At 35.3% G+C, this 72089-nt stretch overlaps 1 protein-coding gene across 1 annotated transcript; it reads left to right on the top strand.

Moving 5' to 3' along the window:
- Positions 1-2661: 2661 nt before the first annotated feature.
- LOC141373774 (histone deacetylase 5-like) lies at positions 2662-60094 on the top strand. The gene is made up of 4 exons (XM_073898544.1): positions 2662-2721; positions 10177-10261; positions 34210-34357; positions 53897-60094. The coding sequence occupies exons 1-4, from the start codon at positions 2662-2664 to the stop codon at positions 53934-53936; spliced, it is 333 nt and encodes a 110-aa protein (XP_073754645.1). The 3' UTR covers positions 53937-60094.
- The last annotated feature ends 11995 nt before the right edge of the window (positions 60095-72089 follow it).

The following is a 72089-nucleotide window of genomic DNA, read 5'->3' on the forward strand; positions in this document are numbered from 1 at the left end:
TTCCTGATACTCTCATAAGACTTGTTAGATTTATATCACTCCTCTTGGCCAGAGATGTTTCTTTATTGCTATGTGATATCACCCTTCATTATCCACATGTAGGTAGGATACGGGCAGACTCAGTCTGAATAATCTCAGTAGTCTGTCAGTGTAGTAACTTGATTACCAATGGAATCCATCCTGATTTACTTTTTTTTTTTTTCCAATCTGTTTGGTCAAGGATTTTAATGACTTCAAATGAATAAGGGATTATTTTGAGAATGACTCATGAATCACAATGTGGATAAAATTATAACCAGATTTACTTAAGCAATCAAACATATACAACTAATTGCAGACATCTCTAGGACAATTAGTTAAATGAAAGTTGAGTTTTAACCACCAATCCCTCCTCACTGGGGAATTGATAATAGTTCATCAGCATGGAAGGTCGGGTCTATATGGTAAACTACTTCCCTTATCCTCTTGGTCTTGATCATCATATTCTTCCAAAGTTCTGCAATATCTTTGATCCTGACAACTGAACCCTTTCTCAATTTTTTCTGTGTTGCTTTGCATGTTATAGTGCATGTTTCAATCCCTTTGTAAATGAATTTGTAGCCTGTATCTAGGAATATAACTTGTTGTTTTTGCTGAAACACTTATAATCTCATTTTTTTTCCTTAAATGCCTGATAGTATAGTAGAATAAATATGGACTCAAGAATCAGACTTAGTTTCCTTATTCCCTTATGTCAGAAAACATATTCTCTTTTTTAAATGTCTTTAATTATAAAGCGTAACATACAGAAAACTGTATAAGGTATGAATGTACAACTCAATGAAATACTACAAATCAAGCACATATATAACCATCAACCAAGTCAAGAAATAAAATAATCTCATCACTTCAGTAGGCCCCATATTTCCTTTCCCAGTTAGTACTCCCTTACTCTTTTCTGAAAGTAACCAATTTTGTTTTCTAACATAATTAATTTACCTATTTTTTAACTTTATATACATGAAATCATACAATATATTATCTCTTTGTATATAACTTCTGTTGCTCAGTATTATGTTTGTGAGATTCATCCATGTTATTACAACCAGCTGTAGTTCATTCATTTGTACTATTATATAGTACTACACTTCATAGAAAGATTAGGAAAATGGGGGCGCCTGTGTGGCTCAGTCAGTTAAGTGGCTGCCTTTGGCTCAAGTCATGTCCCAGGGTCCTGGGATAGAACCCAGCATCAAGCTCCCTGCTCCACGGGAAGCCTGCTTCTCCCTCTCCCACTCCCCCTGCTTGTGTTCTCTCGCTGTGTCTCTCTCTGTCAAATAAATAAATAAAATCTTAAAAAAAAAGAATAGGAAAATGCCATAGTTTATTTGTTTATTGTACTTTTATATTTTATTATTTTTTTATTCTACTTTTAATGAATATAGAGAATTTTTCAGTTTGGGGGCCATTATGTACAATGTTATAACAGACTTCTATATATGTTTCTTGATGCATTTGTACACACATTTCTGTTGACTATATATCTAACAATGGTATTGCTGGGTTGTGGGATTTGCATGTGTTTAGTTGTTGTAGGTAATAACAGACAGTTTTCCATAGTGGTTGTCACAATTCATACTCCTACCAGCAGTATATGACTGTTCTGTTGTTCTGTATATTTCCAACACTTGCTATTGTCAGTCTTTTAATATTTTAGACATTCTTTTGGGTGTGTGATAGTATATTATCATGGTTTTGTCTTCACAAAATGCTAATGAAGTAAAACAGATCTTCATTTACTTTGATTATTTGTATATTCCATTTTTGAAGTACCTATTAAGTCTTTTATTCACTTTCAGATTGTCATTTTTCCTACTGATTTGAGCAGTTCTTTATGTATTGTTGGTTAAATGTGTTGAAATATCTTGTCTAATTATCCTTTTAATCATGTCCTTGATAAATAAAAATAATTTTTAATGTAGTTCAAATCTATCATTTCCGTTATGATTAGTTCTTTTTGTATTCTTTTAAAGTTTTCTTTGTACCCAAAGCCATACAAATATTCTCCTCATTCCTTATGGCTCTGCAGTAGTATCTTTGTCTATACACTCATGGAGATGCTCTTCTATTCCACAGATCTGTTTGTCTGTCTTCTTGACATTATTAGACTGCCTTAACTACTGTGGTTGTATAAGAATTCTTGATATCTGTTAGAACAAATCTCCCACTTATTTTTTGTCTTCAAGGTAGTCTTGGCTACATTTGTCCCTTTTGTGTTTTCATATAAGATTTTAGGATCAGCTTGTACAATTCCACAAAAGACATATAAACGGATTTAGTTTATCAATAAAAGCAAAGATTATCCCATTGTAATAAAAAGTGCTGTTTAAAGGTACACTTTCTGTAATATAATAATAAAGTTTGAATATAAAAAAGCGAAGAAAAAATTAAACTACAGAAATTAACTGAAGGAGAGCTCATGTAGCTATATTAATATCAGATAAAGTGGACTTTAAGACAAAAAAAGGAACTAGAGATAGAAATGCTTCATAGTAGTAAAATATTCTATTAACTGAGAAGATGAGACAATTCAAAAGCTATATATCTAATAACATAGCTTCAAAACATATCAAGCAAAAATTGAAAAAAACAAATGGAAAAATAATCAAAACTCCAATCATAATGACAGATTTTAACACACCTCATCAGAAACTGATTGAGAAAGAAGACAATAAAAAGGAGGTATGTAGATTTAAATATTTTCATAAACTAGCCCTCATTGAAATATATAATGGGCCATACTCAATAACTGCAGAGTATCATTCCTTTCAAGGACTCATAATGTTTTCAAGAACAAACTGTATTTGGGGGGCATAAAGTAAATTTCAATAAATTTCAACTAATTGAATTCATACAGAGTATAACCTCTTACCACAATAAATTAAACCAGAATCAATATTACATAACACAAACAAAGACATTCCATGTTTATGGATTGGAAGACCTGATATTGTTAAAATGACCATACTTCACAGGGATTTCAGTGCAATCCCTATCAAAATCCCACAGAAAGAGAACAAAAATTTTTAATTCATATGAAACTACAAAAGACCACAAGTAAACAAATCAATCTTGAGAAAGAACAAAGCTGGAATCTTCATACCTCCTGATTTCAAAATAGATTATACAGCTTCAGTAATTAAAACAGTATGGCAAAAATGCCATAAAGACAGACTTGTAGACCAAGGGAACAGAATAGAAAGCACATATGTGGTCAGCTGATCTTCAACAAGGGTCCCAATAATACATAATGGAAAAAGGATAGTCTCTTGAACAAATGGTGCTGGGAAAACTGGCTATCCACTTATAAAAGAATGAAACTGGACCTTTATCTTACATCACACACAAAAAAGAACTCAAAATATTAAGATTTAAATGTAAGACCCAAAACTATAAAACTTTTTAAAGAAACCAAGGAAAGTTTCATGACATTGGTCTTGGTAGTGATTTCATGGATATGATACCAAAAGCACTGGCAGCAAAACCAAGAATAAACAAGTAGGACTACATCAAATTAAGAAGCTGTACAGCAAAAGAAACAAGAGAGTGAAAAGGCTTGGGGAAAATATTTGCAAACCATGTATCTGATAAGATGTTTATCTCTACAATATATAAGAACTCTTTAACAGCTCAGTAGTAAAATATACTAATAACCTAATATTAAAATGGGCTAAGAACTTGAACAGAAATTTGTCCAAAGAAGACAGCTAATGGCCACAAAGTATATGAGAAATGCTTAATGTCACCAATCGTTAATAAATGCAAGTCAGAACCACAATGAGATGTCACCTCATATCTGTCAGTATGTCAGCATGACTATTATAAAAAATGCCAAAGATGAGTGTTGGCAAGGATGTGGAAAAATGGGAACCCTTGCATGCTGTTGGTGGGAATGAAAAATGCTCTAGAAAACAGTATACAGGGCCCTCAAAAAATTAAATATGGAACTGCCATATTACACAGAAATCCTACTTTTGGATATTTATCCAAAAGAATCAAGATCATGATCTTGAAGATATAATAGCACTCCCATGATCATTGCAGCACTATTTACCAAGGACAAGATGTGGACACCAGCTAAATGTTCACTGACAGATGAATAATAAGAAAATATGGTATATACATACAATGGTATACTATTCAGCCTTTAAAAGGAAAGAAATTTTGCAATATGTGAAACATGAATGAACCTTGAAGACATTATGCTAAGTGAAATAATCCAGTTGCAGAAAGACAAATACTACATGATTCCACTTACATAGGTATCTAGAATAATCAAATTCATAGCATCCCGAAAATGAAATGGTAGTTGTCAGGGGCTAAAGGGAGAGAGAAATGAGTTACTAATCAATGAGCATGAAGTTTCAATCAAGCAAGATGAATAATTATGCTCTAGTGATCTGCTCTATGACATTATGCCTATAGTCAACAATAATGTACTATACACTTAAAAATTTGTTAAGTGGTTAGATCTTATGTTAAGTGTTCTTGCTACAGTAAAATAAAATAAAAGTAAGATACCAATGATGTAAAATAAAATGAAGTATAAAAACAAAACTGAAAAAATAGTTATTTGAAATAAAATATAATTGGAAAATCTCATTTATTTAGAAATTTCAAAATACAGTATCTCATGAGCCAAAGGAATCATGATGGAAACTAGAAAATATTTTGAGTTGAATGATTATGAAAATATGAAATATTAAAATTTGTGTCATGTATATAAAGGTGAATTTGGGGAAGTATAAAACTTTTAAATGTGTATATTAGAATAGAAAGTTTAAAATTAAAGATAGAAGCATACAACTGAAGAAGTTAAAAAATCAAAGCAATGAATTAAACATGAAGTAAGCAAAAGAGATATAAAAAAAAGAAATAGTGAAATACAAAACAAAAATCATATATGATTTTTAGAAGTCGAAGTTTAGTTCTTTGAAATAATTAACAAAATTGATAGAACTCTAGCAAGACTGATTGACAAACAAAAGTTATGCTTTACCAGTACTCAAAATGAAAAAAGGGGGTCTTAGTACAAATTTTAATGTATTAAAGAAAAATTGTTATGTAAAAAAAAGTTGAAATTTTATTTGAAATGGAAAACTTCTTATAAAAATACAACCTTGCAAAAACCGAATCAGAAAGACAGAAAATTTGAATGGCACTATAATTATTAACAAAATTGAATCTTGAATGCCAAATTTACCAAGAGAAAATACTAGACCCACATAGTTTCATCAGTGAATTCTGTAATTTATACTGTTACAGAGTAAAGGGAGGAGAGATGGGAAGAACACTTCACAGCTGTTTTCTTAAACCAGGATAATATGACATCTGAAACTTAAAAGAACATTATAAGAAAGGTATATAATAGGAAGATCTTGCTCATAAGCATAGCAGTCAAACCACTAAGCAAAATATTAGCCATTCATCAATATCTTAAAAACCCATAACAAAGTTGTATTTAAGCCAGGAATATATTAACTTTCCAAAATAAGGAGCAGCTGGGTGGCCAATGGTTAAGCATCTTCCTTCTGCTCTGGGTCCTAGGATCCAGCCTTCGTTGGGTTCCTTTCTCAACAGGGAGTTTGCTTCTCACTCTGCCTCCCCCTCTCACTTCCTCTCTCTCCCTCTCTCTTTCTCTCAAATGAATAAATAAAATCTTTCTAAAAAATTCCAAAATAAGTAATTATAATTTGCCACATTGAGAGAATGATGAAGAAATATACCATTTCAATAGATGCTTAAAAATCAGTTGATAAATTAAACACCCAATTATGATAACTACTTTTGGCAAACTGGGAATAAAAGGAAAATTTATTAACTTGATAAAGGATATCTGCAAACATTCTACAGTATGCATCAGATTTAAGGGTGAAATATGGGATTTTTCTTTGAAATCAAAAACAAGGCAAAGAAGCTCACTTTTACTGCTTCATTTTAACATTGCACAGCGGTCCTAGACTGTGCAATAGGGTAAGAAAAAAAATAAAGATTGGAGAAGAATAAACAAATCTGTTATTTTTTTACAGATGATATAATTGTGTATGTAGAAAGTCTATACAAAATTATTCATATATACATTACTGGAATTAATAAGTTTTAAAGAAATTGATACTCAATTTCAAAATCATTTGAAGTTCAAAAATCAATTAAAACATCAATTAAAATCAATTATATTGATTTAAAAATGAATTATCACTATTGTTCTTCCTAGTCCCTCACCCTAAACCATACCCTGACTATAGCAGACAACCAAGAGAAGAACCTATTCCACTTAGGTCTCTTAGCTCTGGAGGGCAAAATAAAGGCAACCTCTTCATGTTTTCTTTCAATTAATCTTTCCTTCATTCATTCAACATTTTTAAAATACCCACCCTATCCCAGGCTCTGTCTTTGCCTTTAAATGGCTCACAACAAAGTAGAAAATAATAGACGTGGCTTACTACAATAAAATGTGTAGAGTAAACAAGAATATTTGTGTGGAAAGAAGGCACAGAGGTGGAAGCAAATTGCTCTATCAAAGAATTTTAGAAAAGATGTCACAGAGCGGGCATTGTTTGTGTTGGTCTTTGGATGATTTAGTAAGGTTTCACCAATTCAAATAAGGATAGAGAAAATTGAATTTAGAAGAAACAGAATAAATAAAGGCATAAAAGTGTGAAAATACTTGGCATATTTGGGAAACATAAAAGCTAACAAGAGTAGTTAGTAGATCCTTTGCTTGATTAATGTATACATCTATCCTCATGTACCTATTTGCAAAATCTCTGTTTAGCTTTGTTCTCTTCTGTTCTGAATCATGAAAATAATAAAGTTGATTTTCATGTTTTATGAGTACAGCGTGAGTTTTAAAACTCTTACTCAAAAGCATCTCCAAGGATACCCTTGCCCATTTCTATAAATGCATCTTAGCCAACTAAAATGACTTTTGATTATTTTTTTAAAGATTTATTTATTTATTTGAGAGAGCGAGAATGAGAGATAGAGAGAATACATGAGAGGGGGGAGGGTTAGAGGGAGAAGCAGGCTCCTCGCCGAGCAGAGAGCCCAATGCGGGACTTAATCCCGGGACTCCAGGATCACGACCTGAGCTGAAGGCAGTCACCTAACCTACTGAGCCACCAAGGCGCCCCAGACTTTTGATTATTTAAATGATCTGATTCTAAAGAATATGAAAATTACTTATTTACAACACAATAATAGCCACAATTTTTATGGTGTTTTAAAATAGCTGTACAGTTAGAAATTACATGATATGTAAAACTTAGCAAACATCTGAATACATCAATATGGTATTGCCACTTTGTGTAAAAAATGTAGAAAAATAAATGTCCTTGTCACTGAGTCAGAACATTTCTATAAAGTTCTATAAGTAATGGTTGAATTTAAGCTTTAGATCTAATAAAGCGGGATGAGAACTTCATGTGTCAAGAGGTTGTGTTAAAATTACCTTGTATCTTATTACTCCATTATAATTGTTATTACTTGATGGAAATGCTCAACAAAGATAGCATGATGGGTGTGTGATATTTCCTACATCTGCATCTGCTTTATCTTCCTATAAGTTTTAAATACAAAAGTACTCTGATTTACATAAAATATATCCTTATTTAGCTTTCAATAACTCTTAACTAACATTGATTAGACTCAATAGCCAATGATTTTGCTACGTCTTACTAGCCAAACTAAATACATAACAGCTTTACTGCATATTCTTAATTTTTGCCCCAAATTTAAGAAAAATGACTATTCATTTAATATTGTCATTACAGTTAGTTATTAGATTACTAATAATGACCAATACTTATAAATATTTGTTAAATAGCTGCTTTAATCAGATGTTTTTAGTGCTTTTAATTGTGAATGATTAAATCAACACTAGAAAATACAACTCAGTTCTGTGGTCCTTCTATACAAGGTTTTAATTTTATGAAAACAGACTCTAAATGGCGTTTGCCTTCTTGCCAATTCAGAGTATTACTTATTACCTTCTCTGCAGAGCTACCAAATTAAAAATAAAGAACCTACATTGATAGCTTTCTGAATTCATCTCTGTGTGTATACCCTTAAAATGAAGCAAATTGGGGCAATTTATTAAAGTTTAAATCCTCTAAATGACATTCACCTAAAACATGCAGGGAAATGGTTTGGGAGGTTTAAATTATCAGTGTAATTGCTTTAATTTTCTAGGTTGCTTTATAAGTAGACACAACTTTATCATATCCAACTGACGATTCCAAATTGGATGTTTAGGGTTGTTTGTATTTTTACGCTCAACACCCTAAATCACATTTAAACGTTCTGCATAACCCAGGTCTTAAAAATAGCCCACAAACCTCAATGCAAGAGAGTTTCAGAAGTGAGGTTTTTACATTAATCTTCCTGTAGTTTTCTTTCCAGTAGCCAACACCTTTCAATTTGTCAGCATTTTTACTCTAATGTCTCAGGAAAGATTTTTGAAGAGCTATATGCTGAAATCACCTCGTTCTTTTGTTCTTAGATATTTAAACATTGATGTTTCAAAATGTTTTATTAGTAAAATCTGCCTGATTTCTATTAAAATTTCTTTCACTCTGAGACAGAGTGAAAGGAAAACGTATTTATAAGCAAGGTAGCTCAACCCTATCTAATTCTGGAGTAACTTTTCCAAGTAACCTTCTGCCTATGATTCATTAATTTCTCTGAGTTAAGAGCATGTTACTAGGATAACATATTCTTGAAGATACTATCTGAAATACCAGATTTTTTAAAAATTATTTTAAAAAATTTTAAGAATTTGAGATTACAGCACTGAAGTGTTTTTTCTCACTAAACTGAATTCCAAATAACCTCTTGATGTTTTAAAGGTTTTTCTTTGGCAGCTAAGAAAAACACTCTTGAAAGTTCTATTTCGTGAATTTACCCATGTATAAATATCCCTAAGCTAGTTGGTTATACTATGGCATCTGGAAGAAAGGTGCTATTGTTTTAGATTCCATGATTGAAGTATAGAATAATCAATTCAGAGAGACCCTGGGGGGAAGATTCACTCACATATGCTGTGGAAACTTGGAATTCCTGAGTTCTTAGGTTTTTTTCTTCAGATGAAGAGACATAGATGAGTATGTATTTCAGTATAATGTCTAGTGACATTGGTTCCTTTTCATGCCATATTATAGTTTGACCATCAGTTTGAGACTATTAACTTTACATTTTCTAATAAAACTCCTTTTTTGTTAATACCTTTGTTACTATAACTTTCTTTAATTTCTAGGTCACAGTAGCTAGACAGCTATTCTGTTTGCAAGTGTTCTGGCTCTGCAGTTTCTGGTGCTATACACCAAGCTACATCATCAAGGTATTCTTAGGATGTAGCATCAGATTTAGTTCTGTCAAAACACTCCATAAATTATTTAAAGTTCCTCTTTATTTCTCGGAAAGCAATGTTTGCTAAGCTTGTCCATGAAAAATCAGTATAATTCCAGAAGATCATGATATATTTGCAAGACAGGAATTTGTCCCATGTTTCCACATGGACATCTGCTTAGTTATAAGAACAGTAGAAGTTAAATGAAAATGCACAGTTATTTCCCCTTAAAAATACAGTTATTTAGCTTTGGTTTTATTTGAACATTTTCTCCACCATTTATTTAAAAACAGTTGGATAAGAGCAGCTGTGTCTCATGGCTTTCTATTGTGAAGTGTCCAGAAGTGTAAAGTGGTTGGATGTAAAAAACACTGCAAAAATATGGATAATAGACTGCCCACTTTCTGTCCACTACAACTTCCCTGAGGTTTTGTTTGCAGGGCCCAGCTGCATATACAGACATGATGGAATTTGGTTTGTGAAGAACCTACAAAAATTACACAAATAACTCAGATTTTTAATGAATAATACACAGACATGCACCTGCTTCAGGGACTTCATAGATTAGTTTTGTGACCAATGGAAAAGTCCTTTGGAATTCATGGCTGCAAAACAGAAAATAAAATTGGCTACACTTTTAGAACTACTATCAGCAAAATGAAAATATTAACTAGTTCTTCGAGCAAGCTTTCTTTTTTGTGGGGAGGGGGGTTGTTTCAGTTTTCTTTGCTTCTGTCAGACTTACTATAAAGTCATAATATTCTGCTCATTATTATCTACTGTTCTTGCAGCTGGAGCCACTTGCCGAAGATATTCTCCACCAAACCCCGAATATGAATGCTGTTGTTTCTTTACAGAAGATCATTGAAATTCAAAGTAAGTCTTTAAAGTTTTTTTTAAATTTCTAATCAGGTACAACTAATTAAACTTATATTGAAAATGAAAGCACATGAAAAACATATTTGAGTTTCCAAATATGAGAAACATATTTAGAATTATAATTTGCACATATTATATATTCATACCTAAATGTGTTACTGCCTTGCTCTTACTGTGGCGATCTAAACTTACACTGGTAACTCAGAGGCTCTAGATTTAGAATCTTGTTTTTCTCATATTTTCCAAGTACTTGGATTTTTTTTTCATTACTATCACTAAGTATCTATCCAAAACAATGAAATTAATCTAGAAATTTTTATTATATTGTCTAATCTTAACTAAGGGTAAGTTGTGTCCTAATGATGTTGGAATTCAGCAATCATTTACTGGTTTTAAGTTTGTCAAGAGAGGAAAAAGTTAATGAGAAAGCCTCACTATTAGAAAATACAACTAAAGAAAGCAAGGAAGTCAGAAATTTTACTATCCAGTCCATTCATATTGCTACTACTTTGTGAAGAGTTACTCTTTTTAGATGGTAACACTTACACACACACACACACAATTCAAGCAGGAATTAACATGAACGTTAGCATGAAGGGGAAAACCAAATGGCAAAATTATGTGTGAAGGATCAGGAAAACCCTTAGCTTTGCTATCATCCTATAGAAGCATGTTTTAAACACCACTTAAGAAGCTTCCTGCTAGCTTTCTGAGTCCTTGCCTTTGCTTGCTCAGTAGCAATTTGTAGATATGGGTGTATTTGGAGTTCTGTATGATTCATTCATCTGGTGCTGTGACTATTTACAAATTATGCCATACAGGAGCTCAAAACAATCTCCACTTTACTTAATTTCATTCATGCCTGGTCATAGGTGTCACATAAATATTTATTAACTATATATATCATAACTGGAATAAAGTCCATATTTAAAGATTTTCAGAGAATGGAAATGTAAACATTCAAATACTGGGGACCAAAACCTCTGAAAAAAGACTAAGATAAAGGAACTGACAGATGAAGAAGGGGAGGCTGGAGAAGAATTCATAAGCTTGGGTACAAAATCCTGTCATTACAATAACTGTCTAATTTCCACTGAGAGTAAATTAAGAGGCTCTATTATATGTTATTCCAGATCTCAAGGAAAGGACTCTGAAGTGATCTTTGATAGCCTTCTCATATTCATCTACATCCAATCTAATACCTCCTTCAGGTCATCAATAGTATAAAAATATCTAGTTTTTATACATATTATTCTTTTTTATTCTGAGCATTCTTTTGCCATTATACACAGATTAGTAAAAGTTATTTTTATGTATATTCTGAACATATCGCTTTCAGTAAGCATTCTTGAATACTTATGATATGTTGATGGAAGATAACTTGATCAGTTATCAAGGCACAGAAGTTAAGAAGAATAAGGTAAAGTTCTTGGCATTAAAGAGTTACAATCCAGTGAGTGAGAGACATTTAAATAAATCTTCCAATACGGGGCCATGAGGAGCACTGAGCTCATGGAGAAGGAGCATTCTCTTTCTTAAGTCCCTTTCAGCTGGGTTCGAGAGATACTAGAGTGAGGAAGGCTCAAGGAAGGTTCAAGGAAGGCTTCATGGCAGTGATAGAGCCTGAGCCTGGTCTGAAGGACTGAACAGGGTTTTGGCCAGATGAAGAGTGAATGTTTGGAAGAGAACAACAAAACAAAAGGTCTCAATTTTTACACAGGTGTGAAAAATTCATAGTTTGTACCTTCAGAAACTGTACTGTTGCCTTTTGTATTAGATCTAATTTCCTAGTAACGACTTTCTACTGCATGACTTTTTTCATTTTAGCAAAAATTACATTTTCAAGTGATTTTTGCACTCTGCACTAGCCAAACAAACCTGTTTGACTCTTAAAAAAGACCGTTCTGTCACAACTTGCTGTATGAGAATTCTGCCACTATGGATTGTGGATATTAGTCTTCTGTTCCAAAATTCATTTCATAGTACCCCACACTAACCATTTACCCCATTTAAAATTCCATTTCCTTCTGAACTCCTAGTGAGGATTGCACCCAGCACTTATAAATCCAATACTTCCACAAACTCTCAGCAATAACATGTGGGTTTTAATTAGTAGCATTTTTCTTTAAATTTTTTCTATTATTTGAGTTTTTTGTGTATTTTATAGTCTGTTAGTCTTGGTTCCTTAGTTAGAGGGTAATCATCAGCAGGACAGGAATCACATCTTTTCACCCCTGCAGGTACCTATAGAAAGGGTTGGCAGCAGGGGAGAGGTTTGAAGTGCATAGGAGCCTGGAAATCAAGAGTAGGCAGATTTAAGTATAGGATTTTATCTTCAAGGCCCTAGGGAACCAGAACTTGCATCAAAGGGAGCTTCTGAAGAAGACCTCATTTTTCTTAGTCATAGACATATAATGTAGTAGATGTTGTTGGCTACTCAGCAACAATGCCTTCCTCACTTATACTCAAAAGAAGCCTGGTTTTACTCATGAATCCTTGTCACGGGATACCATGCAACTCAGGGGAAGATGAACTTATGCCCAGCTATAGGGGAGCTGTTCTTAGTCTAAGGCTAAACTAGTCAACCCACTTCACAGTGATTGGTTAAGGAATGAGTACATGACCCAGTTTTGGCCACTGAGAATCAGAGCTGGCTTCATGGGTGTTCGGCCTCTGCAGTCACATAGGCCACACACTTAGAAGAGTTCTGTGCATGGTTTAATGCTCTTACTGTTGCTGTCTTTAAATGTTTATTAAGTTTTGAACAAGGGGCCCACATTTATTTTACACTGGGCCCTGCGAATTATGCAGCCAGCCCTGATAAAATTCAAGGTGGTAGTGATGTGAAAAGGTATTTGCCAAGAAAGGCTGATACTAACATCACCACAGGGTGAAAGCACGAAGGTTGTGGATGAGAAGGAACTGAATGGTGAGTCAAGGGAAAGGGAAAGACAAATACAAGATGAGAGTGATCATTTGGCCTTTGGGACATAGAATAGAATCACTACAGAGAAAGTTGTTTCAGACTTCGGCTTTGACGCTCTGTGGTACATTTTATGTGGTTCTGTGAATTGTGTGTCTTTGGGGCCCATTTAATTGTGTGTCTTTGGGGCCACTCTTCCAGACTACAGAAACAGAAAGGGGTTGCATAAGGTCCATAAAGCAATACAATTAAAGTCAGTGTTTCCGAGTAACAAACTTTATAATGGCTTGAGAAATTAAAATTATGGGCTTCTGGCCTAGCAAACAATTCTAGATTTCCTTACAAACTATAAAATTTTACTCTTACTTTTACTTTTCTCTGTTTTATAACCCAGTCTTCCATTTCAAGTGCTCTTATAGGACTCCAGGCCCTTCACTGGGCTCCGCATTTCCCCTTTGGTGGGGAAAGTAGTCAAAATTCACCACATAATTTGGATCCCAGTGCAAAATGAAAATGTGTGAATGCTTCCATGTTAAAAAATTACCACAATTGAGGAAGGTGACCACAGAGCATTGAACCAAGCATGGGGACTCTTCTGTACATGGGGGACCTTTGCAGCTGCACATGTTGACTTTAAGGTAGCCTTTGTTTAACTGAAGAAACTCCTCTTCGCATATGTCTCTGAGCATCACACAGGTGCCTCCTTTTAACTTTGGGGGATGTTTGAATTTCAGTCTACCTCCTAGTACAGGTTGTGAAGGATTCTTTTGTGCTTCAGTTTGGGACTACAGTATCAGAAAACTGTGTAAATGTTGAGAAGCAGGATTTGTAGCATGTGGGAAACATTCAGGCAAGTTCCTAGATAGCCTTGTCCTGAGGCAGACAGTGAGGTGCTGACAGGCCTTATGTGAATTTCTCTTTGAGAACTGAGCCCCCCAGCTGAGGGTATGCAGGTGCTGGAGGCTGTGATTAGCATTGGCCCTTTGCCTGGCCACATGTATGAGACTATTTGGCAGCAGGACCATCCCTGTTGTCCTATCCTTGTTTATGTTACTGATTTAACTGAGAAGAAAAGACCTTACAAGGCAACACGTCAGGACAACCATTCCTCCTGACAGGTAATAAAGACCCCTCCTGACAGGTCAGGTTCTGGTTTCATCTCAAGATGGTGGATGTATACAAAGATCAGCCATTTTTGAGATGACAAAAGAGATGGTCAAGAAGCTTCATGTTTGCACATGCTGTTCACTCTGCTAACAAGTGTTTTGCCTCATCCCTATAAGTTTTCTAGACTTAGTTCAGATGTTATCTCTTTTGGGAAGCCATGTATCTCTTCATTCTAGATTAGGCACATTTCCTGTGTGTTTTCATAGCAGAGACTGTTTTTGCTGATGTTCTTTGTTTTTAGTCATTGAATCCTTTGCACAGTGTCTGGCACATAGTAGGCATTGTGCAAATGTTTACTGAATGAATGAATCAGCTAATCTGTCAATATTTGCCACATTTTTTTTTCTTAGCCATGTTGATTTTTTTAACTAAGGTAATTATACTCCTTGCCTGGCTAACCCATGCAGACAAGAGATTAAGAAGAATGGGCAAAATATATGCAAGCTCTTTTCTTCTGTCTTCCATAACCCATAATGATGAATCATTTCTAAATTGGAAAGAATATGGATTACTTGTGAGCTACCATTTCTGTCACTAATCTTTGAGATGGCAATTCTCAGAGCTGAAATTAATTGTTGGCTGATGACTGTAATCACCAACAAGTGATGCCAGGTAAGCATCAGCCCAGAGAAGGATAAGTGATCCTCATATGTATGTTTCCTTTCCTAAAACCCATCCTAAGAACTTATAGAGTCCATTGCACTCTTCCTTTCTTTTGCATTGGAAGATAAGAAGCAAGGTTCCCAAATGCCTTTTTTCACACCAGTCCTGGCCCATGATACCATGTTTACTGATTCTGAAGGGAGGAACCATGAAGTGAGTTTTTCATAAAACTTAATTCATGTAGTTTGAAAGACTATAATTTTAAGGTCCAAAACATGTAATGAATGATATTGATATTAATCTGTGAAACCCCAAAATATGAAAACCACAAGTATAGAGCCATGGTTTCCTTTTATTTATTTAAATTTTTAGTAAGAAGGGTACTCTTTTTAAGTGTCAACCAGTTTTCTAGACCGCCTGCATGATAATAGTGATAATCATAGTATCTTTTGATTTGTGGATCAAGAAAAATGTATATGTACACAAGGATTTGAGGATTCTTTAAAAATTTTGCTGCAACCCTCCAGTGGTTTGCAGCTGATAAGTTGAAAAACACTAGTGTAGAGGATTTAAAGATGACAGGAACTTCAATATAATCCTCTCCGCCACTCACAAGCCATGATTAATAAGACACTTAAATTTTCTGAGAAATTTCCAGAGGAATGGCATGGCATATCACCATCCTACTTTACTAAGTTGGATCTACTGTGGCAACAAAATGGGAAATAAGAGTCAGGATTATAAAAAAAAAATGGTTATTTTCCCCCTCGGCCCCCACTCTCATCTTTACTCCAAGGATTCTTCCTTTGTTTAGTGGATTGGGGTCTTCTTAGAGTTTCTTATTATGCCAATCACAGCAAAATGGTTACATGGGCCAGAATGAGGAAGGGACAGTATTTGTCAGGTATATTCTTGTCAAACAACATCCATGTTTCCAGCATATAAAATTTATCAGTATAGCTAAGTCTCTCTATTTCTTAAAACACACATATGTGCATGTACACGCGCACGCGCGCGCGCACACACACACACACACACACACACACACAGTTATTTAGGTCAATGAGAAGTTAATTTGTGGTCTTCTGAATTTACCCAGCTTTTGAGGCCAGTATGAAAAGGGATAGGATTTTCTCATTGCAGGAGAATATACCACGTGACCAGGTAATTGACTGAGGTAGTCAGTTATCCCCCTGGTTCAAGCACTGCAATGAAATAAGAAGTAACATGGGATGCCTGGGTGGCTCCATAGGTTGAGCTTCTGCCTTCGGTTCAGGTCATGAATCCAGGGTCCTGGGATCAAGTTCCACATCGGGCTCCTTGCTCAGTGGAGAGCCTGCTTCTCCTTCTGCCTGCCACTCCCCCTGCTTGTGCGCATGCTCTCTCTCTCTCTCTCACAAATAAATAAAATCTTAAAAAAAAAGAAAAAGAAGTAACAAATGATGTTACAAGCAAACAAAGGCAAGCTAATTTTGTTGATTTCATTTCTACTCTATTTCCAATGGAGATAACTAGTTGGTAAAATAAAATAAACTGTTGATGTACCCACTAAGTGGATAATCAGAGGAGTGCTATTCACGTCTCTTAGTGATTAAGAGATCTAGATAGTAATTAATGAAACAAAGCTATTAAAGTAAGACTTGTTCTAAAGAGACAACCATTGTCTTTTTAAAATTTTTATTGTTATGTTAATCACCATACCATCATTAGTTTTTGATGTAGTGTTCCATGATTCATTGTTTGCGCGTAATACCCAGTGTAATGCCATTCTCAGCCATTTCCTCCCATTAGACTAATACCCTTTATGTACCCCCTTACCAGGGAGAAGGGGCATTTACATCAGACAAATCAGGAGAAAATCCAGATTGTTTCTAAGCTGAAAGGAATATGTATACATCTCTTGTTGTAAGGAAACTGTCCAATATCTTGACCTCATGGGGCTATGCACACCGATTAAAGAGTTGTTCCCCAGACTGCAACATATGCTGCATAAATCATCTTACAACCTTTACTAGCTTCTTGACTCCACACCCAATCCTAAACCACATTCAGTTTTCTTCTCTTTTTGTTCCTTCTTATTTCATTTTGATTTTCTGTCTTTTTTTTCTTATCTCTTTCTCTTTTCCTCTCTCCTCCATCTTCATCCTATTGAGGTCCAGGGAAGAAGAATAAGAGATAACCCACAATGTTGGAAAGGAACTTTTAACTCATAAGGATTTGGGGATTCATTTCAGTCAGAGAAGGAACGTGGTCAAATCTGCATTGCAAAAGATTATTATGTCTGCAGTAAGGACAGGAGATTTAGCATGGCTTATTGTCAGATGTGAGCAGTTTATTTCAGAAGTAGAATTGAGTTGGTATGGTAATTAATTGGCATGGAGGGGATTAATGGATTTCTAGATTTCAGACTTGGACAACTGAGTAGATGGTGGTGTCACTTCCTGTGATAGGTAACAGTGCAGGAAAATAACGGTTTGAAGAGGAAGATGGAAAACATTAGACTTAAAGAAATTTGGGATGCCCAGCCTGCTCAGTCGGTAGAGCATGTGACTCTTGATCGTGGGGTGAGTTTGAACCCCATGTCGGGTGTAGAGTTTACTTAAAAAAAAGAAGAAGAAGAAATTTTGTTAATTAAAATGCTTGAAGTTGGGGGGGGAGGCAGCATCATCCTAAATATCAGTTTTTACTACAGTGAAGTTATTGAGGGATATTAGATTAAATTATTTACACACTGCAAACCCTGTAAGCTGCTAGCAAATAAAAAAGTAACAATTACTGAGTGTTTTCAGTGTGCCAGGTATTGTTCTAAGCACTCTTATTAATATAAATTAACTCATTTAATCTTCTTAACTACCCCATGAAGTAGGTACTATTTTCATTTCCAGTTTACAGCCAAGTAAACTGAGGTACATCTAGGTTAATTAACTTCCCCAAAGTTAGACAGTTAATAAGTGGATAAAGGCAACATCATAAATCAAGCAGTGTAGTTCCAGAGTCTATAGTCTTAACCATTATGTTATTCTATCTCACAAATAAATTCATTCTTTTTGCAATTTTTGTGTATCCTTTTTTCATTTCTTCAAAAAATGACATGTTTAGGAAAAAAATTAATTTAACTGATGATTTGGAGTTTTGGAAGTTCTGGTTAATTGAGGTTTAGTCAGTCAGTTCTAGAAGGGTAGTGCCAAATTACAAGGAGCCATGGAGCTATGAATCTACTTTGGAGCCACTTGTAAACTTGTAAAATACATCTAATCACAGAAAAATGCAAGGATTGGCAGAATTTCAAATTCCTGCCCTTTTGAGTTTAAAACCTTCACTGTTGTCAGGTGTGAGCTGCTATTTGTCATAGATTTTTTGGCTGAGACAGAGGCCTTGACGTTGCAGACCTGGGCCAGGCAGACCTTCATTGAAGAAAAGCAGCATTAAACATTTTCCTACTATTAACCCCATCAACCCTTGCTTGCATCAGAGCCAGATCAAACTTGTACTGTAGGTCTTTGAAAGTTGATTTTGAACTTCTAATTAACCATTCTCTTGAAATTTTGAGATTCTGATTATTGTTTGGTGGAGCACTACTAATACTATAAAGTACCAAAACCAAAAGGAAAATCTGCTATCTGCTTACAGATTTGTCTGGAATTTTTGTTTATTCCAACTGCATCTGTAATCATGATTTTTCTTTCACTCATGTTCTACTAAGGCAAAACTGATCAAACCATGAGAATAAATAAAAACTATGCATGTTTCCAGGACTGAACCTCTTTAAGAATAGGAATGCACTGTAATTATACAGTCAACTGTTAGCACCCAGATGAGCTTCACACATACATTTGATTCCATTCACTGAGATAAGGTGTGTTTAGAAGGTCAAGTTCAGGAAAAGATCATTTGCTAGGTATTTATATATATTATATCTAGTCCTCACACAACTCTGCAATGCATAATTAGCATAATTAGTTTCATCTTGTTCATCAATGAATTGAGGCTTAACAAGTATAGGTCTCTTGTTGAAGGTCTTTCCACAGGTAAGCAGGAAAACCAAGATTTGAATTCTGATATGACTATGCTATCAAAGCCCATTTTCTGTTAAAGCATATGACCTCCTGTTTCTCTTTTCACAGATAAGAACAGAGTTTCACCACATTTCCTATTCCCAGATATCCCAGGATAGACACTAGAGTAGACCTCTCCTAAAATATGAGAGATTCTGCCTCCATTAAAACAGTCTATTTTAATACATTACTAGACTTAGTAGAATGTAAGGGGATAGGAGGAAAAAAGAAATAAGCTGAAATTTAATAGAGTAAGTAGCACAAACAGGGAAGGTATCCCTGGGTCAAATGACAATATCAGTGCATGAGAAAGCCTAAGATCTGCATCATAGTTGGGGATATGAATTTGATGGGTACCAAAGAGGTTTTATCTTGCTCTACTCCTAGTTCTGAAGGAAGCAAGAGTATCCCTAATTTAGACCCCAGTATATGCTGAGATCAAGTTCAACAAAATGAACTCAAATTCAAATTCAAAATTTGAATTCATATGAATTCAAATAAATAAGTATATACTTATTTAAATAAATGGATAAAATCAAGTACACAGGGCACAAGCCACTAGGGAAAGTCAACAGAAAAGAGAAACAAGAGAATAATAAGCCTTATTTGTGGGGTTAAAATGGAGGAAGGGCACTATTTTCAAGTAATGATAACGGATTAAAAATACTCATGTACTTTCACTCCTCCATGGAACTCCACTAAGATAATAAAAAAGAGGGGTTTTGTTCTGTTTTGTTTTGTTTTTCAGACATACACTCATGGGAATAAAGAATGAAAAAGGAAATAATATGAACCTGGAGAGCAGATGACCATCTGTTACTGTCTTAGCAGACCCGGGGGTGGCGGGGGGAAATGTATCCCAAGCCAGTACTGGCAGGCATATCTCTTGCCAGAGAGGGATACATCAGACCCAAATGCCATAGAATTGTCAACCCACACACCTAAGACTCTTCATTTCGTTTATCATTTCTTTTAATTCATTTTCCTTTCTTTTCTCCACTTCTACATCCATCTTGAAAACAATAACACTTAAATTCATTTGCCTTTCAATCTGTCTTAAAAATCTTACCTTTCTAACTTAACCAATCTAATAAAATCTCAACCCTGGATATATTCTACAGAGAACTTTCTCCAACACGGGACCTAAATAAACACGTCTGCTCATGATTGTCCTGCATCATAGCAGTTTGGCTTCCTGTAAATTTATGATCACCAAATTCAAATGGACCCATTGTAATCCTGCTGTTTCTCAGGTCAACTTGCTCTACCTTTCAAACTTCTCTGTCCTCAAACCTCTATGCATGTTACCTTTACCTCCCCTCTTAATCTCAGCAACAAACCTTAAACTCTAGCTACCAAACTGCTATTTTTGAACTGTTCATTGCCATCAACATTTAAGCACCCTAAAATACCCCTCATCTTAAGAAAACAAAAGGAAACTCCAGCTACCTCATTCCTTCAGTTTACCACCCATTTCTCGTCAACCCTTTCGGAACAAAGTCTTGGAAATTGTTTCTGTTTAGTCATCCCCATTTTCTTAGCTCCAATCCCTGTCAGAACCTTTGTAGTCTGGTTTCACTCTGACCCATGGTCACCAGTGGCCTTTCTGCTGCCAGATTTAAAAAGGTGATTTTTTTAAACTTTTAATTTTGAAATGATTTTAGATTTAGAGAAAAGTTGCAAGTATAATACAGAGTTCTCATATGACCTTTATCCAGCTTCCCTGAATGTTGACATCTTGTATAACCTTAGCACAATTACAGAAACTAAGGAATTAACAGTAATACAGTTCTATTAACTAAACTGTAGACTCTCTTTGGAGTCCACCACGTTTTCACTAATTTCCTTGTTCTATTCTAGGATTCAGTCTATGATTGACCCATTACATTTAGTTGTTGTATCTCAGTCTTCTCACATCTGTCATTTCCTCAGTCTTTCCGTGCCTTTTATGAGCTTGACACTTTGAAGAGTACCGGTTAATTAGTTTGATGAACATCTTTCAGCTTGGTATTCTCTGATGTTTTCTCGTGAGTAAAGTGAGGATGTGCGTTTTGGACAAGATTACCACAGCAGTGATGCAGTTGCTTAGTGCTTCAGATCTGCGGTACATAATGTTAATATGTCCTATTTTTGGTGAGATTAACCTTGATCACTTGATTATGGAGCTCTCTAATGTGATGTTACCATGTTTCCCTTTGGAATTAATAAATATGTTGGAAAGATAGTTTGCAATTATGCAAATATCCTGTTTTTTTTTTCCCAACCTTTTGTCCACTAATTTTAGCAGCCATCAGTGGATCTTACCTGCAAAAATTATTACTCTGGTATTCCAATGCTGATTTTCTATTTTCCTTACTCCTTAGAAGTTATTATTTAGGAATTATCTGTAATGAGGAACTGTCCTTTTTCTTTCCATTATTAGTTTTGTTGCACAGGTTATTTTGGCTTTGGTCATTGGGAGCTCTTTCAGGCTGGCTCCTCTGTCCTTTTGACGTGGTCTGTCTTCTTGTGAGCACTTTCTTAGTTTCTGGAATCATAAAATGTTCCAAGTTCACCTTGGTTTTTCCCTACCTGTATTAGTCTGGATCCTCCAGACATAATCTATATAGCTAACAATAACTATAACAAATATAAATATAAACAAATACATATTATAAGGCAATAGTTCATGCAGTTGTAATTGAAGCTGAGAATTCCAAAACCTGCATTTGGCAAGCTGGAGACCCAGAAAAGTAGATGGCATGATTCCAGTCCAAGTACAAAGACCCAAGAACTAGGAAAACCAGTGGTTTAACTTCTACTCTGATGCCAAGGACAAAAGGATTGATGTCCCAGCTTGAAGACAGAGAGAGAGAATTCTCCCTTATTCAGGCCTTCAACTTACTGAACGAGGCCCACCCATACTGGGGAAGGCAATTTGCTTTGCTCAGCCTATTGATTCAAGTGTTAGTCTCTTCCAGAAACACCCTCACAGACATACTCAGAATAATGTTTAACCAAATAGTTAAAACAAATGTTTAACTGGGTACTCTGTGGCCCAGTCAAATTGACAATAAAAATTAACCATCACAAGTCCACCTCTTGTCAACTTGGCACCATACACATCTTAAACCATACTTAATCTCCATTTGTAGAAAATAACAAAGTCATAGTTCTGCCTAACATGATACAACTTTCCTGACTACAACTGAAAACACACTAAGCACTTCACCAGGAGAGTAGCTACAGTTTTGAGTGATGTTTGCTCTTCTCAGTATCCCATATCTTAAATACTATGATGTAAAATTAACAATACTTAAATGCTATGAAATAAAGTTGATGCATCTTATGTTATAAGATAGGGGAGAAGGGGACAGAGAAAAACAAAGATACTTGCATACAAATATATTCATAATAAATAAGGAGGAAAAACACTCCTGACAGTTATATTCTTTGTTACTGTAACTTGTCATGTGGCCATAGTTGGTGTTTATAACCACCTTCTTCTATTACCTATTCTGTATTCCCTTTGCCTTCAGGAAGCAACTCAGCTGGTTATGGTTCCTTACCTGGTGGAATGATTCAGACCTTCATTCTTGAATTAGTAGTCCTGCATAGATTGAGTTGTTGTAGTTTTCCATTGACCTCAGTCACAGGGCATAGTGTACTAAAGTATGCCCAAAGGGATCTCCTTGTATTCCACACATTCTCTTCCTTACTTCCATTGTGGAGTAGCAGGCCAATGTTCCTTGATAATCAGGATTAATCATCCCACTCAGCACAGTAATTTCTTTCTTTGCCTATTGATTTGGAAGCATGAGGAGTCCAAAGTGGCAAGGCAGGAGTTTTAACATCCAGTTTAATGGAATCATTGTTGTATCCCTGGTGGAAGCTTTCTTCCCTTTGGAACTAGGACCTTTAGGCTAGCAGAGTGTAAGGTCTCAGGAACAGAAAGTAAAAATGTTGCCAGTGGGTGACTAGGTGTAATATTGAGTGGTGAGACTCCCATTTCCACCCCTTGATTTGTGAACACATGAATCCTGGATATGGGAGAAACAGCACCATACATTGGATGCTGATTAGAGCATATGGATCCTTCTAGAGAAACTTGCCCCAGTCCTACAAGATATTACTACCTGGCTTGTGCTGAAACTGAGTCTTCTAAAGGCCATTCCACTATTCTGTCAAACCAGTTACCTTGACTCTGCTGTCCATTATGCAACCATACCCACCTTGTCTTTCGCAGTTGAATGCTACCACTTGCCCCCTGCCACCCGGATCTAATTACTCCCACTGTACTTAGGCTTCCCAATTCAATGACCATAGTTCCCACTGTAAGTTATGGTCTACAGAAATGAGCAATCACAAGGCTCTTCAGGAATTCCAGGACCACCCCCTCACAAGTTTATTTCTTAGAGTTGTGGTAAAAGGCATGTCTTCTGGACCTTTCCAGTGTGAATGAGTAGGTCCTAAAGGACAAATATACTCTAACAGTCCAATCTCCCTATGTCTTTGAATCCCTTCCTCTTCATTAAACCAAGAAAGGTCTGACATTTCTAAATCACTCACTGAGAACCAGCTTTTTGTCCATGTTTTAGCCAACCAAACAGACTGCTGGAGCCCTTCCTAACGACCCTGGATGCAACATTATATGTAGAATCTCTTCTTACTGAGCCCATCGTTCTCTACCTAAATCCTTTTCACACTATATATTCTCCTTCTAAGTGTACAATATGAGTAAGTTATTTCAACCCTCTTTACTTCAGCTTTCTCATCTATAAAATAAAGAAAATGAAAGATTCTATCTCACAAGGTAGTTTTGGAATTATATGAAATAACATATACATTAGCATAAGCATATCATAGATATTCAATAAATGTTTCATATCATTTTACTTATTGTTGTTTTTGTCCCAGATCATAGCTTCATAGTCGTCTCTATAATTCTAAAAATTTATATCTTCAGTTCAGACCTCAGGTCTGTTTATTAAAGTTCTAGCTCAGCATATTTCCCTTGATACCACAAGGGCACATCTCGTCAACATGTCCAAAGCCATTGTCATTATTCTTTTCCCAAACCTCAACCTCTTCCAGGTTTCTTGATCCAAGTAGATGGCACCCTTTTCCTACTAGTTTTGCTATACAGGAATCTAGGAATTAGTTTTCATGTTTTCTTTCCATTGCTGTCTACATCCAGCCCATTACTCCATCCTGTTTGTCATATCCCTTAAACATTTCATTCATCCATCCACTTATTTTTGTTCCCATGGCCACTGTCCCAAATCAGGCTTTCTCCTGGACCATTTTTATATCCTACAAAGTAGTCTACCCACATCCACTCTTGCTTTCTCCACTTATTCTCTAAAGTGCTGCCACAGTAATTTTTTATTTACTTATTTTTTTTTACAAAATAACACTTAGTCTGTATACCTCCTTGTTTTAAACCAGAGGTCAACAAAGTTCTTCTGTACAATGTAGGATGGTAAATCTGTAAGGCTTTGTGTTACAGCTGTTTAATTCTTCCACTGTAGCAAAGAAGCAGCCATAGCCAGTGTGTAATGAACACAGTTGTATTCCAGTAAAACTTTATTTACAAAAACAGGGTGTGGGACAAATTTGATTTCTAAAAAATGAGAAATCTTAAACAAGTGGTTATCTGGATGGGATGTTGAAATAACAGACACCAATTGTAAAAGCCACCTAAAATTCTGGCCTGGAAGGTGGAAGGAGAAATATTCAACATTGCTGCCACCTGGTACACCAGGCAGGTGTGCTAAAGCCACAGCTTGTGACATGCATGAAGCCACCAAGCCACCAGGGGTTGGGATTAGGGGAAATGTGGGGAATAAAGGTTAGGGATGGTTAAAATATGTTCAAGAAATAGAGAGAGAGTAGTCCTGAATGCAGCATTTACACTCTGAATGTTTCTTCTACAGAGGTTTCATCAATTATTGAACATTGAACGTTACATATTTTAATTTTGCTATCAATACAATTAGCTGAAAGATGCTCAGAAACAAATGTGCATGTCAAAAGATGTAGTGCTCAATTGCTTTTTCCTAAGAAAGTTGATAATGACCATGTAACTTACACAAAATGTTTGTCGATGTTCATCATTCATCTTGGGGACATAGTGATATCATGAGTAACATGAATCCTGAAGACATTATGCTGTTGAATGAGTGGCAGTGTCCACTTTAAAATTTAGTATTATTAGGGGCACCTGAGTGTCTCAGTCGTTAAGTGTCTGCCTTCGGCTCAGGTCATGATCCCAGGGTCCTGGGATTGAGCCCAGCATTGGGCTCCCTGCTCAGTGGGGAGTCTGCTTCTCCCTCTACCACTCCCCCTGCTTGTGTTGCCTCTCTCGCTGTGTCTCTTTCTGTCAAATAAATAAATAAAATAAATACATAAAAAAATAAATAATAAAAGAAAAATAGAAAAACAAAGAAAAAAAAAAACTAAGTCCAAAGGAGGAAGTTTAACAAGTGCAGTTGCAGATTGTGCATTTACGTATCACTTTAAGAAGCATGACTTTTTATTTAGATAAAATCATGCATCTACATTTTTAAAATAAATTTTCAATTTCAAGTGTTCTTTTCAAGCTCCAAAGTGAGGTAATAGTTCCACTGGAGGTAATAGTTCTTCCACTGGAAGAATCTCTTGGTTCAATGACAGAGTGTCCTTAGATGCTTCACACAGAAAAAAATCAGTTCTAATAATGGTTTGATATTTTTCATTCAACTTATGGAATCAAAGTAGTTTTTAGAAATAAACCTGCCAGAAATGAAACATAGGGTATTACTGTAGATGCTATTGTAAATTACAGTGAAAAATCTAACACTGACAATAGGATCATTTGATTTTGTGTTAATATGCAAATTTAGATTTTGGTGGAGCACAGCTTAATCTTAAAGACCAGAAATATATTTGGCATTAGTTTTAGAGAACATAAATTCCTTAATTTTTATAAATACTTAATAAAATATAAGTTCAATAAAATTTTATTTAAAAATTTCTTTAAAAATCAGGCTTGATATTCTATCAATGGAAATTTAAACTATTTTTCTCAAAATTTACAATACCTTTATATAAACACAGCGTGAAATACAGGTAAATGTACAGTTAAATGAAATACCAAGTTTTTGAAATACAACTGATATTGATGACAAGAAATAAAACCTTCAGCATGGCAATTCAAAATTTTGTAATCAAAATTTCTTCTTTGGTGCCCATTATCAATCATACTTTAGAAGTGTTTAAGATGATTATTCTATAGTAATATTGAACTGTTTTGCAAATGAGTTTCTGAATTTTTATTCTATTTTTTCTAATCAGTTAGAATTCATTAATCAAAATAGTCAATAAATGGACCTCTGTCCCCATGTATGATGTATGAAGAACTAACTACTATAGGAATTGTCCTTTGATCAGAAATAAAAGAAATCCAGAAAAACATATATATGGAACAATGTTTTTCGACACTGGACAACAAATACTAAAGGCCTATGAACCCAGCAAGGAAAAAACAAGGAAAGAGAAAAATGAGGCCTACAGTTGCCTGAGGTTACTAATATGAGGCAATTTCCATGATTCAGCATAGGGAGGGAGAATTCAAACAGAATCCAGTGGTTTTTCTGAGTTGAAGATAAAGTAATCAGAGTTTGGGGAGACTGAAGTGACTAGAATTTGTGGGGCAGAATATTTGAAGTGAAGTTGTTGCACAGAGAAAGAATTCTGTGTATCTGTACAAGAGTTTCTTTAAACCTTTGTCTTATTTTACATGCATGAAGTAAAACTCCACAAGGCTGGGGAAACCAGTAGGTTAAATAATTTAAGAAATTCACATACGATTGGGAATAGTTTGCATTCCTACTAGCCAGAGTGGAGAGACCTTGTAATACATAAGGCAACATGTAGAGATATCAAAATGGTTTTCTCTTAGTTTTAGGAATAAATTAGCCTTATACTAAAACCTGCTGTGAAGCCAGTCTAACAAAGAGTACCAGCAAGCCTCAAAGGGATCACACTGATTGCAAGTAATTTAATTGCATGCCCAAATATAGTCCAACATCTTCAAAGAACACAACAAAACTCTATAACCAGATATGTTCAAATTAACAATGTCAAGCATCCAAATGAAAATTACCAGGTATGCAATGAAGTAAGAAAATATGGCCTAGAAATAAAAGACAAATTAATTAAACAGAAACGGAGTCAGAAACTCAAGGCATGATGGAATTAGCAGACAAGAATGTTAGTTATTCCTAATATGAAGAGGAAAGTTCAAGCATAATGTGGAGAGAAATGAAAAACCTAAAAAACATGCAAATGGAAGTTTTAGAGATAAAAATACAGTATTTGAAATAAAAAAATTCTATACCCTGAAAGGGTAAAAGGCAGAGTATACACTGCAGAAGACCAAAACAAAACAAAATAAACAAAATAATGAAGTTGAAGAATAGAAACTATTCAAGTAAAGAATAGAGAGAAAAATACTGAAAAATGGTAAATCAGTGGTATATTGGACAGCATCAATTGGCAAACATACCTATAATTAGAGTCCCAGAAAAAGCAGCAGTTGGGGAAGTGTTTAAAAAAATAGTGGGAAAAGGTTTTATAATTTGATGAAAACTGCAAATCCACAGAACCAAGAAGCTCAATCAATCTCAAGCAGAATAAACATGAATAAAATCACACTGAGGTACATTATAATGAAATCTTAAAAGAAGCCAGAGAAAAGAAAAATCATATAACATACAAAGAAACAAAAATAGAGATGATAAGATAAAAATAAGAATCTTTTAAATCTCAGATGTATTATGTTAAGTGAAAGAAGCCAGATATTAAAGATTACAGAGTATATGGTTTTATTTATATGAAATTCTAGAAAAGACAAATGTACAGTGGCAGAATTTCAATGATTGTCAAGGGCCAAGAAGAAGGGTAAGAAAGTGACTCCAAAGGGCCAAAAGGAGGTTTTAGGGATGATGAAAATATTCTGTATTTTGATCGTGGTAGTCGTTAATATGCATCACTGCACATATTTGTCAACATGCATCATAACCCGCCCTTAGAATTGGTAAATTTTATTGACTGTAAACTATACTTAGTGAAGCTGATAAAAAAATAGTTATAAAATGAAGCAAAAATATAAGCTTTTGAAACTATAAAGAATTTCAGTTACAGAAACAGTGTGTCTGATCAATTTAAAGAAAAACATTTAAATTAATTAAATTAATCCCTACCAAAGCAAAGGACAAGTTGAGGATAAACATGCAAACCACAGGATTTGATTTTGAAAATCTGTAATTGGGCTTTCGAAGATGTCTATTTGTTGATAGAATCATTGATAAAATTCCTATTCTTAGTGGCAAAATTTATACTCTGTTCTGGAATAGAATGAAACTGAGAAGTCATATGATTTTGCAGCACCTAAATTTAGTAAGTAAAATTTTGTAGAATCATGAATGGGGAAAACTTTCTTGATAGGTTTGGTTTACATAAAATGTTTGCCAAAGAAAGGTACCTATGAAAGGAGGAAAAAGACATTAGTCATGAAATATTTGTTATGAAAAAGTCACTCATTTCAATATTTTAAAAATTGGAAGTGAAAATATTCCACATTTAGCAGAAATGACCAAGGAGCACCACACTTGTGAAGACAGTATTTGCCAATCAAAAATACTATAGTCTCTTGAGAAGAGTAATTAAAGATGCCACAATTTCAAATTTATTAACCATAAAATTCCACGTTGAAGTGCAGGCAATTTTATGAAAAAATCTAAAATATTTAGACCACATTGAAACATTCTTCATGAAAATACCAATGATATTTTGTCAGTGAGAAATATGGCCACAAAATTGATTAATGTGATTATTTACCAGCAATCATAATTCTGCTTATGTTATTTTCTAATGTTTAGATAATCAGTATAAAGCAGTTATTGTGCTTTGGCACACATGAATTACTCTATTTTTTATTTTTTAGAATGAATTTTAGTTGTGAAAATAAACATTTGAATAGGATTATTTTATATTTTGTAGATCCACTGATAAAAACAATTTGTTGACCAATAAATAAACATTTCAGTGGCATATAATTTTTATTTTTAGCCCCATTTTAAGCTTAAAATTGCTCCAACTTGGATGAAAAATTAGCTGGCCACTCTATTGATATACCAACTTTCAGTACATCATTATTTTTGCATATATACAATACTTTGGAACCCAATAAAATTCTCCATTTAGCTTTAAAAATCTATCTTAAAAAACTATTAAGAAGGTCTGAACTCTGGAGAATCCATGAAGTGAGGTGTTTTGTTAGTCCCAGGTGTTAATAATCTCTGAAGTTGTTGGGGATTGGAAAAGGTTTGCCACCAGCTTCTTGTCCTATGAGAACATGGTGTGTAATAACAAAAGACAGTATTATTCAAATGGCAAGAACAAGTCTGAGAAGTGACTCTTAGCCCCCAGAATGATGAGGGAAGGGTGAGGTTTCTGGAATCGCGAGGCTTTCGAAGTGTCAGAGGCTTTGGTTGGGAAAACTTTTGGCAAATGGGTTATTTTTAACACAGACCTTCATATGTCAGCAAATACTTATTTTTCCAAATTGTTCATTACCAAGAACAATGTGGTGTATGCTGAAGTCTGATTACACAGTACCTGCAAGATGTCCTCTCCTGGCTCATACCTGACCCAGTAACACTCCATCTGTGGCCTCCCCTCTAATTCTTGAGTGTCTGCATCCATTATCTAGTTTTTACCTTTACTTTAGATTCATTCTTTGCTTTGCCGTTATCAGACAACACAAAAATGCAGAATAGTGAAGGCTAAATAGAGAGAAAGGAAGGGAAGGAAGAAAGGCAGAGAGGAAGGGAGGGGGGAAGAGAAAGAAAGAAAAGGAAGGAAGGAAGGAAAAGAAAAGAAAGAAAAAAAGAAAAAGAAAGAAGAGAGGAGAGGAGGGGAGGGAAAGGAGGGCAGAAGAGGTGAGGAGAGAGGAAGGAAGAAAGAGAAAAGAAAAGATAGAAGAAAGTGCTGAAAAGTGGGAAGATTTACATAGCGGGCACAATGAATAAGGATAGAAGATATGACCAAAGGAGTATGCATGTCCAGTTTTAATGGAAAACCCCTCTCTTTTGACAGTTTTATTGCTTTAGGAGAGCAACCCAGTGGTGGCTGGTTACTAATATCTTGCTTTATAAATAGCAGCTCCTAAATACTCTAGCGGTAAACCTTGGTTCATTTCTCTTGTGTGCTAATAAGGGTATTATTCTCGTACCAACAGATATGATTTTCCAGCACATATGTTTCTGAAAGAAAAAAAAAACCTACTCATCATGTGAAAATAATAACCCATAAATTTGGAGTTTGAATTGGCTGCATATTGTACAATCTATGCTATACCCACTTACATTTTAATTATTCTCCTTTACAAATAGAGATAGTAGTCTATGAATGTGTTATTAATGTAGAATATTTCCTTTGTTTTTATAGGCTTTGCCAGAGGCCATATTGAATTCAAAGTTTTGGGTTATTTCTGAGTCAGAAACCTCATACATTTGGATAAAAACCAAACTTACAATATTTAATCTTAACTTAGCAGGATATTTTATACACATTAAATTTTATTCAAAAAGGTCTTAGCGATTTAAAATCTTTCTTACTACTCACATATATAAAGGCTATCATTCTGCTGAAAAATCATTATTAATGATTCATACCTTCTGTCCTGATTGTGTTTGGGGAATAAAGATGTTTGTTTTGTCTATGGCCAAGAATTCTCTTCTTGAGGAAAAAGTACAATGTTTCAAAATTAAAGCCCATGGTTATTCTAGATGTGCCATATTATCTAAAAGTAAGTGTTTACTGACCTCCTCAAGGGTTTAAAGACTCACAGAAAAGTAAGATTTTTCTTCCGAAACAAATTCATTCTAACATCCAAGAGTAAGACATAACATGAGATCGGAAAAATCATTGAGAATTACAGCAGGGAGAACCCTTTCATTATCATCAAGCCCACCACTATCATGTTATAAATGTGGAAATTGTGCCCCAGAGTGATCCAAATGACTTCTTTGGGTCCAGTGTGTAGTCTCTAATGTGGAAATCTTGACTTTTAGTTCAAGGCTCCATCTTCAATGGACTTCTTACTCATGCTCTTCAATGAGCACTTGTCTCCAGGTTTATGATAGCTTCGTCAGTGTCTTACCTGGTAAACAGGTGTTTGCCGTCATATAAGGTTATGAGAAATGAAGAGTAAAAAGAACTAGTCTCAACATGGTTGTCTCCCTTGGTGCAAAAACCCCATTCCATAGAGTCAATAAAAGGTGGATCAACTGAGTCGCATATCTGAGGAACAAGGGTAACCTGTTATTACCAAATATGATTTCTTTAGTAAAGCAGAGAACATATATAATTCTCTTGCAATGTACATAATTCCTTTAAGTTGAGATTTTTTATATATTGAGTCTGTTTTTGTATTTTAATGTGTAGTAGGAAGAGGGTAGAGGAGAACTAAATAAAGGAGGACAACAGAGTACAGAGTAAGAGATATTTTGGAGTCAGTCAGTCCCAGATGAATATTTCAGCTTTTCTGCTTCCTATCCATGTGATTTTAGAATGATTACCCAACATTGCCTACATAACTATCACAAGGATTAAATGAAATTATAAATTATGAATGTGAAACAACTAACAGTCTTTGGCATGTATTAGGAGTTCAGTAGTGCTAGTTTCTTTCCTATAGTGTACAAAACATAATTTAACCCATAAACCACCAGCCACCTGTTGTTTGTTTGTCAGAGGCCCCATATTAGTCACTCTAGAGAAAAAGAAAAGGATGTCACCCGGCATCACTAATTTTCTGAATGTCTTGAGCAATAATGTTTTTTTTAAAGATTTTATTTATTTATATGAGAGAGGGAGAATGAGCGAGAGAGAGCACGAGAGGGAAGAGGGTCAGAGGGAGAAGCAGACTCCCCACTGAGCAGGGAGTCTGATGCCGGACTCGATCCCGGGACTCCAGGATCATGACCTGAGCCGAAGGCAGTCGCTTGACCAACTGAGCCACCCAGGTGCCCTAAAATAATGTTTAATAATATTTTGTGAAACACAGTACAGCTGAATGCTCTTATAGATGGCATATGGTATTTCCAACTTGAGGAAGATTATAACGACATTGTGTTCTAGAAAAATTAGGGTCTTGGAATATAATTGTCCATTCAGGGTCATCTTTTCAAAGTTAAGAGAGGTAGGGGTGCACTACAGAATAACCCAAGATACATTTTCATTGCCTACTTCCTAAACTTCTCTTTAGTCCAGCTCCTCATTTCTGTTCTGTCACTTCCTTTTAGTTTTAGACATCATTATTTCCTACCTGGATTTTTGCCAAGATGTGAAATTGGTTTTCCTGCCACCCCTCTCATCACCTTCCAGTTCATTGTCCATGATCTGTCCAGAGGGATCTTTTAAAAACTTAAACCTGATTCCCTGCCTCTTCTGCTTAAAATGACCCCTTTATACCTACATGTTGAAGTCCAAGATTATTCACGTTATTTAAGATTGTGTGTTAATTAGCCCATGTCTCCCGCAACAGTCTTACTCGTCACACTCAAGGCTTTTCCAGACATTCCAGTAGTTCCTAGCAGTGGACTTCGTACCCCCCCTCAAAAAAACACAGAGACTTGAGACTTTAGTCTCTTCACATTTGTGTGCACTATTTCCTCTTCTAGGAATACCTCACCACCACCACCTCCCTTTATTTCAGGTTGATTAACTTCTGATGGTCTTTCAAATATTTGGTCAAGTATTTTTTTCTGGCAACTCTTCTCTCACTTTCCCATTATCATAAGTGTATGTTCTACTTATTTCCTCTCAGGATCACATGGGCCTTTTCCACACAGTATTATCATTTAGACCATGAATTTCCGGGTGTGAGGGAAGTATCTGTATGTCCTCAATACCTCAAAATATTAGTGTGTGGGTTTATTCACAGTTAGAATTGCTATCATTTGGTCCAAACTGAAAGCTTTATGATTCTCAGACTTTGGTCAGAATAGGTGATTACAGCAAGTAAAATTGTAGGAGGCAACTAGGTCAGAAGGTTCTGTTGGCATGGGAAGTAGATGGGGAGACTGAGTCTCCTCCCCTAACATGATATCCATTCCTTTGTGAAGCAGTAAGCTAAGGAAAGGCCGATTGCAAAATGTTAGTTAGAGCTGGAAGGGATTGGAGATCATTCCGCTGTTGTGAGAAGCAGAAATGAAGGGCCAGAGAGTCTTGCCAGCATGATAGGATGGTCAGTGGCAGAGCTTGGTCTAGAACCCGGTTATCTTCCTTCCCAATCCATGTCAAACTCCTGCTTCACTGGTCAGGCTGCAGAGATCGTTCTAACCTGGTAAGTCATGTCGCCATATAGGAAGATTGTCCTGCTTTGATTTGGGACTACTCAACACTGGACAAAAAGATAGCTTCAGGCTGCAAGAAGGCCATCGCCTCGCTCTTTCATGTTTATCCCGCTGGGAGGTTCTCATGAAATCACCTCTCTTCCTCTCATTCCCCTTCCCTGCCTCAAAAAATGAAACTTCCGTCTGACATATGGAAGGGTGCCAGCATCAGCCAGTGCATATAATAAAGTTTTAAATCAGTTATTGTTCTAGTACACACCCTGGGGTTGAGAAAGAAAGAACATCCAGGACTAACAAACCTGACTGTTCTGGCAAAGTTGCCATTTGATTCCTGCTGGCATTTCTGGGCTTTTCTTTTTCTTTAATATTCTAACCTCATTTTTTTTTTATAAAAAGGTAACAGCTCAAGTAGCAATTCTTAACATTACTATTTCATTCAATTTCTCCATGAGACTTCTACCTCCCAGTCTCTTGAGGATTTCCCAGAGGGCACTATGCCTAGAGTCTGCTTATTACTTAATTGTAGAGACGGCTGTCAGTCTGATAGTGAATTCATTAGACCGTGGATTATTCCTCACTTTATGACCCTCTAAGCAAAGGAGAGACTCAGGCTTGGGACCATGAGCACCTCACAACTTGGCATTCTTAGATTGAGAAAAAGACTTAATCATAACATTTAAGAAACCAAATTACAGCTGTGTATAACAGAGAATTTTAACTTAACAACTGCTCTGAATTGGATCTATACAAGTATTCTGATTAATACGGCTCTAAAATTCCTATTAAAGTATGATGCATTTTTTTTTTTTCTAGGCAAGTACTGGAAGTCAGTAAGGATGGTGGCTCTGCCAAGGGGTTGTGCTTTGGCTGGGACTCAGTTGCAGGAGGAGACCGAGACTGTTTCTGCCCTGGCCTCCCTGACGGTAGATGTAGAACAGCCCTTTGCTTCAGAAGATAGCAGGTATGGATCCCACATGGGGGAGTCAAGGTCAGTAACATCCAGGCTCATCATTAGCACTTGTGAACCTCTCTCCAGGCTTTCCTTCACCTGTCTCCTCCACTTTCACCACCTGTCTTCTTCAAAGCCATAGATGCCACAGCAAATGCTGTAGGCCACCAAGAATTCACTTGTTTCATTCTTCATGGGAAACAGAGCTGCAGCATGTCATTGCAGTTCACAGAGAATTAGAGTGGATGAGATACACAGTGAGAGAAATCACTCCTCGTTGGATAATTTAAGTGCAGATCATTATGGAAAGAGCTACTTGTGTGTTTTACTTCTGTCCTTAGTTATCTCTATTTTTCCAGGTATTCTTTTTCCTTCTATCATCATTTTAAAATTACTGATATAACAAAGTGAAAAAAGGAGAGGGGAAGCTGGACATATTACTGGTCAGTTGGATAACCTAAATACATACAAGCTCCTTCTGTGACTGCCCTTATGGTACAAGGACTGGATAAAGATAGAAGTTGCCTCCAAAGGAGAAAAGAGTGTGTATAAAGGAATGTGTGGACCCTTGAGTCTGATTTTATTCCACTTTATGATAAGAAGTTGATTGCAATTAGTCTTCATATGAATATAGCAGTCAGGAAAAGAAAAATAAGGTTAATCTAAGATTGGGTTTGCTTGTTCTTTAAGAAATGTTTGTCGGTTTGTGCATTTTGGTGTTCATCATCTTATCATGCAGATAATGCTACATTCAGGATTTTTTTTAAAAGTCTGCTACAATCAAAGCCATCACAAATGTACACATGTATTAACACTGGCGCTTTCTGTGGCTGGCTTCAAAGTCACGTTTCCTCAATTTAAAAATGAATCAGGTAAGGCTTTACTAAAGCTCTGCCAGCTTGCAGTTTTAAATTGCTTATGAGAAGGAAATCATATTCCCTCCATCAATAACATCACCATTAATTACACAGATCCTGCTACCTAGTACCTGGTTGGCAATTTTCCCAAGAATGCACAAATTTGAACAGTTTTAGCTTTCTTGCTTTTACTGGATATTCAGAGTTTAATGGATTTAACATCTTGCTTTGGTCAAGAGCAGGAGATATATTGAATAAGAGATTTCATTTTTAAGCAAGTATTTTTTCTTACTATAAGTACTTAAAGACCAGATTACCTATAGAAAAAAATAGTTGTACAATATTGTATTAGAAGACACCTTCATATGGCATCTGGAACATAAAGGAAAACTTATTTTACTTCTTTGATAATATGAACTAACCCCCTGCCGTTCCCAGCTAAGAACCAAACCAAGTTCATAATCCAAAGGTGTTGCAATTATTCCCAAGGCCAAATGCAGTTAGTTGTCATCTGAGGGCTATAAAACTGAGGAAACTAACATCTGTTATTGCTGGATATAAAAGGAGTATATCTATTCTTTAGAATTCATTTACTAGAGAGAGATGAAACTAAATTCCAACCTGGCTGAAATGAATTGTAAAAAATTTTGCTTAGAATAATTAAGAATAATAAGTTATGTTATACACCCCCAAGTAATATAAAAATCTCAGCACTTTGGCAGGAATTGGCTCTATAAGCATGCTTGCTTATCCTCGGGTAAATGGTGTGTTTGACTTCTGATAATCTACAGGGACTTAACCCTGGCTTCAGTTCACAGCGATTTCTTTGTTTGTTTGTTTGTTTGTTTTTAGTTCACCGTGATTTTTAAGCTTCCCCTGATGGCAGAGAGAGAATAGGAATGGGAATGTTCTGATGTATAGGGAAACAGAGTTGACGCTTGTGACCTGGATTCATGTTTGTTTATCAGTATTAGACACATTGTCTCTATTTTGACTGATTTTCCTTATGGAAAGAAAAATGGTTTTGCTTGAAATATATTCTATGGCTTTGCACTTACTTTTTCAGCAGAGGAAAAGAAAAATGCTTCTAGAATTGACTTTTGCATTTCTATTGAACCATGCATGAATTTCATCAGAGAGAGTCAGAGACAGAGAACGCTTGAAAGCCACAAAACATTATTCTTTCCAGGGGCATGCTATTAGAATTGTCCCCCTACTCAATACAGGAAAGACTTTCAGAATGAGATAAAGAGGTGGAAATGTTCTTGGGCCTTTGTTATGAATGTAATATTATAAGTACACAGGAAATTTAAAAATTAGAAAAATCAGAAAACTAAATGGATGGAAAAGAGTGAAGGCAAGATTCTTTTTATAGGAAATTCTTGCCAATTATTTTGGAGGATATATTGGTGTTTGGAGTGAGATGACTCATTTTGTACTAGGATTTTGGGTAAAGCAGCTCTTTTCCTGGCCAACTCATATCTGACTCATTTACCACTAGTGAATAAGGGATAAAACGCTCCTGGCTAAGAACCATTGTAAGTATTTTTTGTTCATTTTTCTTGGATGGGGGGGCAAGAGGGAGATGACAACACAGTGAAAACAGTCATTTCATTTTTACAACTTATTGATGGACCATGAAGAGTAAATTATTTGAAAAAGGCTGATATGTGGGGATGCGTTTTGGGGATGATTAATTGAAATACAGTTTTCAAAACATAATCATCAGGTGGCAAAGGACTTGAGCAAGAGAGAAAAAATTAGAGGATCAGGAAAAAAAAGACAAAAAAATAAAACGGGGCCCGGTTATATGTTCAAAGAATATTTAAATAGATAGACCTGGTCACATAGCCTATCATTTAGAAGAGAGAACTGTGATTTTGGGTTTCTTCTTGTTTGGTAGGAGACTGCACCTTTAGAAGATTATAGCTTGCATTGGTTGGGTATCTGTTTTCAAATGCTTCTACTCTGAAAAGTTCAGTGCAGTATTTAGGTTTATTCTTGGATCCTAGTTCAGGCTCTGCTGAAAAATCAAGAAAAAGCTCTCTCTGTCAATCAGAACCTCAGGATGATCAACTGTTATGTTATTGGGAACACATTTACACTCTAGAAATCCTGACTGTCTCTTTATCTCTCTCTCTTTTTTAAACCAAAACAAAAACTGAAAGTTACATTTTTCAAATGTCAGTTTGACCTATTGATTATAGTATGAATCATGTTAGATTTTCTTAGTACGATCCAATCTGGTTGTTCATTTAATCATTTCATCTTCAACTTTTGGCAACTTTTCTCAAGAATGAGATGGTTTCAAATCATTATATAATACAAAAGGATGAGAAAATATATGATTCCCAGTCTAGGTGGGTTTTTTTCTTTTTGAGTAACTGTCTTATTCATGAGTATAAAAAAAAGTATTACGATATGCTGGAAAACCCCAGGTATCAGCTCCCTTAGCTTTAAATGGCCTATCACTCGTGCCAAGGACATTAATAACCACATTTTTCTGTATTTGAAAATTTACATAGAAATATAGACCACTGTTAAATATACATTCATGTCTAGAAATACAACTTTGTTTTCCATTCTTTAGGATTGTGTCTCCAAGGCTTCTAAAAGCTAAATATTGTACAAATTATGCAGGTTTCTGATTTTTCTCTATGATACCTTTATTTTGAGCACTTGTTTATTTCACCAGGCAAACATTCCAATATAAACTTTATTCTTAATTTTCATCCAGTGTCAACAAAGTCTTGGTTGAAAAGTGGGCTAAGTGGGCTAAGATTTGGAAGCTCCTAATAAAAGGAAAGATAATCTGACCCTTCTTTTCTTCTTTTTCCCCCTCCTTCTGGGACCAACTTTTTATCTTTTCAGTGCCTACCATGTGGTCATGGGGCCTGTGCAAAGTCTGACTTAGTATGACAGGGATTCAATCCAGTGCCCATTTCTATATTCAGGGTTCCATTCTGAATTCTTTAAAGAAGTGTTTTATAAGGAAAAAGAAACATATTTGAATAGAACTGTGAGTAAAATAAGATGCGTGATAACCTTAGCTTCCCATCATCTCATCTTCATCCATCTCTACTCCTTCACTCTTGTCTTCTTCCCACTACAAAGGAAGAATAGAGTGTGACTCTAGAGTCAGTTTGCAAAGGTTCAAACCCCACCTTCAACTTAAAAATTGTGTGATCACGGGCAAGTTACTTATCTCCCTGGGCTTTATTTTCCTTGTCTTTAAAATGAAGGGAAAATTTCATAGGGTTTTGAGGATGAAATAAAATAGTGTGTCTTAACACAACACCTGATACATAGTGTACTCAATAAATGTTGGTTTTATTATTTTTTCCATCATTTTTCTTCTTCCACCATTTATTTTTTTTCTCCTTTAATACATAGCTTATCATCCAGTGATCTATATTAGAATATAAAGGCTGTACCTAGGCATCTAACTGTTCATAGGTTAAATCAATAGTATGGTCATTAAAAACAAGAGATTGACAAACAATCTCTAAGCAATAAATTGAGTTAATTAATCTGCAATTAGCTGGCTTAACTCAAGACTTTCACAATGCCTAATACATTGTAGGTAATAAATAATGAATGAATGAATGAATGAATGAATCCAAATACAGAAGACAAAATGTCGTTAAAATGGTTATATAACATTTTATAATGATACCTGAGCAATTCTTGTCTCTCTTGATTTACTATGTTTTCTGAGAGAATCAGTGTTGTTATATTTTATAAGCGTTTTCAAAATGTGTATTTTATATTTATTTTCATTTATAGTACTCATTGACAATGTCAATTTTCAGATAACTAGAATCCATAGTACTCATATCACAAATATGGATTGACTGAATAAACATAATAAAGGAGGGGGGGCAAAGTGTCTGTCTGAATGGAGAAAGGAATTGTAATAGGGAGGGAGAAAAAGTTGGCAGTGATGCTGACAAATTATAGGATTTTCCTCCAGCCTGCAGAATGAGGAAGGAGAATATCCAGTCCATTCATTCTTTAAACACTTTCTGATTATTCTGTATGGGCCAAAGTGTTGAGAGGCAGGGTCACAAAGCTTCCTCATAGTCCTCAAAATGTTCATATACTTAGGGATTATATTAGTTTTCTACTTCTATCTTTAAAAATTACTATAAATTTAATGACTTAAAATGACAGAAAGATCTGAAGGCTGGCACAGGTCTCTCTGGGCTAAAATCAAGATGTTGGCAGGGCTTGGGTCCTTTCCTGGAGGCTCTAGGGGAGAATCTGCATCGTTGTCTTTTCCAGCTTCTAGAGGCTACCTGCATTCCTTGGCTCATGACCCCCTTCCTCTACCTTCAAAGCCAGCAACTTTACGTCCTGCTGACCTTTCTTCACTTATCACATATCTCTCTGAAAGAAGAAAGCTGGGCAAGCTGGCTTACAAGCTGGGAAAGATTCCCTGCTTTTAAAGACTCGTGATTAGATTAGTTCCACTAGGTTAATTTCTTCATCTCAAGGTACTTAACTTTAATCACATCTACAAAGTCAGTTTTGCCATGCAAGGTAACATATTCACAGCTTCCAGGGATTAGAACATAGACATCATTGGGGGCTATTATTCTTCCTACCACAGGATTAGACATGAACAACCAACTATGGTAAGGGACAAGTACTTTGCTATTTTGAGCTGTAGAATAAAAGAAGACCTAACACAGGCCTAGAAATGCAGAACAAATCACAGAATAGGAAAACTGAGCCAGGGTGGAAAAATATATAGGATTTCACCTAGTAAATAAGAAGAAAGGTATCTGATATAGAGACAGTAGCTTGAGCAAACCATGTATTTTTTTAAACTTCTACTGACAACAGGTCCAAAGTACATTCATTGCTCATCCAAACTCTTACAGTAGTAGTTTTCTTACTAGTTCCCATAACCACTTTTGCCTCCTTTCCAATCCATTTTCTACACAGGCAATCGGGGAGCTTTTAAAAACAAAACAAAACAAAAAACAACTGGACAGCAAATCCTGTCATGCCTCTGTTTGAAGACCTTCAGTGCATTTCCATTTTCATTAGCATAAAGCTCATCATTCTTAACAGGACCCATAAGCCCTCCAGGATTAGACCCTTCCCTTAATTTTGTACCTTATATCTGACATCTTTCCTCTTTGTTTTCTGATATGTGTTCCAACAATGAACTTGTTTCTTTTTTTTTCAAATTGGGGTATACCTTACATATAATAGTATGTACAAATCAAAAGATATTTACCTATTCCATATTCAAATGAACGTCACCCAGAACAAGATCAAGAACATTTCCCTTACCCAGAAAATTTCCTTTGCCTCTTAGTCAATGCTATTTCCTCCAGAGGTAATTTTTTTTTTTTTTTTTTTTTTTTTAGGTTTTAACACTGTAGATGAGTTCTGCCAAACTTTAAATCTCATTTAAAGGGAATCAGTAGTTCATGCAGCTTTTTATCTGTCTTCTTTTACTCCACTTTAAGCATAATGTTTTTGAGATCCATCCTATCAGTAGTTTGTTCATTTTTATTATTTTCCTTATCCCAGTGTATAAACACACCCTAATTTGTTTATCCATGTACCTGTGGATCAATGTTTACCTTGTTTCCCACTTAGGGCTATTAATTTTGCTAGCAATTTTTATCAAGACATAATTGATAGGTAACATTGTATTACTTTCAGGTGTAAAACATAATGATTTGATTGATATATGTATATATTATGAAATAATCACAATGATTCTACTTAACATCCATCAGCACACATAGTTATAATTTTTTTCTTGTCATGAGAACTTTTAAGATGTATTCTCTTAACAACTTTCAAAAAAAAAACCACAGGATTATTGTCACTATGCTGTATGTTACATCTCCAGGACTTATTTATTTTGTAACTGGAAGTTTGTACCTTTTGACTACTTTTACCCATTTTGCCTACCTCTTACCCCTACCCTCACCTCTGGCAACTACCAATCTTTTCTCTGCAAGTTCAGGGTTTTTTTAGATTCCACCAACAAATGAGATCACATAGCATTTGTCTTTCTCCATCTGACTTATTTCACCTAACATAATGCCCTCAAGGTCCATCCAAGTTGTCACAAATGGCAAGATTTTCTTCTTTTACTATGTTTTTCTTTTTCTTTCTTTCTTTCTTTCTTTTTCTTTCTTTCTTTCTTTCTCTTTCTTTCTTTCTTTCTTTCTTTCTTTCTTTCTTTAGAGAGGGAGGGCATTTTGGGGGTGCGGGGGAGGAGGGGCAAAGGGAGGTTGAGAGAGAGAATCTTAAGCAGGCTCCATGCTCAGGGTGGAGTCCCATGTGGGCCTCAGTCTCACGATGCATGAGATCATGACCTGAGCTGAAATCAAGAGTCAGATACTTAACCAGCTGAGCCACTCAGGTGCCCTGATTTTCTCTTTTTTTTGTGGCTGAATAATACTCCATTGTATCACATACATTTTCTTTATCCATTCATCCACTCATAGAGACTTGGGCTGCTTTTATGTCTTGGCTATTTTAAGTCATGCTGCAGTGAGTATGAAGGTGCATTTGTCTTTCTGAGTTAGCATTGTCATGTCCTTGGATAAATACCCAGAAGTGGAATTGCTGGATCATATGGTAGTTCTATTTCTAATTTTTTGAGGAAGCTTCATACTGTTTTCCTAGTGGCTGCATCAATTCACGACACACCAACCGTGCACAAGTTTTTCTTTACTCCTCGTCCTTGCCGTCACTTGTTATTTCTTGTCTTTTTGATAATAGCCATTCAAACACGTGTGAGATGGTATCTTATTGTGGTTTTGATTTGCATTTCCCTGATGTGATTAGTGATGTAAACACCTTTTCATGTCCTGTCAATCATCTGTATGTCTTCTTTAGGAAAAATATCTTTTCAGATCCTCCGCCATTTAGGGCTATTATGAATAAAGCTGCTATGAAAATTTTTTATTATTGTGGTAAAAAACATGTAACATAACATTTGCCATCTGAACCATTTTTTAAGTGTACAGACCAGTAGCGTTAACTGTATGCCCATTATTGTGCAACATATCTCTAGAACTTTTTCGTCTTGCAAAACTAAAGCTCTATACCTATTAAACAACAATTTATCTTTTCCCCATTCCCCCAGCTTCTGGCAACCACTATTCTACTTTCTGTTTCTAAGAATTTTGCTGCTTTAGATACCTCATACTAGTAGAATTATGAAGTATTTGCCCTTTTGTGACTGACTTACCTCACTTAAGCATAATGCCCTCAAAGTTCATCCATAATGTAGCATATGACAAGATTCCATCCTTTTTAGAACTGAATAATATTCCATTGTAGGTATATGCCACATTTTCTTTATCATTCATCTATTAATGGACATTTAGGTTGCCTCCACCTCTTGGATACTGCGAATAATTCTTCAGTGAATATGAGTGTGCAATTATCTCTTCAAGATCCTGTTTTCAATTCTTTTGGATATATGCCCAGAACTGGAATTGCTGGATCATATGGTAATTATATTTTTAATTTTTTGAGGAACCTAAGTCTCTATGAAATTTTTGTACAGGTTTTTATTTTGTGAACACAAGCACTCAGTTTTGTTTGATATATACCTAGGAGTGAAATCGCCAAGCTACAGGGAAGCCATGTGTTTTACTTTGTAAGAAATTTCCAAACTGCTTTCCAAAATGATTATGCCATCTTTCATTCCCACCAGCAATGAATGACTATTCCAGTTGCTTCATACCCTCACCTACACTTTGTAAAATCAGTCTTCAAAATTTTAGCCTTTCTAGTGGGTATGTAATGGTATCTTACTGTGGTTTTAACATTTTTTCCAAAGACCCATATTCATGTTCACATCATGCCTCTTGGCACATACCCTCCCCTCTGTTTGGAGTACTTACGTCCTTTTCCTCCCACTGGCCTCTCCCTTTTCTTCCACTTATCCTTTAGATCTCAGATCAAATATCACTTCCTCTTCTTGGAGATTGTGCACTGACCATCAACCCCTAAATTGGATCAGATACCCCTGTTATATTTTCTATGTCTCCTCTATACTTCTAATACCTAGAACACAGCCAGGGTGTATAACAGACACTCAGTCTATTATTGTTTGAGTCAGTGAAAAGTTCAGTAACGTGGGGAATGTCAGAACTGGTAGAGATGTGGAACTTTGGAGGCTATGGGAAGGTAAACTATGACAGCCATTCTGGAAAGCAATTTAGTACCATTTACTATACACAAAACATATGACCTAGTAACCCTGCTCCTGTGATATATACTGAAGACTTTCTCATCAAGGGTCATTAAAGTACATGTACTAGGAAGTTCACTATAGCTTTATTCACGGTGGGTAGACAGAGGGAGTCAAACCTGGGGTCCATTATTGAGAGAATGAGTAGTTAAAATGTGGCAGATGTATACCATGGGGATGCCATGTGGTTCTTAGCCGCTACAGACTAGATAAACATAACTGCATTGAAATATGTAATAAATACAGTACTGATTGAGAAAATTAAGCAACAGAACTTATATATGTATATAAAAATAAAATTTACATAAAATAAAAATATATGCCCACAAAACAACAATATAAAGCTCTGAAGAACACCTTACCAACAAAATAATGCACATAGCATTAGATTGCTTGCCTTGGAGGAGGAAGAGAAGGTAAGATATTAAAGATATTAAAATAAACCAATAAAACAAGAGAAAATATGCCTTACTAAATAACATTATTAATATAAATAAAGAAATACTGTTTCAAAAATCATAAGAAATGAAATACATTTAAGGAAATATACAAGAATTTAAGGTAAATACAAGAATTTAATTTTATGCTCTACATTTTCTCAAGTTAAATTCTTTACTTTCTGCTTTATATTTTTGTAAGTTTTCTTAACCTGTGATTGCTGGACTGAACAGGTCCTTCTCTTAAATATGTGTTGTAATCTTTGCTCTTTATTGACAGAAAATGATCAGTGTTCACTGTGAGGTTGGCTTGCTCTAATAGAAGTTTATGTCTTTCAATTAGCTAAACCATTGACCTAAAATTTATTTTTGGAGGTTTTACTTTATATGTATTCTGACCTTACTGTGTCTCCATCTTACCTAATTACAAATGAAATTAAATTCAAAAATGTAAAAATTGCATCTCTTCCCTTTCCCCATCTCTCTCCACAACTCTGTTTTTGTTAATCAAGTTAAACTTGGTGTGTGTACATAGATGATGGAAGTGTGAAGCTCCCACATTTCCAGAGCATTGCTTCTCAGTCTTTCACCGAAACAACCATTAAAAGGTCATTCCTCACCAGTTGACTTTCTAAGTGTTTCATGAAGATGATTTCTTTAAAAAAATGATCTTTTTAAAGAAATATGTAGACATATAAAACAATTACCTAGGGATATGAATTAAGTAAAGACAGTACCACCTCCACTGAAAGCTATAATAAGATTAATCACAATGGCAGGTATAAATAATACAATTCTTCTATAGTTGTGCAATACTTTACAGTATATAAAGCATGTTCTCTTAAGTTACCTCATTCAGTTAAGCCTGAGAGCAGGTCAGGGACTACTTCAATTTTAAAGAGAAAACTGAGAATCTAGAAGTGTTGACTTGGTCAAAGTTAAATTTTAGAAAGTGGCAGAGCTCGGACTTAAACATAGAGAATCTACCTTGAAATCCAGGAGATTCTTCATCCTGCTGTGCTACTAACAATATTCCTATGCAGCAAGACACCGAGAGAATTTGTCAGTTATGTGGATGTGTATTTGATTCGGTAGAAGGTGGAGATTAGTAAGTGGACTATTTTCAAAGAAGTGGTAAGTATGAAATGATTTTCAAAGTCAAAAGGGAAGAGAGGCATCTAATGAGAAGTTTTATATTGTACCTGAAAGTCCCCATGTTTCGACAGAAGAGGATCCATTTTTGCCAGTAAGTGTGGGTTGCACAGTAGATACCCTGCTCATGTCCTCAGAGCCCAGACTGGACATGTATATATCTGGAAAATGCACAGATCTTCCACCAAGGGTAGATATGTATTACTTACATATGTGACCCCTAGGACATTTTCTCTACACACTGTTGTCTCTGAAATCCCAGCCACAACTGAGTCCTGGGTGTGGGGGAAAAGATAATTTTGCTGTTGCTTTGGGTTAGAAATAGGAAAATGCAGGTTGGGGGAGTGATGTCACTAAGATGGGAGAGCAGAGACCTGAGCTTTAGGCCCCCAACAAAGATCAGTAATTGGACATCTATCCATGGGGAAAAAAAAAAAAAGAACAGCTCTGGGAGAGCTCAGCAGTCCACTCAAGAAACTTTAGCAACAGGGTGGAACAAAACAACAGAATAACCACCCAAAAAGGGAAAGAAGAACAGCCTCATTTTGCCTGAGTCATTCCTTCCTCCAGGCTGATACTACTCAGCACCAAGAGGGCCTGAGCTAGAAAGAGTTCCCCTTGCTGGGAAGGGAAGAACAGGTTGAGTGACCAGCATCCCCAGCCTTTTGGGACACTGCAGGAAAAACCCACTTCAGTTTCACCCCACCCAGAGAACTGGCAAAGCTGAGATATACAGAGATGGCTAGGAACAAGGAAGAAGGGTGGGGGCTACCAGTATCAGATATGCAATGGGGGTGAGCATGGTTTCCAAGGACATGCTCTGCAAGGACCCCAGCAGCTTTCACCGATGAAGAAGCCAATGTCCAAAACAGCTGCTTCAGACCCCCTGCAGATTTTACCACTGAGGATTTTACCCTACAGGTTTTCATCATGCTCACCAGTTGCCCAAGTTTTTCCCCATTTCCTCCCTCTGCCACCCATACCTCTGGAGCCTGGGATTTATGCCAGCAGCCAACTCCGGCTTCTGTGGCTATGCCAGTGCAAGACACCAACCTTGACCCTGCCACTGACCCACCACCATGCACACACTCAGGGCTAGCCCCTCCTGCTATGCATCTGCACATGCTGGCCTGACTCCCATCACAAGCCTCCACTGCCATGTGTGCACACATGGTAAGACTCTGCAGCCATGGGAATCCATGCTGACAGTCAAGGCCCCCACAACTGCCAGGGGACAGGATTCAGCCCTCTCTTCTGTCACTGGCCTGATCTGCTGAGCCCAAATGCAGCTAGTCCCTCCAACTGTGCACCTGCACACTCCTGGCCAACTCACCATCACTAGCCTAAACTCCATGCCCATACCTGTGGTGAGACCCTTCAGCCACAGGAGCATACTCCAAAAATCGAGGCCCACATCTAACCCTGACTCCTGTAACTAGCCTGCACCATTGGGCTCAACTGCATCTAGTCCCTCCAGCTATGTCCTGCACCCCACCAGCCTGAGTCCCAACACTCACTTCCACTGCTGTGCACCCCTGGGAAGGCTTGCAATCACAGGAGTATATGCCAAGACCCAGTGCCCTTGTAGCCAAGTGTGTGCACCACCAGCTCCAGCCACCACAGTGACCTGTCCTGGTCCCTAGGTGCTGTACTTGAAGAAGATACTGAGGACTCCAAAATCCCTTGCAGTCACTCCAGCACCTCCCCACTCGCCCTGCCATCATAGTGCTCACCAAAGACTACACAGCTGTCAGTGTTGTGGGCCTGAGATGCCTGAGCCAACCAAATATCATGCTTCCTGCCCCAGACACAGAGCCACAGGGATCATGAAGAATCGGAAACCTGACATGACCAAAGTAACAGAGTAAACTTCTAGTAACTGACCCAAGGAAATGGAGATACATGAATTGCCTGAAAAAGAATTAGAAATAATTGTTTTAAAGGTGCTCAGAGAGTTACAAGAGAAACAAACAATTCAACAAAAATCAGGAAAACAATAAAAGAACAAAATGAGAAGTTCAACAAAGAGACAGAAAACAGTAAATAGCCAAAATTTGGAGCTGAATAATACAGTAACTGAACTAAAGAATAAAGTACAGAGCTCAACATCAGACTGAATCAAACAGAAAAAAGAATCAATGAAATCAAAGACAGATAATTTGAAATTATTCAGTCAGAGGAGCAAAAAGTAAAAAATGAATTAAAAGGAATGAAGAAACCTTGAGGGATTTATGGGACATCATTAAGACAATCTGTGAATTACTGGAGTCCCAGGAGGAGAAGGTGACAGAAAATTTATTTAAAGTAATAGTGGCTGAACTTCCCAAACCTGAGGAAAGATTTAGATATCCTAGTTTATGAAGCTAATAGGTCAGCCCAAAATTCCAATCCAATATGATCTTAATAAAACAATAATAAAACTGTCTAAATCAAAGACAAAGAGAGAAATTAAAAAGTATCAAGAGAAAAAAAATTATACCAAGGAACTCTCATAACCATCAGTGGTTTTCTCAGCAAAAATCTTGCAAGCCAGGAGAGAGTATGATGATATATTCAAAATGCTGAAATTAAAAACCTGCCAACCAGAATAGTTTACTTAGCAAAGTTGTCCTTCAGAAATGAAGTTGAGATAAAAATTTTCCCAAGCAAACAGAAGCTGAGTTAGTTCATCACCACAACAACTGCCTTACAAGAAATGCTGAAAGGAGTTCTGTAAGCTGAAAAGAAAGAATGAAAATGAATAACATGAAAGAGACATAGAGTGGCTAAATGGATTTAAACAAACAAACAAGACCCATCTATATGCTGCCTACAGAAGAGTACTTTAGTTTTAGCAACTGACAACATTTAATATCTTTTCATAATAAAAACTCTTAAGAAATTAGATATAAAAGGAACATACCTTAACATAGTGAAGGCCATATATGACATGCCCAAAGCTAACATCATACTCAACAGTAAAAAGTTGAATACTGTCCCTCTAAGATCAGAAACAATGATTTGTGTCCCTAAAACTAAATTTACTTTTGCTCAAAGTAAAAGGATGGAAAAAGATATTCCATGCAAATGGAAACCAAAATAGAGCAGGAGTAGTTATATCAGAAAAAATAGACTTTGAGTTTAAAACTGTAACAAGGTCATTATATAGTGATAAAGAGATCAGCTTATCAAGAGAATACAACAATTATATATGCATCCAACATCATAACACCTAAATATATTAAGCAAATACTAACAGATCTGAAGGGAATAATACACAACAATACACTAATAGTAGGAGACTTCAGTGTCCCACTTTCTGCAATGGATACATCTTCCAGACAGAAAATCAATAAGAAAACATTGGACTTGATCTATACTTCAGGACAAATGGATCTAATGGACATGTACAGAACATTTCATTCAAGAGCAGGAAAATACACATTTTGCTCAAGCGCACATAGAACACTCTCCAGGACAAATCACATGTTCTGTCATGAAACAAGCCTTAGCAAATTTTTAAAAACTGAAAATATACCAAGTATCTTTTCTGACCACAGTGGTATGAAATTCAGAACCAATAACAGGAGAAAAACTAGAAAATCCACAAAAATGTGGAAATTAACACACTCTTGAACAACTAATGGATCAAGGATAGAATCAAAAGAAAATAAAAAAATATCTTGAAACAAAAATGGAAACACAATATAACAAAATTTATGGGGTAAAGCAAAAGCAGTGTTAAGAGGAAAATTTATAGCAATAAATGCCTGAATAAATAAACTCAGACAACCTAACATTACACCTTAAAGAACTTCTAGGAAAACGATCAAACCAAGCCCAAAATTAGCAGAAGAAAGGAGATGACAAAAATCAGCAGAAATAAATGAAATTAGCAGAAATAAATGAAATAAAGAATAGAAAACAACAGAAAAGGTCAACAAAATTGAGTTGTTTTTTTAAAAAATAAAAAATTGGCAAACCCTTAGCTAGACTTACCAAGAAAGAAAGAGGACTCAAATAATAAAATTATGAATGAAAGAGGGTACATTACAACTAATACCATACAAATGCGTCATAAGAGACTATGAACAATTATATGCCAACAAACTGGATAACCTACACGAAATTGATAAATTCCTAGAAATATACAATATACCAAGACTGGATCATGAATAGAAAATCTGAACAGACCAATAATGAGTAAGTAGATTGGATCTGTAATCAAAATCCTCTCAACAAAGAAAATTCAGTCCCAGATAGTTTCACTGGTGAATTCTGCTAAACATTTAAAGAAAAAATAACAGCAGTTCTTCTCAAACTTGCCTAAAATATTGAAGAGGAGAGAACACTGTCAAACTTATTTTAATGTAGTCCACATTACCTCATTCCCACAGTCAGATACTATAAGGATTCTACAAGAAAACTATAAGCCAATACCCCTAATGAAATTTGATGCAAAAATCCTCAACAAAATACAAGCACTTTCAACTACACATTTAAAGAATAATTCAACATCATCGAGCGGGATTTATCCCCGAGATGGTTCAATGTGTATAAATCAATCACTGCGATACACCACATTACTAGAATGAAAGATAAAAATCATATGATCCTCTCAATGACAGAGAAAGCAACTGACAACATTTAATATCTTTTCATAATAAAAACTCTTAAGAAATTAGATATAAAAGGAACATACCTTAACATAGTGAAGGCCATATATGACATGCCCAAAGCTAACATCATACTCAACAGTAAAAAGTTGAATACTGTCCCTCTAAGATCAGAAACAAAACAAGGGTACCTGATCTCACTACTCCTATTCAGCACAGTACTGGAAGTAAGCAATTCCTATCAGAATTCCAATGGCATTTTCCACAAAAATAATTTTTAATAATTAAATTAAAATTTAATAATATGAAAAAATTCATATGGAATTTAAAAAGACCCTGAATAGCTAAAGTAATATTGAAAAAGAACAAAGGCATCCCACATCCTGAGTTAAAACTGTATTACAAAGCCACAGTAATCAAAACAGTATGGCACTGTCATAAAACCAGACACATAGACCAATGGAACAGAACTGACAGCCCAGCAATAAACCCTCATTTATATCGTCAACTAATACCTACCAAGGGAACCAAGAATATTCAGTGGGGAAACAATCTCTTCAGTAAATGGGATTGAGAAAACTGGATATTCACCTGCAAAGAATGAAGTTGGACCCTATCTTACACCACTCACAAAAATTAACTCAAAATGGACTGAAGCCTTAACTGTAAGACCTGAAACTATAAACATAGTTATAGTTTAGAAGAAAACATAGGGGAAAAGCTTGATTTTGGTTTTGCCATGATTTTTTGGATATGACAAAAAGAAGAAAAAGCAACAAAAGCAAAAATAAACATGTGTAACTACATCAACCTAAAAACTTCTGCACACCAAAAGAAACAATCAACAAAATGAAAAGGCAACCTATGAAATAGAACATATTTGCAAACCATGTATGTATGTGATATATGATGTATTTGTAAACCATGATACGTATATAAGGGGTTGATATTCAAAATACATATGGAACTCATACAATTCAATAGCAAAAAATAATAATTTGATTAAAAAATGGACAAAAGGGGCACCTGGATGGCTCAGTCATTAGGTGTCTGCCTTCAGCTCAGGTCATGATCCCAGGGTCCTGGGATCAAGCCCCGCGTCGGTCTCCTGCTCGGCAGGAAGCCTGCTTCTCCCTCTCCCACTCCCCCTGCTTGTGTTCCCTCTCTTGCTGTGTCTCTCTCTGTCAAATAAATAAAATCTTTAAAAAATGGACAAAAATAATAATTGGATTAATAAAATGGACAAAGGACCAGAACAGATATTTTTCTAAAGAAGACATGGCCAACAGGTATATGAAAAGATGTTCAGTATCCCTAATCAGTAGGGAAATGCGAATCAAAACCACAATGAGACACCATTTTACATCAGTTAAAATGGCTAGCATAAAAAAGACAAGGGATAACAAATGTTAGTGATGGAGGTTCCTCAAGAAATTCAAAGTAGAACTACCATGTTATACAGCAGTCTACCTTCTGGGTATTTATCCAAAGGAAACAAAAATCACTATCTTGAAGAGATATCTGTACGCTCATGTTCATTGCACTACTCACTATAGCCAAGACAAGGAAACGACCTAAACCTCTCTCTCCATTGATGGATGAATGGATGAAGAAAAGGTGGTATAAACTGCCAGCGGAATATTAATATTATTCAGCCATAAAAGAGAAGATTCAACATGGGTGAACCTGAGGGCATTATGCTAAGTGACATAAGGCACACAGAGAAAGACAAATACTTACCTGTATGAGCTCACTTATATGTAAAATCTAAAAACATTGACCTCGATATGTATATAAGATGATGGATGTTAACTAAACCTATTATGATAATCATTTCACAATAAATGTAAATCAAACCACCTTAAACTTATACAATGATATATGTCAAGTATTTCTCAATAAAACTGCAAAAGGCCCATGTTGAACTTACAGAAAGAGAGACTAGATAGTTACCAGGAGCTGGGAGTTGGGGGCAATAGGGCAATGTTGGTCAAAGTATACAAACTTTCAGTTATAAGATGAATAAATTCCAGGGATCTAATGTAAGGCAAGGTGACTATAGTTAACAATATTGTATTGTATGCATGAAAGTTGCTATGAGATTAAATCTTGAATGTTCTTACCATAACAACAACAAAAAAATGGTACTTAGGTGAAAGATGTGTTTTTGTGGTAAACATTTTATAATATATATGTGTATCAAATCATCACATTTTACACCTTAAATTTATATAATGTATATCAGTTGGATCTCAAAGCTGGAAAAATTTAAGAAAACTCAGTCTCCATTAGAGTACCTAGTTTGAGGATTCTACACCTATATTATCCACATATTCTTAGATGTAAATAAGTTTGCATGTCACATATTAATTAGCTACTTAAATGTTTTCTTTAAGAATTTTCTTCTCAGAATGCTGATAATTTTAGTTTGGAAAGATTTTAATAGAGTATGACTCATTTAAATAGCTTTTATCTTATATGGCAACTCTAAACACTTTCTCACAGCTTCCTTATCCAGTATACTCTTGGTCAGGCTATAACTTTGTAAGAAAGGATTTTTTTTTTTTTTTTTTGTGCTCCACGTAGACTCATTTGGAACTCCCTCATTTGGGTAATGTTAAATAATGAATAACTGATATTTTTCATTCTTTAGAGGATCCATTAAAATCCTTTTTATTACCATCTCATGGATAAAACCTATTTCAATATTTTAAATTTATTACAAAAACACTAAGTTAAAATGGCAACTACTTATAGATACATAGAAATCTTGGCTTTTTTTTTCCCTATAAATCTATAAAAAAACATAGCTAACTAGTCTTCATAAACAGCCATGTTTTAAACATGGCATTTTTTTCTAATATGAAAGTAACTCATTATAGAATACTGGCAAATATAAACTATATGAAAAAGAAAATGAAAACCACCTATCTATTATTCCACCACCCAAAGAGAACCATCATCCAAATATTGTGTTTCCTTAGTTTCCTGTGGTAGCATAGGCATAACTCTGTATCTTTGTGCCATTCACACAATATTATGTATGTGTTAGATGACAAAGGGACAAATCCAAAATATTAAATATGTAATGTCTCATAGTGTTTATTATTTACAAGTCAATTTTATCTCCTTTTTTTTTCTTTAACCTTCATTAATTCTGTTAGGAACATTTTTTCCCAGCGTTTTGAACCTGAAACCACCGCTTCATGGAAGTGTAGTTACAACATTAGCAATTGCAACATTAGCAAATCCTAGAGCTCAGATTCAAACTCAATTCTCTTGGCATCTCAAATCCCAGTTTTCTTCCCTCAACAATCCAACTACTTCATGTATTTGGATTTCTGCTACAATCTGTCCCTTTGACTAAATTAAAAATCATTCTAAAAGTTTGGGGCACCTGGGTGGTTCAGTCGTTAAGCATCTGCCTTCGGCTCAGGTCATGATCCCGGGGTCCTGGGATCGAGCCCCGCATCGGGCTCCCTGCTTAGCAAGGAGCCTGCTTCTCCCTCTCCCTCTGCTGCTCCCCCTGCTTGTGTTCTCTCTCTCGCTGTCAAATAAATAAATAAAATCTTTAAAAAAATAATCATTCTAAAAGTTTGTCTTAAAACACCCTCAGAGTGTTACTAAATTAAGTTTAAATATCAAGTATAAATTTTCAAGCAATTAGTTTTGGTTTTGCCTGAGCAGAACACCCCACAGATGATGCCGAATAAAAACTATTTACACACTACTATAGAGCATTTCTTGTAAAAACGTTGGGTCTGTAGCAGCGATTTGCTAATCAAATTCAGAATTTGATTTGAAATGCCTCCGGCAGGCAGCCAATCCAGTTATGAAAAAACAGAAGCAAAAACTAGAGCCCTGGTGAGTCTCCTCCAGAAGCGAGCTGGGTCCTTTGCTCTCATTAGCAAACTGGTTCCATAGGAAATCATTGTGATTGCTCCTCAAATAAAATATTGTAGTTAATTTTTTCAATAAATTATTGGACTGTACTAGACACAAAACATGTACATTTCAGAATTTAGAATTATAAAATATTTTGACATGTTTTAATATAAACAGGAACATTTCCAGTGATTGCTTGGATCTAAAATGTTTTTCCACTTGACATTTGTTTATACTTCCTAGGAAAGAAACTCTATTTATGGATAACTGAATAACACAAATAAACATCAGAGAGAGCTGAAAAATCAGCTTTGATTATGCATGAAAATCTACAATGTCATTGTGTACTCTTATGCCGTATTCTGATTGCCTGTTTATTTTTACAGAACTGCTGGTGAGCCTATGGAAGAGGAGCCAGCCTTGTGAAGTGCCAAGCCCCCCACCCCCATATTTCCTGTGTGTGACATCATTGTGTATCCCCCCCACCCAGCACCCTCAGACATGCCTTGTCTGCTGCCTGGGTGGCACAGATTCGGTGTAACATAAACACTGGGCACAAAATTCTGAACAGCAGCTTCACTTGTTCTTTGGATGGACTTGAAAGGGCATTAAAGATTCCTAAAACGGAACGGCTGTGATTCTAAAGTTACAGTAAATCACGGTTGGAAGAAACTACTTCCAGCATACTTTTAATATGCTGGGTGACCCACTCCCAGGCCCAAAGTATGAACTAATGACATCCAGTACAGCATTAGATACTATTAATTATTATGGATGCTATGACAGCCAGTGAAATTTTGGGCAAAACCTGAGAAATACTCATTCCTGACATTCTGATCAGTTTCTTATTGGGTAATTTTTGTCAGTCTTAAATTGTTTATAGGATTTGCTTTCAACTATGAACGGATAGCAGTTCCCGACATATTGTTGTTTTGTTTTGTTTGTTTTTTGGCCTTTGTTTTAACACATTGTTCGACTCTTGCTAGTAAGAATTCAGGATGGAGGAACTGGGATGAGGCTTTTTTCAGTAGAATAAACCATGCTATATCTCAAAGTCCAAATGCCAAAGGAACCTCATACTGTATGTAATGGTGCAATATTTTATGTCACAGTTTTTGAAAAAAATAACCCTATTTCACTAACATCCCTCTGTGTATTCTCACATATGGGAGATTTGCAACTGTATTGAGGATGAGGCCTCCCATCCCCCTCATACATCCCTTGCTCTGATAATAGTTTCAAGCATATGTTCCACCGAGGATGGTCTTAATTTTTTCCAAATCTCTCAAGAACTTAGTTCTCACTTTTCATCTTATTTCCTCCATCACATCCTTTCTTCTTACCTTTCATTATTCCTTCCTTATAGAAAAGCTAAGGATTACCTACAATCTCCCCAATTACTCAGGAGCTTTGAGTATTTCATTTATTTTATTTTTTACTGTTCAGGTTAACACAGTTGCTTGGCAGGATGTGTTCTTTTAGCGGTGACAGCATTGAGGTGAAGCAGTATCACGGAACTTTCTAGATCTTCAAAATGTGTTAATGAAGGCATTGCCTATTTGAGGTCACCTTGAATTGTGTTAACCTTGAAGTTGTGCCTTCCTGTGGAAAAAAACACACACAAAACCACAAATTTAAACTTTACACATGTTGCCTTAATGTCAAAGGCTAAAAATAAAGGACATTTATTTCTGAGATTAAAAGTGGTTTACTAAATAGAACTAGGTTATGCCCCTACCTCCCAAAATTTTATTTCAATGTATAACTCAAACACCTAAAGACATTGATGTAGAATACCTCGCAGTATTTAATATCGGACAATGCTTTTGAAAGAGTTGATGTTTCTTTTTATATATTTTCCTAACTCAAAGGATATATTAAAGCCATAAGTGAAGATTGTCATGCTTTTATTCAGAAATCTAAAAGAAACTTTAATTAAAACAAGGTTTTAGGGAAGGCCATGATATGAAAGATATAGAACAATATGGTTTTAGTTAAAGAGGACTCTAACCTGTAAATCAAAGATGAAAGATCTCACTCAAGTAGAATTATATAACTCCTTTTTGTTATATAGTCAGACCATATTTTTCATGCATTTAGTTTTTTTAGGATTACCATTTTAATTTTAAAGACTTTTACTACATATACAAAATGGCTCAATACTTAGTTTAACATCTTAGAAATTTGAGATACCCTTTGAAATAGGAAATCTGAAATGGAATGTAACTCAGTATTAGGTAAAAATTAGTTTTATTGCGTAAGGGTAAGGTCAATCTAGATTCACAATAGTAATGAATTTTTGAAAAAAATTAATATTTTCAGAGAAATTCATGCCAATCATATTTGCTAGCTCTTGCTATTTTCTGTAATTGTTTGAGGAGACTTACTTACAGAAAACCAAATAGTGAAGCCAAAGGGAAAAAAAAAGACAGCCCCCCTTAACAAGGAAAGTTATATCATATTTTAATTGGAAACGTAATTGTGACTTTTAAAAATCAACTTCATAGTAACAAATCTCTGTTATTACTTTTAGTCCTCCCAGATATTTTTTTAGATATTGAATAATAAAATGAAACAGTATAGTGCAATCATACTAATTTACTGAAGTTTCCTATAATAATTTTGCCACATACCTGCTATACACAGCCATCAAACTGATAAAGCCAAATCACTAGGACATCTCCATGGTTCTTTAGATTTAAAACAGACACATTAATGAGTTAATCACACATCCTCCCATGTGATACTGTACCAAATTGGTTGCAGTTAGGGTCTTTAGGATACACCAAGAGGCAGATAAACTATGGAGAGGATTAATCACAGCTGAATGTAGTTGTAAGAACAGAATGCCAGTGCTTTTTGATTAAACCGTTAAAAGCTGTAGTATAGCCCTCAGGGACAGAATGGAGGCTTTTGGAGAATATCAACGCTTCTTTTGAAATAGACCAGCACTTTTTAAAAGGGTGGTTTCACTTGGTAATAGTTTTCTTCACTTACACATTTAATTTTTATTACTCATAATAGTAGGAGGTTATTAGAATTCTCTGAACATTATCAATAATATATCTTTCTGATCCATATTTTGAAGGTTAAATACATAAGCTTTCTCACAGTCTCATAGCTCATACATGATGAATAAAAATAATGACTTTTTAGAAATCAATTAATAAACAATCCTAGGGCTTAATAAGTTTTGATAATAAGTACAAAAAGAAAATTAATTTTCTCAATTTATAATATAGTACAATCCGGGATTGCATATAAAATTGAAAAACAGACAATTTTATTAGGATAATAAGTAAAATGGACTTCAAATGGTAATTGAGGTTATTTAATTATTGCTTAGTAAATAGGAAGAAGATTTTGAGATGAAGTATTTTAAGACATTTTTAACAAATTTACAACATCGATATTAGAGATAGAAATCCACTTTTGGAGAAAACAGAGATACTCATGAAAAACTATTACAAATCACATTTTCCATTACCAATCACAAGAATTGAAATCTTGCCTTCAGTTTTGACTATAACCCTTTGCAAAACTTTCACATACTCACTGAGGATACCAGAGGTACCTAGCTGGCTCAGATAGTAGAGTGTGCAAACCTTGATCTTGGGGTTGTAAGTTCAAGCCCCAATTGGGTGTAAAGATTACTTAAAACTGTAAAAAAATCCAAAAACAAACAAACAAAAAAAACATGGTGGGTTTGAAAGCAGGACGTTTCCTCATACAATTTCAGAAACTATAGGACTGGTCTCCTAACAGTTTAGTACTGTTTTATTTCCAAAGGTCATTCATAAAGCTTTGTGGATTTACTGGGTTTCTTCACAGACTCCATGTGGAAGTAAAATAGAATGAACATGTGGAAAGTCTCCTGGGAGAAAATTTCTCTTCAATCAGCACTTTTATACTTATTTTTTATGCCAGCATCTATGTTTAGGATGGTTTATTTAAATATTTCTTGCTGTTTTTCTTTTGAAAGTTTGCATTCAATTTGTCTCAGTGAAAGTATTAAATGTCTAATAGCCACAAAACAAACAAACCAAAGGTTTCTGTCTTAAAAGCAATTCATTCTGAACTTGAAATAATCACTCTGTCAGAATTTGACATTGTCATTTCTAGCAGTATCTATCTTAACATTCTTTTCCCACGTCAGGAATGAAATCACTTGGCTTGCTGAGGAAATTAAATAAAAAAGAAGAAGAAGAAGAAGTAGGGAACAACACCTGTTCAACTATTCCATAAAGAGGGCATTTTCACCTCCAAAAGAAATGAAAACCAGATGATCTAAGCTAAGAAATGGAGGCATTTTATTGTTGTCTTCAAAACTGATCATCAACATGGTCATGATCTTCATCAGGTATCTTTTCTGTTCCCAGAGGACACAATTATATTTTGGTCTCCAGCAGTATTTTATACTATTTACTGACTTTTGAATGAAGTATTATGAGTATTACATCACCTGAATCAACACCATCACTGAAATATGTAAGTGCCTATGTGTGGCTTCTTTTCCTAGTCATAATTACAATGAAAATCATAGCTCTTGCCTCCTTGCTTTTATTCCATCAAATGCTTCATGAAACAAAGCAGGCTTGTTATGTGGTCCAGAGTATAAATTTCTTAGATGAACATGGTATACTCATACAGGACTCTAAAACTTGATTTCTCCAAATCAGCTACAGTCTCTTTTTTTTTTTTATGAAATACATGGCTGGTTTTATATAATGGTTTATGCAACAACTGAGTCAGCTATAATATGCTGGAAATAGCTGGGTCAGACAATTTAAACTTAGACTATTGATCTGGGGTTTTTTGGACTTGATTTCAATAACAGAGTAATAGGGGTGTAACAATTTCTCAAACCATTTTCATTCTCAAACTGGAACTTCTAGCAAATATATGGTGAATCCACCATACAGTGCCAGTCTTTCTAACCAATAATTTATTTTCCACCTTTCTCTCCTTCCCTTGTCCAACTGCCAATACCAAATTGCCATATCTAAACTATCAGAGTAATTTCTTAAATCTCTATATTTCCTAAGTAGAAACAACCTTGGCAACTTATCTTATGAACACTACTAGGTATATTTTGATTCATGCCAATTTATATAAACTCTAGTAGATACTCTTTATCTTCCTTTTTATCTTTTCCTTCTCAAGAACCACTTGACTTTTTTTACTGTTCTTATTTTAAAAGATAGATCCAGTTATTGTCTTTTGGCCTACAAGTTTGGACCTGATACTTTGTTTTATTAATACAGAATTTTTCTTTTGGTCTCAAATACAGTTTTCCACCATTCTTGGTACTGCCAATTGTGTTGTACTATTATCACACAAAGGTGATTGTACACATACTTTTCTTGCCCTTTGGATGATGCCTTTGTGAGTCAAACTCAGAAGCATAAACCCTAACCTGAAGAAAAAATGGCAGAAGAGTAATTTTAAATCAATATAATTTGGAAATAAGATATTATTTCCAGACTATTCAAAGAAAATTGGAGTTCTTTTATTTTTCTGTTTGGGCCTTAGGCACATTAGAGGCAAATGTTGCAACATCAAATAAAATAAGGAGGGTCAAATGTTTTGTGGGACAATGTAGTCGTGTCCTTTAGGCTTCATTTCAGTGCCCTTTCTTAGAGTTGGCATTTTATGACACTTGATATCTTGCAGCAATTTCAGGCTATTGCTTTTATTAACTTAAAATTGAGTAGAAACGAAGTAAAAGGACAACTGAGGAATTAGGAATTCTGAGATCTGAGGAGGAATCACACTTTTTTGGGGATGAAAAAATTGTTTTTAGATAAAAATCTACATATGCTTTTTCTAAATTTTAAGATTCTCAAACTTTTTCTGGACGAGCAATGTCAGTGTCTATTTCCACAACAGCTGGGTTATATGAAATTGCCCTTTTAGTGGTTGCTAGGCATAAGAAGCATTCTGTTACAAGTGAATGATCATTTTGTAGATTATAGTCTCATCAGTTTGTGTCATTTGAAAGCAAATATCCTGATATTTTTAAACAAGGTAGGCAGGGCAGGCAGGAAACCAATATTTATTATTCTCATGATTAAACACTTTAGACCAGGCTTGTTGATGTGTATGCCAATAATCTGGAGTTTCTGGCTTTGTGTAAAATTAAAATGTCCTTTCTATTGTGGTCTGATACCTATTTCTGTAATAAGATCAGTTTGTTGTCCTCTGTGCACCAGTGGTTTTGCCCTTAATTTTTTTGGCTAGCATTCACCAAAAATCTGTCATCCAGAGCTGCTGAGAAAAATACATGTTGCCAAACTTCTTTTCTTAAAATTGTGCTGCCAGTGTTTTCCCAGATGTGAAAAATAATTATCTAATAAAGGATTAATATCTAATAACAATACCATTGTTTAACATGCTCATGGAATGTTTACCTTCTTTCTGATTCCTTTTTTGTATTTGAAAATATTAAATGGCTAATTCAATGGTGTGTTCCAAATTATTGTCAATGTTGTTAATGTTGTGATTCTCCTTCAAAGAGGATGAAAGATCCCCCTTTGTCTTGTGTTTTCTACTGAATTAGATTTTCCTCTAGTCCTAGTGTGAATAAAAGCTGTTTGAAATAAAAGTGTTCTTATTTGTCTACCTCCTTGGTGTTTACCATTAGACTCTGAATACTAGGTATTTGACAAGTATTTGTTGAATGAATAAAATATTAATTATAAATTACTGTGACATATACTGTTCCATTTTCAAAAACTGAAAGGATTATTTGCAAATAAATCTCCTTTATAATGTGAGAATTAACAAAAGAAGAAAAGTCAATTAAGACAGAGTTGTTCTTTGAATGTAATGTGCTGGTCAGGATAAAGAATAGTAGCTAACACTGGTTAAGCCCAAACTCGTGCCTGTTACTCTACTGTACTGAGCATTGTACCAGAATTATACTATTCATCTCATGACCTCTACATCATGTATCATTACTTCCATTTACAGACGAGGCATGGAGACTGAAAAAGATTAACTCATTTACTCACCCATTGTTAAAGATAGTAAGAGAAAGGCTTAAATCCTTATCTACATCTATCTAGCTCTAAAGTCTGTCCTCTCTCCAAATGGCAACATGATATGGCAAAGATGGTATACCAAAGGCATTTTTTTAACTATAAAACTATGACTAACGTTCAGAATAGACTATATACTCAGTCTCTGCTAACCTTATGATTTTATTAAATTATCATTTTAAATGGATTTGGTAATTGTGGCTAGGTTTGTACAGTAAGTACAAGTTACAAAACAGTTTTTTCCCCCTATTTCAACATCTTTCTTTAGTCTAGCCAATAACCCTAAGATGTCTTTGGAATACATATTTCAAAAACTCTTGAAATCTATTCCAAGACCAATACTTATTTTTGTATATAACCCCCTGCAATGTTTAACAGTCTAAAACATAACTGTTTCCAGTGGACAATGGCTTGGATTCTTTCTGGGAAAAGAGTAATATTTTGTCTAACAGAAAGTAAACTTGAGATGGAGTGGGTGGGTAGAGTCGGTTTCAACGATAAACACCTTTGGTTTAATCAGATTTATCAAATGGCAAATGTTACTTCATTGTTCTTTGTTTCTTTTAAGTTTCCATAGTGAAAAAAGAGCAATTGAAAATGTGGAGTATAAGTAAAAAAATGAGAATGAGTGTATTATTTTTAAAAACTAGTTTGTAGTTAAAAATAGAAGACTCAAGAATTTCTTTTGCTACTTACACTTTTGGAATTATTTGACTCAAAGTACTTCCAAATATTGCAGTTACTCCTCAGCTTTGTAATATCAATATCAATTCCCATGGTCCTTCCAGTTGACCATAAATGGATGATTCCCCACATATCCTAATAAGTACTTTGGAAAAGACTGATAGTTGCTCTTTCAAATGTCATAGAATAGGGGAACAAGATTCAGAGAAGGAGGTGAATGAATTCCCATTTTTAATATTTAAAAAGCTAGAGATAAAATAAAGATTGCATTTACCTTAGATCAAGTCAAATTTTTTGAGTCCTTACTATATTTAGAAAAGGCACTATTAACTTACTATTGAAAGCTATAGGGGCACCTGGGTGGCTCAGTCGTTAAGCGTGTGCCTTCAGCTCAGGTCATGACCCCAGGGTCCTGGGATCGAGCCCCGCATCAGGCTCCCTACTCGGCGGAGAGCCTGCTTCTCCCTCTACCACTCCCCCTGCTTGTGTTCCCTCTCTTGCTGTCTCTCTACGTCAAATAAATAAATAAAATCTTAAAAAAAGAAAAGCTATATAGTACATGTAAAATTTGATAGAGTCCCACATACATTTTTTGCTTTTTCCCCAAAAAAAACTCATTCCAAAAGACTAAGATTTAAAAACTTAAGATGTGATAAAGTATATCAATTTAGTGATGTAATAAAATTAATTTTTGATTAATTATACATTTATGAAGATTTGATTAGATATGAAGACTGTATATCCATTGTAAATGAGGTTTTGCCCTTTAGAATCTATTTTTAGTGTGCTCTCTTTTTCTCCATTGCTAAACACTTATTTTAGTTGTTTATTTTTAAAATAAATATATTAATAGTTATTAAATCCTTAGTCTGGGCTCTAATTTAAATCTCAAAACACTCCCTTGAGAGGAATAATTTAATAGATAAAGAAATTGAGGCTTAACTGCCAGAAAAAAGCCTATCTTCTTTACTGCTATCCAAATGATTATGTTCAATGTAACCAACATTCACTGAATGCCTACAATATGTTACATGTATTTAGTAATTGTTCTCATAATAGCATGGAGAATAACAAGAAAATTGGCAATATGACTGTATAAAAGAAATGAAAGTTTCATGAGAACTCCCTCTTATATAGCTACAAAAGAAATACTACCAAAGAATAGATTTGGGTTTAGAATTGTGTGATACTAAGGCTTTAAACAAAGTGTCACCTTTCTCCATCGAATTATGACATAGAGGCAGACAGAATACATAGGAGAAATATTTGTTCTCTAAATTATATGTAATTACATCCACAGGAAGATTTGGGCAAAGATCTATCAAAAGAGTCGATATGATTTAGGGCGTTTATTAATGTCCCTTTCATCCCTAATGTCTACCATCCCTAATGTCAATATTCAATTAAAAGTATATAATGTTGAGAATTAGAAAAAGATTAAATTTGTAGAGACCCTAAAAATCCCCTTAGAAATTGCTTTCTGAATTGTAAACATTTGCATTTTTGTCGTCATTTCTTTTTTTAAATCAGTTAATTATAATTTCTGTGCATCAAGTCCCAGATAATCATGTTCTTCAATAACCATTTCTGCTTTATTTCATTTGCCCTTTAATGAAACATAATTTCCAACCTCTTTTACTTTTTAAAGCAATGATCTTGATAAATGATACTCTCAGTTCTTTCATCAGACCCCAAATCCTGATAGGCTGTACCACTCTCATCAAACAGACTGTATTTATAGAGGGTCTCTGTGCCATTAAACTTGCTGCCACTTTGAAGTTTGAATTTCCCCAGTTTAAAATTCAGCCCAGGGGTGCCTGGGTGGCTCAGATGGTAAAGCATCTGCCTTCAGCTCAGGTCATGATCCCAGAGTCCTGGGATTGAGCCCTGTATCGGGCTCCTGGCTCAGCGGGGAGTCTGCTTCTCCCTCCGCCTCTCTCCCTGCTCATGCTCTCTCTCTCTCTGTATCTCTGTGTCTCAAATGAATAAATAAAATCTTTAAAAAAAATAAGTAAATTAAAATTCAACCCATACTTAACTAAATGCATTCTTCTTTTTTTATTGTTACATATATGTCTCTCTCTCTCAAGACCTAGCAATCCCACACAGTCAAAAACGCTGCTTTGCAATTAGTGAATATTATAAAAGGATAGCTAGATATAAGGAAATAGTCCCTTCTTGTCACTACTCCTTTAAGCTCAATGGAAAATGAATGGAAAACTATATAGAGCCCCATACTATAAACTGTTATAAAATCACTGTCCTTTCTGTTGAGATCAAGCCTAGTCAGGTATATAGAGCTTTAAGAAACAATTTTAAAAGCAGCCAAGTATATGAATCTTGTTTACTCTCAAGTTTGGTTGATGTATTCCCAGAGAAGAAAATACAGAACTGAAAATCCAGACTTTTGGTCTCCAGACCCATTTCTACCATAACCTAGCTTGTGATATTGGGTAAATTCATTATCTTCTCATGGCCTTAATTTATTTTTTCCCTTTAATTAAAGCTTTGAAAGTTAAACATTATACTTCTGTTATTTTAGGAAAATTATATGTTATATTTCTATTATTTTAGTGGTTACTTATATTATTGAAATGCCCACTTGACTTAATATTACTTAGTCTTAATCATCCATCTCTACTTTCCCCTGACAGAATACAAGAGCCTTAATTTGCGTTGATTCCTATATACACTATTTTATTATGTCTTATTTATGTCTTATTATTTCACTTTGTTTTTGAACCTTGGTTTTATTTATAACAATATTGTTTTAATACAGTGATTAATATTTTCTATTTGTGACAACAATAATCATAGTAAGCCAGTAATTATTGAGATTTCATTATGTTTGCCAAATTTCTTGCTCAATAATTTTGCTTGCACCCCATTTTTTTCTTCTTTCAGAGTTGGAGTGATTAATGTTCTCCTACTTTCTCTGTCTGAAATGTACTTTTTTGGCCTCACTCTTAAATAATATGTTGGCCGAGTATAAAATTCTAGGTTGCAAATTATATTTTTCTCAGCACAATGATAACATCATTTTATTGTAGTCTTACCACTACTTTAGCTACCAAGTTGTCTGTAATTGTCTAATTATTTTTCCTTTGAAAATAATCTCGTTTTTCCCTCTAGATCTATTAAGATCATCTCTGTAAGAAGGTGTGATCTTTGTGTTTATCCTGCAAGAGACTTGTTCTTAAATCTGAAAATTAAATTCTTTCTTCTTTCTGAGTACTCTAAGTGATTTATGACTGAGTGTAGCCCCCTCAGTCTTCTATTTCCTTCTTCTCTCTCATTGGATGTAGCTCTTATTAGACCCATATTGATAGGCCTCACTGTACTTTTTGTCCATAAACTTGCCTTTTCCATTTTCCATCACATTGTCTTTTTATGCTGCCCTCCGCAAATCATTCAGGTCTAATTTTGTGTATTTCCATCCTATGAAGTTTAACATTCAGAGACCACATTATTCATTTTAAAAGACGTACTCACTTTTTTTTCAATATTCCATTGTCCTGATTTCTTGTTTTCTTATTGCTCAGACTTCTTGTTTTACATTTTAATTATTTTCTACATACTTAATTTATAGTGTCTATCAGAGTTTTCTATGATCTCAAGTACTTAGGCATTGTTTAAATTGGTTTATTTACTCTTTTGAAAATGTTTTATTGTGAATTCATGTTCAGTGGGCTTTTACCTGTGGAAATTCCATGTTACCTGGATTGAGGACATATCCCTCGAGCAGTTTTTGATTTTCTTCTGGCATGGATCTCAGGGGTGTTACCATGTAGGACTATTTTGATATTCATTTTGCTGCTTGTAGGTTCGTTGACCGAATAACTAATATGAATTTAAATCTCAAATCTATGTGCAAGCTTACCAATCATCGGGAGAAACTTTTTTTCCCACCCAGTGTTCCACAAAGAAATTACAGCTTCCTTGTCATTCTGTTGTCTGTGGGCAAATATATTTTTTAATCTACTCTACCACTTAGCAGGTCACCCTTTCAAGGATCCTCTCTAATTGTGACCATGTGAGTGCAGGATGGGTTTCTCAGTTCCAATTTTTTGCCGCAGGAAGTCCCAAGTGTTCATCTCTGTATAGGTACTAAAACATACGCCCTTGGGTAACTTACACTGGCAAATCCCTATGACCCTATCTCAAGCCCATGGCAGCATCAGCCCTCTCCCCTGCCGCTCTTATTTTCAGTGCCTTCTTCCTTACTGGTACTTGGAGGTTTTGCTGGCTTTGGTGAATTTATCTGTACATTTAAAAGAATTTTTCATCTGGTTTTTCTTTATCTTTGTGGCAGACGTGCTATGCTTTAACTGGTCCTTTCACACCAACAGTACTGAAAGTGGTCTCAGACTCTTTCTGTGAAATGAGAGCCCTGGATATCTAATCTCTATAGTTTTGTTTAGCTCTGGTATTCCATGAATTCTTCATATGCACGAAATTGATGTTTAGTTTCTGAAACCGCTGGTCTTCTACTGCTTAAGAGAGCTCCTCACTCTGGGTAATTAGAGTTACTGCCATAAGCATTTTTCACAAACCTAAAATGATAAGAGTTTGCAGACTACCTCAAAAGAGAAAAGGAAGTTAGAAGCACTTACGCTATCTGCAGAGATTTAACTACTCCTAATTATTTGCTGTTCCTACGCTCTGAAAACTACCTGACAATGCAGTGCTGGTAGTCCGTCTTTGAGTTGTGCGTGCTTAATCTCACTGTTGGTAGCAAATCTGAAGAGGATGGAATAGTAGTGAGTTCCACTTGTCTGAACCTTAGAAGTAAGGATAGGGTTACATGGACATCATTTTCCTGTCTCTCAAAACATGACAGGGAAATAGATACCCGTCACATGTCAGAGAGTGAAAGATTTGGGCTAATGCTTGGCAGGAATATACATAGCTGAGGTTTCATTCTTTGCTCTCTAGTATACACTGTGGCCATGTTAAAGTTCAGGCTTCACATTCCTTTCTGGTGAAAAAGGGATTTAATGAATATGCTACACGTTCTTCTAGATGCTAAATGGCATGCGTCTTCCTCTCATTTTGGCTACCCCTTTTGGAATACCTTGGATATATTGTACATGGGTATCTTTCCAACTAAAAAGTACTTACTGAGAAGGAAGAGAAATCATTGCTGTGGGACAAAAACATTTTTCCTCAAAAAAGAATGTACAAGCACACAAAAAAGATGTGGGATTTTTATGAATCATATCCTGTAATTTTTCACTTTTTTCCAGCTACCTCCTTCTTAGAACAGAATCCAAGAAAACCAAAGAAAACTATTTGTACTGTGAGCAAAAATTTTGCCAAATTGAATTACATAATTCATCTAGCAGATTTGATGAGTTCCTGAATGCAATTTGCAAATTTGCATTTTGGGCACAAGGAAATAATGCATTTGTTATATATGAGAAAACACAGTGCTTATTACAAAACCATATTTTGTAACTGCTCAGGAATGTCTCTGTATATATGTGAAGTATATATACTTAGGCATGAAACTTGGCTATTTATCATGTATACTTCAGGATATTTGACAGTGAACACGGTTAACTATGGAATCAAATTTATGAATTATTAGAAATTAAGCATTTTTATAAAATCATGGTTAAAATATTAATTATATTAATTAACTACGACTGATCAACTTCCAAAACTTTGGAAAGGAATATATTCACTCTGATGAATATTTGGATTCAGTGTACATTATCCCTTATTTCTCAAGATTAACATTCTCAATTATGGAGAGGAGGGTTATTTTCAGCGCAAGATGTTGGACTAGGAAGCTCCTGGGCTTCATTCTCTTTACCGAATTATCAAATAAACATCCTCAAACTGACTAAAATAACTTCATAGGTACTCTGGAAAACAGCTAAAGATTACAACAACCAAGCCAGTGCCCAATCAAGAAAAAAGCCACAGAATGGTAGTAAATTTCCTGGCGCTTCTATTCACCTTTGCCTCAGCCCCTTCACATCCTTGCACAATTCTCTTCAGGTCAGGAGGAAGTGGCTTGTCTTAGTCTGCTCAGACTGCTATAACAAAATACTATAGACTGGGTGGCTTAAAAAACAGACATTTATTTCTCACAATTCTGGAGGCTGAGAAGTCTGAGAACAGGTCACCAGAATAATTGGGTTTTGTTTAGGGTCTTCTTCCTGACTTGAAAGTGGCTGCCTTCTTATTATATCCTCATACGGTGGATAGAGGAAGCTCTGCTGTTTCTTCTTTTTCTTATAAGAGCACTATTTCTATCATGAAGTCTCCACCTATATGACCTATATAATCTAAACCTAATTACCTCCCAAAAGTTCCAACTCCTAACACCATGCTTTGGGGGTTAGGAATTCAACATATGAATTAGGGAGAGGGGCACATTCAGTCCATAACAGGGCCAATTCCTAGTTCCCTCCCTTGGGCTGGAAAGAGCACAGTGGAAATTGTAAAGTTCTGGCAATGTAAAAGGATTAAACTCCCCAATCAAAAGATATACATTGGTGGAATGGGTTAAAAAAACAGGATCCAGCTGTGAGCTGCCTATAAGAGACACATTTTATTTTATTTAAAAAAATTAGTTGAAGTATAGTTGACACACAATGTTACATTAGTTTTATGTGTACAACATAGTGATTTGACAAGTCTATGCTATGCTTATCACAAGTGTAGCTACCATCTGTTACCATATAACACTATTATACCATTGACTAAATTCCCTACGCTGTACCTTTCATCCCCATGACTTTTTAATCTCTCACCCCCCACCACTTCACTCATTTTGCCCATCCCCACAACCCCCACCTCCTGGCAGCCATCAGTTTGTTCTCTGTATTTATGGGTCTGTTTCTGCTTTTTGTTTTTTGTTTTTTAGATTTTACATATAAGTGAAATCATATGGTATTTGTCTTCCTCTGACTGATTTCATCTGGTATAATACCCTCTAGGTCCATCAATATTGTCACAAATGGACTGAGTAATATTTTTATGACTGAGTAATTTTCCACCATATATATATATATATGCACACATATATGATATATATATCATCCTTTTATGACTGAGTAATATTCCATTATACATATATCACATCTTTATTCATCTACCTATGGACACTTAGGTTGGTTTCATATCTTGGCTATTGTAAATAATGGTGCAATAAACATAAAGATGCATATATCTTTTCAAATTAGTGTTTTTGTTTTCTTTGGGTAAATACCCAGTAGTGGAATTACTGGATCATAAGGTATTTCCATTTTTAATTTTTTGAGGAACCTCCATACTGTTTTCTTTTTTTTTTCTTTTTTTTTTAAAGATTTTATTTATTTATTTGAGAGAGAGAGAGAATGAGAGAGAGAGAGTACGAGAGGGAAGAGGGTCAGAGGGAGAAGCAGACTCCCTGCTGAGCAGGGAGCCCGATGCGGGACTCAATCCCGGGACTCCAGGATCATGACCTGAGCCGAAGGCAGTCGCTTAACCAACTGAGCCACCCAGGTGCCCATGGAACCTCCAGACTGTTTTCCACAGTGGCTGTATCAATTCGCAATCCCACCAATAGTGCACAAGCATTTCCTTTTCTCTACATCCTCTCCAACACTTGTTATTTCTTGTCTTTTTGATTCTAGCCATTCTGACAGGTGTAAGGTGACATCTCATTGTGCTTTTGATTTTCATTGCCCTGATGATTACTGTGCTGAGCATCTTTTCATGTGTCTCTTGGCCATCTGAATGTCTTCTTTGGAAAAATGTCTATTCAGGTCCTCTGCCCATTTTTTAATCAGATTATTTGTGTTTTTTTGGCTTTTAGTTGGAAAGGTATTTTTATATATTTTGGATATTAACCCTTTATCTGATATATCATTTGTGAATATCTTCTCCCATTCAGTAGGATACCTTTTCACTTTGTTGAAGATTTCCTTATGTAAAAGTTTTTTATTTTGGTGTAGTCCCAATAGTCTATTTTTTCTTTTGTTTCCCTTGCCTGAAGAGACATATCTAGAAAAATGTTGCTAAGATCATTGTCGAAGAAATTACTGCCTTTCTTCTGTAGTCTTATAGTTTCAAGTCTCACTTTTAGGTCTTGAATCCATTCTGAGTTTATTTTTGTGTATAGTCTAAGAAAGTGGTCCAGTTTCATTCTTTTGCATATAGCTGTACAGTTTTCCCAGAACTATTTATTGAAAAGTCTACCTTTTCTGCATTGTATATTCTTGCCTCCCTTCTCATAGACTAATTGACCGTATAAGCATGGATTTATTTCTGGGCTCTTTATTCTGTTCCATTGATCTATGCATCTGTTTTTTGTGCCAGTACCATACTGTTTTGATTACTACAGCTTTGTGGTATATCTTGAAATCTGAGATTGTGATACCTTCAGCTTTATTCTTTTTCAAGATTGCTTTGGCTATTTAGGGCCTTTTGTGGTTCCATACAAATTTTAGTACTATTTATTCTAGTTCTATGGAAAACACTGTTGATATTTGAATAGGGATTACACTGAATGTGTACATTGCTTTGGGTTGTATGGCAATTTTAACAATATTAATTCTTTCAACCCATGAGCATGAAATATCTTTCCATTTGTTTGTGTCATCTTCAACTAAAGGGACACATTTTAGATCTAAGGACACACATAGGCTGAAAGTGAAATGATAGGAAAAGGTATCTCATGTAAATAGCAACCTAAAGAGGGCAGAGATGGCTATATTTTTATCAGAAAAAAATAGAGTTTAAGTCAAAAAGTGTCACAAGACAAAGAACATTGTATACTGATAAAGTGGTCAATTCACCTGGAAGATATAACAATTACAAATATCATGCATGAAACATCAGAGCACGTGATATATAAAGCAAAAATAACATGAAAACTTATGGGATGCAGTTAAAGCAGAGCTAAAAGGGAAATTTATAGTTTAAATATTTCTATTAAAAAGGAAGAAAGGTCTTAGGGCACCTGGATGGCTCAGTTGGCTAAGCGTCCGACTCTTGGTTTCAGCTCAGGTCATGATCTTGCAGTCATGGGATGGAGCCCATTGGGCTCTGCATTCAGTGAGGAGTCTGCTTCCGATTCTCTCTCCCTCTCCCTCCCACTCACAGACACTCTCTCTCTCTCAAATAAATTAATTAAATCTTTAAAAAAGAAGAAGATAGGTCTGAAATCAACAACTTAACTTTATACCTTAAGGAACAAAAAGTAAAAGAAGAACAAACTAAATCCAAAGCTTGCAGAAAGAAGGAAATAATAAAGATAAGAGCAGAGATAAATAGAAGAGAGAATAGGAAAACAACAGAGAAAACAAACATGACCAAGAGTTTATTCTTTGAAAAAATCAACAAAATTAATAAACCTTTACATAGATTGTCTAAGGAAAAAAGAGAGAAGACCCCAAAAAGCTACAATCAGAAATAGAAGAAGGGATACTACTACCAATTTTACAGAAGTAAAAAGGATTATAACAGAGTATTGTGAACAATTGTCCTCAAACAAATTGGATAGCCTATAAGTAATGGATAAGATTCTAAAAATACAATGTACCAAGACTGAATCATGAAGAAATAGAAAATCTGAATAGGCCTATAACTAATAAGGAGAGTGAATCAACAATCAGAACGCTTCTAACAATAAGGTGTTAGAACAAATGGCTACAGTAATGAATTATCACAAACATTTAAAGAACACCTCTCCTTCTCTGTCTCTTCCAAACAAATGAAGGGGAGGGAACACTTCCTAACTCATTTTGTGAGGCCAGTATCAGCCTGATATCAAAGCCAGACAAAGATACTAAAAGGAAACTATGAACAAATATTCCCTTTGAATATTGATGTAAAAATCTTCAACAAAATATTAGCAAACAAAACTCAACAGCATTAAAAGGATTATACGTTATGACCAAGTGGGATCTATTCCTGGAATACAAGGATAGTTTAACTTACAATAATCAATGTATTATACCACATTAACAGAATGAAAAGAAAACCCAAATGTTCATCTCTATTCATACAGAAAATGAAGTTGACAAAATTCAACATCCTTCACAATAAAATTTTAACAAACTAGGAAGAGAAGTGACCTACTTCAACATAATAAAGACCATATTTGAAAACCAACAGCCAACATCATATTGGCATTAGTCACTAGGTTTCTCCAGAAAAACAGAACCAATAGGATATATACATATAAAAATATTATAAAGGATTTACTGACAGGTTTGTGGAAGCTGACAAACCCCAAGATCTGCATTTGGCAAGCTGGAGTCCTAAGAGAGACAATGGTGTTATTCCAGCATAAGAGGTAGTAGGTTCTAAACCCAGAAAAAGCCAATGTTTCAGCTTAGGTCTGAAGGCAGAAAAAAACTGATGTCCCCAGGTGAAGGCAGTGAGGCAGAAGAAATACCCCTCATTCATGGGAGGGTCAGCATTTTTGTTCTAGTTAGGCCTTCAACTGATTTGATAAGGCCCACCCAAATTAGGGAGGACAACCTGGGTTTTTCAGTCTATTGATTCATGTGTTAATTAGAAACATCCTCAAAAACACTCCAGAATAATAATTGACAAAATGTCTAGGCACCATGTAGCCCAGTCAAGATGACACATAAAATTAATCACCACATTATTCAGTGGTTGAAGACTGAAAGCTTTTCTTCTTAAATCAGGAACAAAGATGCCGATTTTCACCACTTTGATTCAACATTTTACTGGAAATGCTAGCCAGAGCAACTAGGCAAGAAAAAGAAATAAAGACACCCAGATTGGAAAGGAAGATATTAAAATTATATCTGGTCACCGATGACATGATCTTCTCTTTTTTTTTTTTTTTAAGATTTTATTTATTTATTTGAGAGAGAGAATGAGA

The sequence above is a fragment of the Callorhinus ursinus genome, unplaced genomic scaffold, assembly GCF_003265705.2.
Source record: "Callorhinus ursinus isolate GAN/ISIS: 27379988/994484 unplaced genomic scaffold, GSC_fseal_2.0 scaffold12, whole genome shotgun sequence".
Lineage (NCBI taxonomy): Eukaryota > Metazoa > Chordata > Mammalia > Carnivora > Otariidae > Callorhinus > Callorhinus ursinus.

What these genes read in the sequence shown, in the direction of transcription:
- LOC141373774 (XM_073898544.1), top strand. Translation starts at nt 2,662, where the DNA reads ATGACAGATTTTAACACACCTCATCAGAAACTGATTGAGAAAGAAGAC. An exon ending in GAAGATCATTGAAATTCAAA is followed by an intron (nt 10,262 to 34,209) that starts GTAAGTCTTTAA and finishes TTTTTTTTCTAG; the next exon opens with GCAAGTACTGGAAGTCAGTA. An exon ending in TTTGCTTCAGAAGATAGCAG is followed by an intron (nt 34,358 to 53,896) that starts GTATGGATCCCA and finishes TTATTTTTACAG; the next exon opens with AACTGCTGGTGAGCCTATGG.